General features: G+C 38.9%; 1 protein-coding gene across 1 annotated transcript; it reads right to left on the bottom strand.

Moving 5' to 3' along the window:
• Nucleotides 1-20,296: 20,296 nt before the first annotated feature.
• LOC141693482 (uncharacterized) lies at nt 20,297-20,650 on the bottom strand. Its single transcript, XM_074498631.1, has one exon. The coding sequence runs from the start codon at nt 20,648-20,650 to the stop codon at nt 20,297-20,299; it is 354 nt and encodes a 117-aa protein (XP_074354732.1).
• Nucleotides 20,651-72,089: the final 51,439 nt, after the last annotated feature.

Raw genomic sequence — 72,089 nt, 5'->3', positions numbered from 1 at the left:
GATGTTCATGCTTAAATCACCAAGGTTCAAGGAATTAAGTCTTTTTGTGATAAAGCCTGGAAAAAGAATAAGGAGAAACTAGAACCTATTTTGGTAGATGGGTTGCTGACAGATGTAGACTCGACGGATGATGAGGACTATCCGTCAGATAACAAAAAGTGTTATCCGTCGAATGATAAAAATCCTCATCCGTCGGCTGTAAGCAAACCCATTAGCAAAGCCAAATTAACCAAGCTAAATGATAAGTATGGGTCTGTTTCCAAGAACTTTGTTTCAGGAGAGTCAAGTCAAGCCAAGAAAGGGAAGAAGGCTAATGTTGGTCACATGACTGTCAAACAGTTAAGTGACAGACTTGAGAAGATAGAGGTAAAAATAGAGACTAAAAGGAAAAATAATAGGAATGGTAAAGTAGGGATTAACAAACATAATAACTACACACCTGACAAATATGCTCCTAGAAAAATTTGTGTCAAGTGTGGTAGTGTAAATCATTTGTCTGTTAATTGCAAATCTGCCATGCCTACTCCCATGTCTGTTCAGCCTCAATTCTATAACATGAATGCCATGCCTCCCATGCCTGTTAATGCTATGCCTACACAGAACATGAATGCACAGTTTGCTAATATGCCATTTGCACCTAATCCATATTATGCTGCATACAATATGCCTCAAATGCCATTTAGCATGCCTTACTGGAATAACATGTTTGCACCAAGCATGCCATTTCCTGTTAGCCATAACATGCATGATAATTCTGTTGCATCTAGTGGTTTCAAAGGCCCAACCCAAATGACTAAGGAAGAATCTGAAATTCCTAAGTCAAATGAGTTAAGACCTAAGAAACAGAAGAAGAAAGCTAACAAGGCAGGACCCAAGGAAACTTGGGTACCAAAATCAACTTGATTTGATTTTGATGTGTGCAGGGAAACAGAAGGAGTCTTTGGTATTTGGATAGTGGTTGTTCAAGACACATGACTGGTGATTCTACCCTGCTCACAGAATTTGAAGAGAGAGCTAGCCCACGTATCACTTTTGGAGATGACATCAAAGGTTATACTGTGGGATATGGTTTGATTTCAAAGGACAATGTCATCATTGAAGAGGTTGCCTTAGTGGATGGTCTCAAACACAATCTGTTGAGTATCAACCAGCTTTGTGACAAAGGCAACTCAGTAACCTTCAACAAAGAAACCTGTGTTGTGATTAATAATCAAAACAACAAAGTGGTTCTCACTGGTGTGAGAAGAGGAAATGTGTACCTAGATGACTTCAACTCAACTAAAGCAGAATATGTAACTTGTCTTCTTAGTAAAGCAAGTCAAGATGAAAGCTGGCTATGGCACAAGAAGCTATCCCATTTGAACTTCAAGACCATGAATGAGCTGGTAAAGAAAGAGCTAGTTAGAGGCATTCCTCTGGTGGAGTTTACAAAGGATGGACTGTGTGATGCCTGCCAAAAAGGGAAGCAGATTAAAGCATCATTCAGGAAGAAACTTGATTCAGCAATTGAAGAGCCTCTACAACTGCTTCACATGGATTTGTTTGGACCAGTCAATGTATTGTCAATTTCAAAGAAAATATTTTTCCTAGTAATTGTAGATGATTTCTCAAAGTTCTCTTGGACTTATTTCCTAAGGTCCAAAGATGAGGCTAGTGAAATCATCATCAATCACATAAGGAAAGTTAACAATCACCCTGATTTCAAAGTTAGAAGAATCAGGAGTGATAATGGAACTGAGTTCAAGAACTATGTCATGAGAGCATTTTGTGAGGAAAATGGGATCTTGCATGAGTTTTCAGCAGCAAGGACTCCATAACAGAATGGAGTAGTGGAAAGAAAGAATAGATCTCTTATTGAAGCTGCTAGGACAATGCTTGAAGAATCAAAATTACCAACATATTTCTGGGCGGAAGCTGTAAACACTGCATGCTACACTCAGAACATCTCTCTGATTAATCAAGCAAGATGCATGACACCTTATCAATTTTTCAAGAACAAGAAGCCAACTCTAAACTTTCTTCATGTCTTTGGCTGTAAATGCTATATTCTGAGAAATCAAACTGATCAAAATGGGAAGTTTGATGCTAAAGCAGGTAAAGGAATTTTTGTTGGATATGCTGTTGGTAAAGCATATAGAGTCTACAATCTAAGAACCATCATTGTTGTTGAATCTATACATGTTGTCTTTGATGACAAAAAGATTGAAGGACTAAAAGATGGAGATTACCATGAGAGCCTCAAATTCGATAATGTTGAGATGGTCAGTGATGAAAGTGATGATGAGAGTGATCAAGAAACAGTGTCTAAGGATAATGCAGACAAATCTACCACAAATGAAGCACAAAACTCAACATCCGTCGAGTTACATAATGCTTCATCCGTCGGAAGGCAATCTGTATTATCCATCGGAAGACAACCTGCCTCATCCGTCGGTACTCAAAATTCACCATCCGTCGGGTTATCAAAAGGAGCAGGAAGTCAAGGCAGATCACCCATAGAAAGTACCCCTATCTCAAATCAAAGATCCACAAACTCAGGGGGAGTTTCTAGCAATCAAAACCCAATCACACATCAAGACAATATTGAGGTCTCTTCATCTAGGGCTAATCTACCTCAACCAAGGAAATGGACAAAAGATCACCCCTTTGAACTGGTTATTGGTGATGTTTCTTCCAGAGTTCAAACCAGGAGAGCAACTCAAGAAGAATGTCTATACAGCAGCTTCATGTCTAAGGAAGAACCAAAGAAGGTAGAAGAAGCCTTGTCAGATCCTGATTGAATTTTAGCTATGCAGGAGGAGCTAAACCAATTTGAAAGGAATAAAGTATGGAAGCTGGTACCCAAGCCTGCAGGAAAAAATCCAATAGACACCAAATGGGTATTCAGACGCAAGATGGATGAAAATGGAATAGTAGTAAGGAACAAAGCAAGATTGGTTGCTAAAGGCTATAGTCAGCAAGAAGGGATAGATTTTGATGAAACATTTGCTCCTGTTGCAAGACTTGAAGCCATCAGAATCTTCTTAGCCTATGCAGCCCATGCCAATTTCAAGGTCTATCAAATGGATGTCAAAAGTGCCTTTCTGAATTGAGATTTGGAGGAAGAAGTGTATGTAAGTCAACCTCCTGGCTTTGAAGATCCAAATTTCCCAGAGTATGTCTATTATCTACTAAAAGCACTTTATGGACTGAAGCAAGCACCTAGAGCCTGGTATGACTTTATCAAAGTTCCTTTTGGAAAATCACTTCACAAGAGGTACTGTAGATAAAACTCTATTTTTCAGAAATGTTAATGGCTCTAGCATACTTGTTCAAATTTATGTAGATGATATTATTTTTGGCTCTACAGATGAGAAACTTTGTAAAAAGTTTGCCAAACTGATGCAAAGCAAGTATGAAATGAGTATGATGGGAGAACTAACTTACTTTCTTGGTTTACATGTTAAGCAAGTTAGTGATGGAATATTCATTAGTCAAACTAAATATATTTTTGATCTTCTAAAAAAGTTTGATCTAATGGATTGCACATCTGCAAAAACTCCCATGGCCACTGTAACTAAGCTTGAACTAAATACTACTGAAAAGTCTGTGGATATTTCAAGTTATAGAGGCATGGTTGGCTCACTTCTGTACTTAACAGCTAGTAGGCCAGATATAATGTTTGCTACATGTTTGTGTGCTAGATTTCAGGCTGATCCTAGAGAGTCTCACTTGATAGCTATTAAGAGAATTTTCAGATATCTCAAAGGAACACCAAAACTTGGCATTTGGTATCCTAGAGATTCTAGTTTTGATCTAACTGGTTATTCAGATGCAGATTATGCAGGTTGCAGAATTGATAGAAAAAGCACAACAGGAACCTGTCAATTTTTAGGAGACAAGCTTGTGTCCTGGTTCAGTAAAAAGCAAATTTCAGTTTCTACTTCTATAGCTGAAGCTGAATATATTGCTGCTGGCAGTTGCTGTGCACAGATTTTATGGATGAAAAATCAATTGCTAGACTATGGTTTGTAAGTTGAAAGGATTCCTATTTTCTGTGACAACACAAGTGCAATTGCCATCACTGAAAATCCAGTGCAACATTCAAGGACAAAGCATATAGACATCAAGTACCATTTCATAAGGGAACATGTGATGAATGGTACTTTAGAGTTACATTTTGTTCCAAGTGAGAAGCAACTTGCAGATATTTTTACCAAGCCACTGGATGAATCCACCTTTTCTAGGTTGGTAAGTGAGTTAGGTATGCTTAATTACTCTTGAATTTATCTGAATTATTTTGCAAGTTGAAAAGCAGCCAGAAATTTAACTGATTTTTAGTCATGGATGAAATTTTGGCTAAGTCAAAATTTGCATCTCGACGGATGATCATTATCCATCGAGTTGAGTCATCCGTCGATATACAAATTGTAAATAAAAATCAATTATTTTTCTGGAATTTTTTTTAAACTCGACGGATAACAGTTTATCCTCATCCGTCGAAGTGTCTAAATCTTAACCGTTAATTCACTGAACATTATCCATCGAGTATACTTACAGTTTGTAAGCATTACACGACGGATAATTAGTGGAATTTTTACAGTTTATTTCTAAAACGGCTATTTTAGGCAATTTCTATTGGGTAATTTACTTCTCTTTATTATTTTTATCCGTTGATTTTGAGTAAAGTATAAAAGCTTATTTCATTCTAATCATTTTCTTTTATCACTCTCAAATTCAACTGTGTTCTTTCATTCTCTCTCAAGCAAAAATCCTCTTTCTCTTCAAGCTTTTCTTCCCTAACAATGGCACCCGTAGTAAAGATCATGTCACAGACTGGGTTCATCTATGAGAAGAACAACTTCACTGCTTTGGTCAATAAGGGTATTCAGCAATCTGAAGACTATCATAAGATGATGGACTTCGTGAAGAACTGCAAGTTAAGTTTTGCCATGCTGGAATCACCCACAATTTATTGTGAAGTTGTTGAGGAGATGTGGACAACAGCAATCTACAACTCTACTGACAAAACCATCACTCTGACCATCAAAGGTAATGATTTATGTATCAATAGTGATGTAATAAAAGCATGTTTCAAGATTCCTGATGATAATGTAACTGCACCACACACTGACACTGATATTGTCAATATGCTCAATTCCATTCATTATACACTTCCTACTACAAAACTAAGTGAAATTAGGAGACTAGGTCTTAGGAAGGAATGGAGTTATTTGTGTGATGTTGTAACTAAAGTCTTTTCTGGAAAAATCAGTAATTTTGATTCTGTGAACTTTTCCATGCTTAACATGCTATACATGCTAGTTACAGACAAATATTACAATTTCAGTGATCTTGTTGTGTATGAGTTAGGTTTTAAACTAGGTGACTTAGCCAAAAGAGGAAAGAATGTTTAATATGCTAGATTTTTTATGCTTTTGGCTAACCTTCTTTGTCAAGAGATTGTACTTGAGAACCCAGACAACAAATTAGCTTGTTGGGTTCAAGAGAGAAGAATCATTGCAGACTTGAACAGAGCCAACCATCACAGGGATATGCCAATGTTCTATTTCCCTGCAATGCTGACACCTCAAGTAAGTGAGGTAAGTTCATTCATACCCTCAACTACTCCAATCTCCTCTATTTCTTTGACTTCAGGCATAGCTATGGCAACTGTGACAATGACCAAACAGTTGCCTACCAAAGCTGCCAAATCAACTGTAATTTCCAAATCCAAATTAAAGAAAACCCCCTCTAGTATCTCTCAAAAGTACCAGTTGAAAAATCTACCAAAGCCAAAGAGGGGAGTGTGAAGGAGAGTAAGATAGGTGAGGGAAAGGGTGAACATCAAAGAAACCCCAAGGATAAGGTTGGAAAGTTGAGTGAATCCCAGCCTAGCCACACTGCAGTTTCCCAACAAATTGCAGTGCTTAAAAAGGACAAAAGCTCACTTCTAGCTGCATCCTCCCAAAAGGATGTGGCTATTGAACAAAGCTCTCATCCAAGAGTACAGGCCAAGAGGGTTAGGGACACAAGCTCACCCCAAACTTATACTAGAAAGAAGAAATCCAAAACAACTGGGGATGCACAGGCACACACTTAGTACAAACTGGTGCAAAAGACACAGTCCCTGCACTTTCTCAAATTCAGATTGATGTGGCTCCAATAAATGTGGAGTCATAGCCAAAATCTCTCATTATAGAAGCCACTGTAACACAATACTCACCAACTAACTCACTGGAAGTGGACATGATAAACACTTCAATTCCTGATTCCTCTTCTTTAACTCTGTTGGGGAAGCCAAAATCTAGTGCAAGCGAGCATCATCTTTTAGATGATTTGTTGGCTCACTTGCCAATTCTTTCAGATTCTATTGTGACATCTGTACCTCAAATAACTTCAATCAACACAGAGTCAACAATAGTTTCTCTTCCCACCTCATTCATTTCTACTCTCTCGATGGATATTACTCATCCGTCGAGTAGTGATTGTATCCCGACGGATAAGCTTAACAGCAGTTATCCGTTGGATAGCTTTACCACTCACCCGACGGATATCACTTATCCGTCGAGTGTCTCTGCACAACTTCAAACTTCAATAATTTCAAGTGCAGAAGATTTAATGGTAATACAATCACTATTAGGACTGAGAGAGGAGAGTGCATTGAGTGAGAGGTTGGGTTGCTCCCAGGAAAAAGGAGAGGAAAAGAGTGAATCTCAGCAATCCATTCATTCAGGATTGGCAAAAGTGAGTGAGAGGAGTCCCACCTTAGTAGATGAAGGTGAGGGTGTGAGGGTGGGGAGCCAGGGTGAGACCCTGATGCAACAAAAGAGAGAATATGAGAGAAATGCAGGTACTGGAGAAATAAGGATGGAACCAGCCATTACTAGTGAGTCAATGATTGTGGATGATGCTGAAAAGGAAAGACAATTTCAGCAACATTACAAAGCTGTAATTGATAACATTTGCATGGATGCTGACACTTTTACTCACCCTGTTTCAGCCTATCAATTGTTGGCTGCTCAGGGCAATGTGGAGGCAGAGCAGACTTTGAATTTAGTGCACACCACAGAATCTCTTCAAAGAGATAAAGCTGCTGTGAACAGAATGCCTTCTCAAGCTGGAGAGCCATCTGAAGAATTTGGAGTAAATTCTGATGATGATGACTCTTGTTCTTTGGATGGAAGCATGAACTTAGAGGGAGCTGAAGGCCCAAGTTCTGATTTAAGTTTACCTGAATGGGAATTGACAAAGGAGTCTACACCAGGACAATTCAATGTAGTCGTAGTCAAACAAGTAATGGGGGTCGAGACTGGTTGGAATAGGACATTCTTGACTTCTGGCCGCTCTGGCTCACATTCACACTCATTGGCTGCTTAAACCCAGTGTTCTTTCCCGACAGGGACACTGCTCCTCGATTAAATCTAGTTGGGAAGCTCCTTCCTGCGGGACCTCCACCCATGCTCATACTTTTCCTCTTTATTCCCTTCTTCTCCCTTTCCTTCCGCATCTGTTCACTTCCGGCTTCTACAATCGTTGCCTTTTGCACCAGAGTGGCATAATCTGTAAGCTCAAGGATTGCCACCCTATTCTGAATCCACGGTTTCAGTCCCTGCTGAAACCTCCTAGCTTTCTTTTCCTCGGTGCTTACAAACTCCGGCACAAACCTTGATAACTCGATAAATTTCGCTTTGTACTCTGCTACAGACAAGTTATTCTGCTTTAGCTCCAAGAACTTGAGCTCCATCTGGTTTTCCATAAACCTCGGGAAATACTTTCCCAGAAACAACTGACTGAATCTCTCCCAGGTTATAATAGCATCTGTCTCCATGTTTTTCTTGGCCTCTTACCAGTAGTTAGCCTCTCCTTTCAGAAGGTAGGTAGCAAATACAGTCTTCTGTGCCTCATCGATACTCAGAATCTCAAAGGATTTCTCCATTTCCTTTAACCATGCCCTTGCCTCAACTGGGTCGGCTGATCCGTGGAACTCAGGGGGCTTAAGGGACTTAAAAGCCCTGAAAGAGTTTGCCACAGCATTGTTATTTCCTTGAGGGGGTGGGTTGGGTTGACGTTCCAAGTTCTGCCTTAGTAGTTGCATGAACTGGCCCATGGGATCCATGTCTAGGTTTGGTACTGGTTGCTCAACCTCAGTTTCTCCTTCTTCAGCCTCTATCTTAAATCCCTCAACATCATATGTTTCCTCTTCCTCTTCATACAGGGAGTCATCCTGTTCCACATAATCCTCGTCTTCCTCTTCACTGTGTTCCTGGTTCCTATCGTCCTGGTTATGGCTTCCCTGGTCCTCAGATCCAGGGTTTGCCCTAGTTCTAATCTTTCTTGGCGGCATGATACTGATAATAATAAAAAAAAATATTGGGAAATTCCACATTAGGTCACAATCATATACAACATTGTGCCTTGCACAGCTCTATAATGGAGAGAACGTATATCGTAATTCTATTATTTTATGACAGTTCTAATACGAAGTGCAGTAATAATAATGATAAAAACAGTGATCTCGTCACTAAGGAACTGAACCGAAAGGAAACAAATATATACATAATGCGAGAAATACATAGTTTGATCTGGTCAAAAGTACAACAGTGCTACAGCCATCTGTCCCAAAAGTGATACACAAGAGTCTACCTGTCTAGTCAGAAAAAGGGATGCTATATACAAGTTAACTATCCCGGAAAATTGGCTCTTACTAAGGCCTCGGCTAACTAGACAACTAGACTATTCCATCGTCAATCCTGAATCACACACCGGAGCGGGTCAGCTCCCATACCCTTTCCATCGCACGATGAAAGATATAGTCGGCCTGCCGCCTGGAGATCCTACCATGCCTGTCCCCCTGGAGAGATCTGAGTCTCGCTCAGGACGTGAGCTCTATCCCCGTAAGCTCCCTCCTCAAGGATTGGGGTATAGAAGCCCTAGCCTCATAAGCTCGGGTACGCCTACCCGCCCTCTCCGCATCCAACTCCCTCCTGGCCTCATCCAGTCGGGCCTCGGCAACAGCCACTCGGGTCCTCAGTATATCCTGAACATATCCATGAGCTAACGAAGACTGCCTGTGGGCAGGGTCAAGAGGTGGTGAATCTGGAGCCACTAGGGGTGCCTCCTCAGTCTGCCTAGGCTCGGAAGTATGGGTCTCTGAGCTGTCATCATAGGGGATCCAAGATAGTGGTGGAGGGGTAGGAGCTCTGACCACCGGAAGTGTGGGTAAAGGGGTACCAGCATATACTACCATAGGTCCGACACGCTCCTCAGCTACTGGGACCTTATCCGGGTCCTCCTCCTCTGGAATAGCAATGACCTCTGTCTCTGACTCCTCTGAGGGGTCCTCCTCATCTGAAATAGCAATGACCTCCGTCTCTGACTCCTCTGAGGGGTCCTCCTCATCCTCCTCCATCTCAGGCTCCTCCTGATCCTCAACATCTAGCAGTGCCTCATCATGCTCACGCTCGAACATCTCAGGGTCCTCTATCTCAGGCGCCTACATATTAAACGAGCTAAGTTACTATCATGATACTTATAAGGGTTCCCGTAAGGGTTTTAACTGTCAGCACTACTTTAAGTAGTCCGGCCATGAACTTGGCAAGAGTTCTTATTATCTTTGTGAGTTTATTATTATATCGTCGTATCATCTCTGAGGTTTATAACGCTTAGCTCTGATACCATTTCTGTAACACCCCCAGATCTGGGGTCGGGGATCCGGGTCGTCACGGTCTTTCTTTCCACAATATCACTTCACTTAATTAATAATAAATACCCTTATGTTGTGACCCCGTACTAACACACACCACAACCCGTTATAGTCTCAGAGATGAAAATGAAATAAGTACAAGTCTTTGAATCCACAATTTAAAAATTATTACAACCCAAAATGATTACTTAAGAAGTTTACATTTTATTGCCATTATCTACCACAAGTCATAATTATACATAATTGATTCTCAAAAGTAGATGGTCTGATCTACAATAGATCTACCTCTGCAGCTATAGCAGCTACAACATCATCGGGAAGACGCGGGACGCTTCCCACGCGCTTGCGCTGGGTCTGCTGGAGTCTGGCCATCTTTCCTAACTGTTGTTGTGTGATGAAGAAATAAAGCAAGAGTGAGCCTTACAGCTCGCAAGATAATATATAGTGTAAACAATAACGCAAGTATCTAAATGGATAACTTGCTGGAAACCTTATCAAGTGTAAGATAATTACTTACTGGATATAAGCAAAAATAAGGGAAGAAGTTACCAAATACTTCACTATACTTATATCATTTATAAAGCTACTTGAACTACCACTGTTCAAAGTATTATAGGTTTTAAAAACAAATCATCCCATAGATGAGACCATAAGTTAAGACTTGAATAGATTCAATCTTTGAAATATTATCGAATGAGATAAATTTACGAGATACTTTATTTAGTCCCGATATATATATATATATATCCACATATATATCTCTTAAACATTTCCTGGAACCTCTGTTATGTAAAGTATGAACAGAGTTTGAAACATCCAATAAATTTTGGAAAGGAAAAGAATTTTGGCATAAACCCGATATCTTGCTGATCAGGCAAAGATACCAATAAGTAACCTTTTCTACTAGTAGATGGATGAATCCCCCACCGGTCATCACCCTGGCCACATAAGGACCTTGTGCTGGACCGCCACCCGGCCTCTTACGCGTTGATGGACTGCCACCCAGCCACTTACACATTGATAGACCGTACCCCGGCCTGTCGCTTATGCCGACTCAATTAGATGGGCTTACTTCCCGAACATTGGGCAAGTAATCAATTCATTCATCAAAACAGCAACCTTGTTGCGAATATAAAATACACCACAGAGCCGGATCCCTTAGATTTTTGAGCGAGTATTCAAGTCCCCTTAATATGGAAGATCTTGAATTTGAAAACAAGTTTTGGGATCCGCTCTACCTTTTAAATTCATTTTGAAGACTCGAAAACATTTTTAAGAATGTTTGGAGTAATGCTGATTTATTAAAATAAATCAATCTCAATATAAAAGAAATATCTGAATATTATTATTTAAATAATATTCCCATAAAGAATAATTGAGGTAGAAGTTGGAAAACTTATACTTGAAATGAATAGCAAATAATCAAAGATATACTTATACGAAAGTAATATCTTTATTTGAATAATCAAAAAAAAAATAAGTTTGATTATCGAGACCTTATTCTTTAATAAAATAAAGAATATTATAAGTAATAAGCGGAGTCATAATACCTCGAATGAATACTATAAATAATATAAAATAAAGGAGTCATACATCCTCAAATGAATATCCAAGTAATATTCAATAATAATATAAAGGAGTCATAAGCCCTCGAATAATATTCGAAATAATATTCAATAAATAATATAAAGTTATCGAATAATCCTTATTCGATTAATAGTTTTGAAAATATAACCATATATATATATATATAAATATATATATATATACATATATATACAAAATCTACTCGGGATCCTCGACACCCGGTTTTAGAAAATGTTTTCACCTTTAGGGTCCCTATACTAAGGGTATATGCAATATTACTGCTATCCTCTAGCATAGGTATTATCAACTGAACCAACAGATATATATGGCAAGAATACGAAACAGGAATGCATATGTACCATATAACATGCTACAATATATCGCAAGAATTTGCTATAACAAATATGCATTTAACGCAAGATCATGCATATACACATATACATCACAACAACAGTTATAACGGGTAGAAAACTTGCCTGAGCGACTTGGGGTGATAAAAGGCTCGGGACGAGTCTGGTAACCTATTAACAACAAGTAAGTTGGAATTAAACCAAAGTTACTTGTAAATCGATACTTTAACTAACTTAGACTCGAACGCTTGTTTTGCGCTTACTGCTTCTCTTAAGTCACTCGAGTACCCTCGGCTCCACCATTTTTAATAATTTAAACATTACGAGTTTTAAGGCAATTCCTTCGCGAGTGTCTTACCAACTGCCTAACACTCTTACCATAATTGTTTCATACATTAATTACCCCTTTTTGGTCTTTAACCTATGTTTCAAAGTAAGGCGAGGGGAAAAGTTCCATTCGCGAAACGCCGTTACTTAAAACGGTCGTTTCTCCTAAACCGTACATCGGAATCGAACGAACTACATATCAAAACGAAGCTCGTAACATGAACTATCTAAACATGGCAATGGTAAAAATCTAGCAGGGGGTTCTCGGGTCCTAATGTTATGCACAAAAGCAGTCTAAAGAAAATCGGACATTACGACGGCTATGTTTACGCGATTTCCCAATTTTAAATCATTCAAAAACCAACACAATTCAACCTCAACCCATTCATACAACCAAAGTCCATCCTCATCACATCATAACAGCCCCAAACAATTCATTTTTAACATTTATACTTATGCCTAAGCTTGACTTTAACTATACTTAAGTTCTTTTAACCAAAACAACAAGATTTACCATTCCATTTCAATACCACTTCAACCCAAACTCTAAACCACAAATATTAAGCTACTATATCACCCTAATAATCAAAATCATCTTATTATACATAGGAATCTAGGGTTTGTTGATGATATACCTTCCTTGAAGTGGTGGGAGTAGCTAGGAAGCCTTAAGAAGCTTTGAGAAGTCTTAGGGATGCTTGGATCTTAAAGGAAAACAAGAAAAATTCAAGTTAAAAACTTGAAAACACTATTCATTGTCTTCTTCATTGATTTATTGAAGAAGATTGAGAAAGAATTGAAGGCTTAAACTCATGATATAGCCATAACTATGCATAAGGATGATTAGGGAATTAACTCACCAATTTAGGAAGCTTGGATCTTGAGTTTTTGAAATTTCTTGCCTTTAAAAATGAAAAAGCCGAGAGCAAATGAAGAATAATGCCTTGGTTTCTTTTTGTTTTGATGAAGAATGAATTATTTGGCTTGGTTGATTTGGTTTTGTTTTGTTTTTGGTTAATTACCAATTTAACCTAGATTTTATGTGGTTAATAATCCACCACACCTCCTTCCTTCCCATGTCATGCCTATGTCATATTGTGATGTCATCCTTCCCTCCTTGTCCTCTTCTCATTGGTTGGGTGACATCACTCTCTCTAATCCCTTTGATTAACTTTCTAATTGTTTGCCTAATGACCGCTGATCTGTTATATGGTTCGCTTAACTTTCGTTTTCGTTTATCATTTGAAGGATCATACCCGGGATCTTATTACTTAGGTTCCCTTAACCTTTCTCAATACATTATATTCCTTTTTATGATCCTCTATTATAATCCTTTAATTTAAATTCTTTTTATCCTGTTACCTTATACTCAATTCTCTCCGTATCTAGTGTATTTCCGGGAAAAATCAAAGTGTTCGGAATTGGATTCTGACGATCTTTACATACACTCATATACCATATAGAGTACTAATAAAATCTCAGAATATCCATAATAGAACCCCTACATAGTGTGGCATGAAAAGTTTTCTCATTCAGCAAAAATACTATTCACAAGGGTTACAAAAAGTTGAAAATTTTAGGGGTTATTACATAAGGTATATCTTTACTTTGGTGTAAAATTGTCTTTGACTTCTCTTTTTGACATGCCTCACATTTAACGTCTTCTAAATTCCATATGAGGCAGTCCTCTCACTAACAACTTTTCACAAAAGAGTTCCTTGAGTTGATGTTCAAGGGTGAGAGCTTCTAATGCCATAGCTAAACTTCTGTCGGATGAAGCTTTATAGTGGAAACCATTGACTTCACCTTTTCTGTTAGTCTAGCCACGAGCATATCCTTTCCTTACTCTAAGAAGAGCAAGCTTCTCAACCTTCCTGCTTTAGATGAGACACTAATCCTTCATTGAATTGACATTTTGTCCTTTGATGCAGAACTGTCTGATAAGAGGATTTGTGACTTGATTCTCCAGCAAGGAAGTTGCTTCAATTGTTATCAGTGACACCAATGATTAGTTGTTATCAGTGATACCAATTGTTCAATTCATGATGACATCCCTTTATCTGTATAGTTTGTCCCTTAATGAAAACCTTTGCTGTCATCTCCAAAGATTACTGACAGGATAGCTTATGTCAATCACATTTTATTGTGAGGCTCTTTCTTTGATCATATGCCTTGAGTATGAATTACCAAGAATACATATGAATCAATTAACATGTTATGTCCTGCACTCACAAATGGATTAACAGTTCTTGGTACCCAACTTATCAGTTTGGGTCCAGTTGGATTAGAGATTTTATTATAAACAGAGATATCAACAGCTGCAACCTTATCATGCTAATTCTTATCTTTGACTGGCCATTTTCTCCATTTTAATACCCTTGACAAAATTGTCTCTTGGCTAGGGGAAAAATGATTCCAACCTTACATAAGGAGGACTAGCAGTCTTTGCCCTATTATAAACCAAAACATGCTTCTTCTATAATTAATGCAAGTACTAAGAGATGCATTCATGGCATAAAGATAAGCAAGCATTGTATTTAAGAATACATGGCATTCATTCAGAAAAATTACACATAAGAATTAAGCAAGACAGGCATGATATGGAACAAACAGAATTAACAAATAAATCACTAATTATATCTAGTCCAATCCTGTTGATGTATATCATCTAGCTATCTCAATCCAATTGCAAACTAATACATCCTAACAAATAATTCAGTTCAAATGAATAAATCACAATGTAATAGGATACAGAGAGTACGCATAAACAAAGGTCTTATATGATGGAAAAACATGTACCTCACTAAAGCAATTAATCATGTTCAACAAATATTCAAACAATTATTTAAGATCATCTAATGTAACATGCATGAGTTAAACATCAATCCTATTTACCAGAAAATAATCTAGTGAACTAGTTCAGCATTATCTATGTGTGATGCTCTCATGCTTGTGCGAGTGTTAAACATTTAAACACTAAGATCTTATCATGTATTGAATATTGAAAACAAAATATTGCAGTGGTTCAAGAAATTGAAACCTGAGATATGTGAGTTGGATCATCTTCAGAGATTGCTATGAAAGCAAGATATTCATAATTCCCGTCATCTGATCCATCCCAACTCTTTCCCGTGCATTATAAGTTTTGACTGGCTGCTTCCCTAAGAAAACATTCCACCTTTTTCTCAACTCTTCAACCGAATCCCTACTCATCCTTGTTTGTCAAGTGTTATAGGGAGAATTTCGTATAACAGTATTGTGGAGGTTAATGGGTGGAACAAGGATCAAGAGCGGTGTTTGAAGGCGGAGGAAGGTTATGTATGGTGGTGGCTGAGCTTGTATGTTGACTCCTTAAGAGAGAATAGGGTTTTGTTATTCTCTACCAAGTGTCGACTCATGTCTCATACAAGTGCCTACGTACCCTATTTATAGGGATCAAGCCTCACGTAGTTCTTGGGGAACAAGTCACATAGGCTAGGGTTAGGACTCTTCAGCCCGTGCAGCCCAAGCCCATGATAAAGTCAGGCCTTCAGCCAATTAGTCACGTAAATCTCGACCAGCTCCACACGCTTCCTACAATCTCGCGGCATCTCCGCATTTCTTCCCGTAATTATAGGAATAACCCGTGTCGGCCCCGAAATCTACAAGAAAATCAATCATCTATGAGTCACTTTCCATGTTGCACACAAAGTCCTTTGATGCGAGCCGGCCTGGTCACCTCGGCCCGCACCGCCTTCCTTTTTAATTAATAAATACAATGATACCTCTGTTTTTATAAGATGTGGGCTCATGGGCCCAGCCCGCGTGTGGACACCTAAGCCCACCTCGCGTATGGACACCTAAGCCCACCTCGCGTGAAGTCACATGAGCCCACCTCGCGTATGGACACCTAAGCCCACCTCGCGTATGAGAGCCCATATGGCAAGTATGAGCCTACCTCACAGATGTGAGACCAGCTCGCATGTCATGAGCCCAGCTCGTATGTCATGAGCCCAGCTCGCATATCATGAGCTCAGCCCGCATGTGCTGGCCCAAGTCATATTAGTCCATGATTCTAGCCCACACATGAGAGTCCAGCTATTCAATGCACCCAAGGGGACCTATTTAGGGCCCATGACCGAAAGCGGGCATAACAACTACCCCCCAAAATTCCTGGTCGCATCTTGAGGCTAGGAATTTTTTCCAACATTAGCTTTTTATGACCTCACAGGTGCGAGTCCACCAGGCCGCTCCGAACCGCCTCACGTGCCTTTCATTTTGACAGTCGTTGGACAGCTGGCGTGGGGATCTGCGTCGTCATCTGAGATGGTGACACGTGTCGCTTCCCCTTTCTCTCTCCTATCCCCTATAAATATGTGAGATTTCAATTCATTTCTCACATTTCCAAGAACACTTCTCAAATTGCTGCTGATTTTGCTCAAGGATCTACCAAGGCAAAGATCATAATCTCCACAAGAACCATCTACCGGCGGTGATATTCTCCCGGAACAGATTCATCAGGATCTTCATACACCTCTCCAACAGGTATTTTTCGATTCGAGCCCATTTACATTCATGTTTGTTCATATGCACCATGCGAGCACACACCACCTATTCGATGCGAGCTCACACACAATCACAACGTTCGATGCGAGCCCGTCTACTTGCTTAGATACTTAGGTGCGATTTCGTGTGAGATGTGAGGACACTTAGGTGCGACCCCATACCTGCTTTTGTTTTCTTTTTAGGGCCACACACTAATTTTCACCATCTTTTACAGATGTCGAGTGCGTCTTCAGCCCGCTCCTATGGATCGTCTCGCTCTTCCTCGAGCCCGGCTCGCACCTCTGCTAGCCCGGTTCATTCTTCAGCTACTCCGTCTCCATTTAACCAATATCCACCTGAGCAGCGAGGCTCCATGGACTTTCAACGCGAGCTGACTTCTCTTTCTGGTCGTTTTAGCCAACCCATTTTTCCTGGCTCAGCTATCACCCCTCAAGGGGCTTTGAACATTGCCAGAGTTGAGAACTCGATGCGAGAAGCCGGGTCCGGCTCGCTTGATATTCACCTCGACCCGAACCCTGAGGATTTTACCAGGGAGAAGAATATCTATAATTGGAGAGATAGGCCTGTGGACCTCTCTCATATACCAGCCTTCCTTGGGGTAGAAGAGCTGCTAAACCGCGAGCCCGCTCCCTTGGATAAAGAGCGAGCTGAGGAGATTTTAAGAGAAATGGCTGAAGAGAGGGCAGCCCGCCTGAGGCAAGCTGCAGCTAACAACCTCGACCCCATTCATCTTGACTCAGAATCTACTGACAGCGACCTGGGGAGTGCATACTATGACACCAGGAAGAGAGGAAAAGAGCCCATAGCTGCTGAATACCCATCTTGGGACTCGAGGGTGAAGAGGACGGCTCGCACTAGTCCTATGACTCTCCTCAAAGTGAGGAGGTGGCAGATGTTACAAGTCAGTACAAGATTTGTAACTATAACTACATCCCCGCGGCCTCTCCTGAGCCTTATGTGCCTCCTGCCCAGCCCGAGCTTGAGGGTGAAATTATTTTTAAGAGGCAGATCATTCCTGATGGGGAGGAGAGCTCAACTGCAAACGAGGAGGTTAAGGTGCTCGCTTGCCGCGACCTTCCCACCTCGCTGACTCAGAAATATCTGGCCGAGCACATTGAGCAATTCCAGCTCGAGGGTCATGTTGTCCTGCCCCTGCCTCACATGAGGTGCTACAGATTTAATCATCTGGAAAATGGAGGTAGGGTGCCTCGCATGGTCCTTTCCACCTTCCTACTAAGGCTAGGAATCTCCTCACCCCTTCATCCCTTCATCAAAGATGTTTGCGAGCACTACCAGCTCGCACCCCTTTAGATCAACCCGAATGGATACCGGACCGCCCTCGCGTTGTACATCATGTACAGCAAATGTGGATTTCCTCCTTTCACAGCGAGGCAGCTCGGCTACTTTCTCAACCTGAAGCACTCCCCCAATGACTTCGGGTACTTCTATTTTTTTGTCTGGCCGTGCTTCAACAAAAAGAACCTCATCCACAATGGGCCGAGCAACTCAGGGAAATGGAAGAGCCCCTACTTCTATATCCACGAGGTGCCTCGAGTCCAGACGTATTTTTATTACAATCCATGTAAGTCTTCCCTGCCCGCTCTCTTCTTTTCTACCATAGTTCCTTTAACAAGAAACGTTTTTTCTTTATCTCCAGCCACCCCGCCTCGCACTGTCCTTGTGGGACAAGAAAAAATAAATGTGGACAGCCTTCTAGATTTTCCTAAGGCGGACAGGGATATTCGAAAACTCATAACGACCTCGAACCTGGTCGCGTGTGGGTTTTTGAAGGAAGGAGTGAGGCTGACTCCTCAAAAGAAAAAATCTAAGAAGAGAGCCAGAAAGGGTAAGAATATCGGGCTCGCATGTGCGGGCCTGTCTGCTCGCATGCGCGAGTACGTGCGCTCGCATGTTTATATGTCCTGCATTGATCTTATTTCACATTGCATTAATTTCTGCATTTTTCATCTGCTCGCATTGCTTCTTTCCCTTGACTAATCTATCACTTCATTTTTTCTTTTTCAGAAATGGCCATCTCCCCTATCCCCTTCATGGAAGAGGCTGAGCAAGCCGTAGCTTCACGCCCTGTTCAGCCCGCTGCAGCGACCATAGGGGCTCACTCTCAAGTCCCCCCTCCAGCTCGCATGAGGACCCTTACTGAGCATTTCAAAGGCTCAGGGCCTTCTCCTCGGCTAAAAAGGCATCGAGGTCACAAAGAGGGGAAAACTGGCGAGCCTGAGCCAAAGAAGGCTGCTCCATCTGATGCTCCTCTTCCCACTTCTTCTTCTGCCAACATGGTTGCGACCACATTCGGCCGGCTCGCTCAAGGTCTCATCAGCGAGCAGGATGTAAAGGATTGATCCTCCTCTGTTCTCGAGGTCAACTAGGATGCACTGTCTCGAGCTGCGGCCGAAGTATACTATCGTCATCTATCTAAGGCTCGAGAGATGCGAGCCCTCAGCCAGACCAACACAAAACTCGAGTCTAAAGTCAAATCCCTTTAGAGTAAGGTCGTTGAGCACGGGCAAGAGAAAGTTACGCAGGTGAACAACTATAATCAGAAGGAAGCTCATGACCTGAACGCTGCTCACGACAAGGCCTTAAGGGAGCAGAAGGAAGCTCATGACCTGGCCGCTGAGGCGTGGAAGAAGGAGAAAGATAGCCTCGAAGAGAGGATGCTCGAGCTAAATGGGTCAGTTTCTTCCTTGACCGAGGGCCGTGAGGCCGCCCTCGCTGATGCTAGGAACGTGGGGGCCAGGAATTTTATGAAAGTATTTATGAAGAAGGTTCCTGATTTTGATTGGGCGGCTCTGGGTGTGAGCACTGCTAGGCATGCTGAAAAGTTGAAGCTAGAGATGGAAAAGGATGCCCAAATTGCTGAGGAGGCTCGGCTCGCGGCTGAGCAGGCCCGGGTCGCCGATGATGAAAATCGTAGGGAGGCAGAGGCTGATAACCCTTAGTGCAATTTTATTTTAGAACTAGACTTTTGACTGGGTAGGCGGGCACCCTTCTTACCTCGCGTTTGTATTTAAATTATTCTGCCTTAGGGCATAACTTATTTGCCTTTTTGTTTATATAATTTCTAAGTCTTTTGTGTCCGCGTTCATCTTTATTGTGCTAGCTGGCTTTCTTTATTTTTGTGTAATCTTATCATGCCCCTACTGACCAAAAGCTATCATAGCTCTAGCCGCGTATGGCGGGTATTACACCTTCACAACGAGCCTAGTTTAATCAGCTCACACCTTTTATTTAAGCAAAATTGAACAGAAAATACTAAGTGGAACAGGCTCACGTCATTAGTAATTCACAAGTTCTTCCCGCATAATGCGACCCTGGCCATGCTTGGTGGAGGGCTGGGCCTCCTGGGTCGCATTTGGGAGTCTGCGATCTGGGGTATGGGCTCGCATCACATTCCCATCCCTCTTTTAAGCTTCATCTTTTATTTGCTTTGTGCTCATAACTTTCTAAGCGGGTCGTGGCCCAGCTTGTCTCCCATATTTGTTGTCAAGTGGGCCGGGGCCCGGCCTGATTTGTGATGTTAATATAACAACCATTCTTTCCTCGCATGGGTTCCCAAGAATGGGCTCCCCTGCTGGGTATTTAACAAAAGTTATAATATCAAGTGCACAAATAGAGATCAATCGTTTATTCATAGATAATGGGAACTAAGAGGAGTACATGCTTATGGTCTCAGGGAGGCACCTATATGGCACTACCCCCCGAGACTTAGGAGTATTGTAAGATAATACTAAGTCTGCAAAGAATAATATTACTGATAATATTTACGGAGGTGCTCCGCATTCTAGGCTCTCGGGATTAGCTTGTCCTGCATATCATTGAGGTGGTAGGTTCCCTCCCAGAGCACTGACTTTATCTTGTAAGAGCCTTCCCAATTCGCTCCAAAGACTCCGTGACTCACCACCTTGGTGTTTGGCATGACCCGGCGCAGAACCAAATCTCCCACCTTGAAAGTTCGGGCTCTAACCTTACTGTTATAGTGCCTAGCTGTCCTCTGCTGATATGCTGCTACCCTGATCTGAGCATCTTCCCGAGTTTCTTCGATCATATCCAAATAGAGCCGATGATTGACCTCATTTGCCTCCGAGTCATAGTTGTCCCTTCGAAAAGATCCTGCTCCCACTTCAACAGGCACCATAGCTTCACACCCATACACCAGAGAGAAAGGGGTCTCTCCAGTTGTAGTTCGGGGTGTAGTGTTGTAAGATCATAAGACCTGGGCGAGCTCCTCTGGCCATGCTCCTTTCTTTTCTTCAAACTTTGCCTTCAAGGTATGCTTAATGATTTTATTAACAGCCTCCGTCTGCCCGTTACTCTAGGGGTGGCAGACTGCGCTAAAGCTTTTCTGAATCCCCAGCTGCTCACAAAATTCTCGCATTTCCTTGCTATCAAATTGTTTCCCATTGTCAGATATCAACTTGTCAGGGATGCCATAGCGACACACAATAGCCCTGTGTACAAACTCCCTGAGCTTTTTTGCCGTGATGGTGGCTAGGGGCTCGGCCTCTTCCCACTTAGTGAAGTAGTCTATCGCAACCACCGCATACTTGACACCTCCCCTGGCCTTCGGGAGTTCCCCAATCAGATCAATTCCCCACATGAAGAAGGGCCAGGGGCTCATGAGGGATATGAGAGAGGCCACGGGGCTGTTATAATAATTGGCATATCGCTGACACTTATCATAAGCTCGGGAGAATTCAAAGGCGTCTTTTTTCAGCGTTGGCCAGTAGTAGCCTTGACGGAGGATTTTTTGAGCTAGAGAGCTACCCCCCGAGTGATTGCCATAAATGCCCTCGTGTACTTCCCTTAGGATATAGTTGCATTCATCCCCATCTATGCATTTGAGGAGAGGCATATTGAACCCTCTTCTGTATAGGATCTCATCGTATATCACATAGCGGGCTGTTTTGTATTTTATCTTCCTTGCCTCATTCTTCTCATCCGGAAGTGAACCTTCTTTTATGTATGCTAGAATAGGTGTCATCCACGTGGGGCTAAGCTCATTACTGAGGCTGCCCACCTCGTTTTCGGGCACACTAGGTTGCCTCTGTATATCAAGGGGCACAATCCCTAGCAAAGTGGTCTCACGGCATGAGCCGAGCTTAGCTAGCTCGTCCGTGCCTTCATTCGGTCCATGCGGGATTAGTTCCAGCCTCACCTCGTTGAACCTCACGATTATCCTCTGCGCACACTTCAGGTAAAGCTCTGTTCTCAGCCCCTTAGCTTGATACCCTCCGTTTATCTGATAGACCACAATCATGGAGTCACTAAACACGTTCAAATTCTCCACCTTCATCTCCAAGGCTAGCTTGAGACCGCTGATCAGGGCCTCATACTCAGCATCGTTGTTGGTTGCATGAAAGGCCAGATGGGTCGTACATCTGATCTTGTGCGCCTCTGGGCTGATTAGCTCAATTCCAACCCCTGCTCCATCACCATTAGAGGCTCCATCCACAAATAGGCTCCACCATGGGGCACTGTTTTGGCTTTCCAGCCCAACTTCTTCTATGCTAGGTGTGACAACAAGGGCTCCCGGCTCCACTTCTTGATGTGGAGGAAATTCTAGCACAAAATCGGCCAGGGCGTGGCCTTTGATTGCGGTCCTTGGCTTATAATCCACCTCGAATTGGCCGAGCTCAACCGTCCACTTCAGCATCCGACCAGAAGACTCTGGTTTGTGCATCACTTTTCTGAGGGGGTAGGAGGTTTGCACCTCTATCTTGTGCGCCTGAAAATAAGGCCTGAGCTTTCGGGAGGCCAGGATCAGAGCATATGCTAGCTTTTCGAGGCTTGTGTACCGAGTCTCGGCGTCGGCTAGCCTTTTACTCACATAATATACCGGGAGCTGGATACCATCCTCTTCTCGGACTAATACCGCACTTTTTGCAAAGTCGGAGACAGCCAAGTATAGGATCAGAGTTTCTCCTGCCTTTGGGTTGGACAACATTGGAGGGCTGCTGAGATGCTTCTTTATATTCTGAAAGGCCTCCTCACATTCTTCTGTCCACTCAAAATTCCTCCCTACTCCTTTAATTGCTTTGAAGAACTCCTGGCATTTATCGGAGGACTTTGAGACGAAGCGGTTTAAGGCAGCCACTCGCCCTGTTAAGCTTTGAACATCCTTCACCCGTCGAGGGGATCTCATCTCGAGTAGGGCTCGTATCTTGGTGGGGTTGGCCTCAATGCCCCTATAGTTGACAATAAACCCCAAAAACTTCCCTGATTCGACCCCGAACACACATTTCTGGGGGTTGAGCTTCATCCTGTACTCCCTTAGGATCTGGAACATTTCTGCTAGGTGGCGGACATGATCCCTTGCTTCTTTTGATTTCACGAGCATGTCATCTACATAGGCCTCCATAGTCTTCCCTAACTGGTGTTTGAACATCTTATTCACTAGCCTCTGATAGGTTGCCCCCGCATTAAGGAGCCCAAAGGGCATCCCGATGTAACAGTAGAGGCCCCGATCAATAATAAAAGAGGTGTGCTCCTGATCTGGCCTATACATGGGGATTTGGTTGTATCCTGAATAAGCATCCATAAAGCTAAGTAACACGTGCCCAGCTGTAGAGTCAACCAGCTGGTCGATCCGGGGAAGAGGAAAACTATCCTTCGGGCAAGCTTTATTCAGGTCGGTGAAGTCTATACATGTCCTCCACTTGCCATTGGGTTTCTTGACAAGCACGGGGTTGGCCAGCCACATGGGGTAGAAGGCTTCCCTCATAAGTCCTGCCTCCGTTAGTCTATCCACCTCCTCTCTGAGGGCTTCTGCTCTCTCTCCACTAATCGACCGCCTCTTCTGTCTGACCCCCTTCTTTTTTGGGTCCAAGTTGAGCCGATGGCACATGACATTCGGGTCGATCCCTGTCATATCAGAGTGTGACCATGTAAAGACATCCAAATTTTTCCTTAGAAAGCGGGCTAGATCCTTCCTCAAGTCAGGACTTAGGTTAGAGCCTATTCTAAGTACCTTGGAGGGATCATTTGGGTCTACCAAGATCGGGATTGTATCCTCTGCGGCATCAGCCCTCTCAATCATTGGGGGCATTCTTGGGTCTAAGTATGCTCGAGCCTCACTAGATTCTCCCACTTCCAGGATTGTCAGACCTTCCATATCCTCGAGCTCAGGCTGGTGAGCTTGGGCCGGATTTATCAGGCGTTCAGAGGTCGTAGTGACAGTACGAATGATAACCATTGGGAAGATCTATGGTTGTTGTCGTTTCTTCGCGTGCCCATTTCCCTTTTCTGAGCCTTGCAGCGATTTGTTCCAGGCACTCTTCTTCATCACTCGCTTCCTCCACAATCCCTTCTTGTATCAATATGATGGGCTGAGAGGCTTCCATCAGCAAGGCCCCTGGGCGTGGTTCCACCTGAATCCCCATGTGCTTGAAATAGTTCTCGTGCAACTCCTCGATTGAAATCAAGTTACAAGTCTCGTGGCTCTCGGGACGTATTCTCTTCCTGCCCTCTGCCTCTTCCATGGGGACGTCGCACTCACCCGCTTCAGCTATCTCCCTTGAAATATTCCCTGACTCGGCTGCCCTGGGTGCCTGGTTATAACAGACCCTTAATTCATATTGACAGCTCTTCAGGAAGCCGACCCCCATGGGGGTTGGGAATTTTACCGTCATGTGGTGGATTGAGGTCACCATCCTCATTTCCCTCATAAGGGGTCTTCTCACTATAACGTTGTAGGCACAAGGCTGATCTACTACTATAAACGTAGCAATCTGAGTGGCCACATAAGGCTCTTCTCCTATGGTCACCGGGAGCTGAATTGTCCCTTTCACCACGACCGAGTTTCCCGTGAACCCGTACAAGTGTCCCCCTGTTGAGGTTAGCTCTCTATCCAGCAATCCTAGCTTCTTGTATGTATCATAAGTTAGACATCAGCTGAGCTCCCGGTATCCACCATTGCCCGATGAACATTCATCGTCCCAATCTTCATCTTTATAACTAGGGCGTCTGTATGAGGGTAATGCACCCAATTGGCTCGTCTTCCCTAAACACGATGTCATCAGCCTCCCTTTCAAAGAGCTCTGGGGTCTCTGGCTCAAATGATTGACGTTGGTGAGGGGCTTGCTCTTTGCTTCTCGGGCATACCTTTCCATCGCCTTCCGGCTGTCTCCTCCAATATGAGACCCTCCTAGAATAATATAAATGCTTCCGGCCCGAGGTATCCTCTCTTTATCTTCTGGGGGTGGTGGAGGGACGGTATGATAATCAGTTCTGTGCCTTCGAACCTCCTTGACAACCCACTCTATCAGCTTCCCTTGCCTTATCAGCGTCTCAATTTCATCCTTCAACTGTCTGCAATCAGCTGTATCATGCCCCGTGGCCTCATGATATGCGCAATACTTTGAAGTATCCCTCTTGTTATAGTCTGTGAGAGGGGTCGCCTTTCTGAATACCCCCTTCCCAACATAGGTAGCATATATGTGGTCAACAGAGGCTACCAGAGGGGTGTGTGTCTGCCATTTGCTTGTATAAGGTCTCCCCGAATCTTTGCTTGTCTCTTTACCTCGGGCAGAATTTTTGGGGCTTGAGCTATGCCGATACGTCTTTCTCCTCTCGTCAGGGCTCGAAGACCGATCTCTTTTATCTCGATAATTATCGCTGATCTTCAGCTCTCTCATCGACTTCTCTACCCTCTTAAAGGGTTCAGCTTGCTCATAGAACTCGGCCAAGGATCTCGGCTCACTTGCTTGGAGGCTCTTCCAGAATTTCGACCCTTCTTTCAACCCTGCAATCAAGAAGTTCTTGATAGTCTCCTCACTGGCTCCCCTCACCTTGGGTACCTCGGCGTTGAACCGACGAAAGTATTCTGCTAGGGGCTCCCCCTCCCTTTGCTTGATGTTGGCTAACGTGGCCACAGAAGGTGAGTAGTGGAGGGTGGACTGAAATTATCTGACGAACAAGTCCTCCAATTGTCTCCATGTCCTTATGCTAGCAGGTCCCAACATGGAGAACCATTGTTGGGCACTACCTCTGAGTGATGCCGCGAAGAGTCTGCAACGGGTCATCTCCGGCACCTGATAAACTTCCATCTCTGTGTTAAATTGTATAAGGTATTCCGCCGGGTCGGCCTCGCCGTTGAATAGAAGGTCATGGTTGTGCCTAAATACCCGAGGTAGGGGGGATGATCGGATAGCAGCCGTAAACGGAGAGGGGGAAGCTGAGGCCGGTGGCCCTCTCTTCTCTCGCTCCATCTCATCCAAGATCCTCCTTAGGTCTCTTACTCTAACAACTTCTCCCTCTCTGTCACCTCCCGCGTTATTCGAATGGTGGAGCCCTGAGGTCGCTCGCGGCGTCCCCCTCCTTCGGCTCGCATTTGCGACTCCTCTTCACGATTGTCTCTGCGCCTGCGTCGCTCCTCCCTCCTGGGCGAGGTGTGTTGGCGACTTTCTGGAGGGGTCGCTGCCCGATCTCATTTCGAGCCTCTCTGATCCACGAGCTCTTTCTCTTCTCTCTCCTTCTTGCAATTCTCTAATTTGAGCCTGAGGTCATGCTCACTTAGTTTTTTACCCACTCGGTCTAGCATGCTAGTCGACCTTGCCTCAGATGAAGCTGGCTTCTGCCCCGACCTCGTAGAGATCTGGCTGCCCCGCTCATCCTGGCCTCGGGGTATATCTTCCTTTTCATGCGATGTTTCTTTCTTCTGCTTGGTCCCAGTTGCCACGTCATCAAAATCGTGGATCAGCCTCTTCTGAGGACCTTTGCCCTTCCAGCTACGCTGAGAGACCTTGAGGCGGCGCACCTTACGCTTGGCGTTCTGGACCAAGCTTCTCTCTACCCTTGACATCCGGGCGTTGATCTGATTCATCTGATCGGCCAGCCCTTCGTGATACGTCATAATAGCCTGCCCGTCCACGGTTGCAATTGGTGGAGGTGGAGCCTGATTCTTTGGGGGCGTGTGTTCGACCTCGTTATGGTCCTTCTTCTTTCCTCCGCTTCCTGGTGTCGCCGCTTGTTTGCTTTCTTTGGTCATCTTTCTCCCTAAGATGAAAAAAACCCCTCATTCTAGCGCCAATTGTTATAGGGAGAATTTCGTATAACAGTATTGTGGAGGTTAATGGGTGGAACAAGGATCAAGAGCGGTGTTTGAAGGCAGAGGAAGGTTATGTGTGGTGGTGGCTGAGCTTGTATGTTGACTCCTTAAGAGAGAATAGGGTTTTATTATTCTCTACCAAGTGTCGACTCATGTCTCATACAAGTGCCTACGTACCCTATATATAGGGATCAAGCCTCACGTAGTTCTTAGGGAATAAGTCACGTAGGCTAGGGTTAGGACTCTTCAGCCTATGCAGCCCAAGCCCATGATAAAGTCAGACCTTCAGCCAATTAGTCACGTAAATCTCAACCGGCTCCACACGCTTCCTACAATCTCGCGGCAGCTCCGCATTTTTTCCCGTAATTGTAGGAATAACCCGTGTCGGCCCCGAAATCTACGAGCAACTCAATCATCTATGAGTCATTTTCCATGTTACACACAAAGTCCTTTGATGCGAGCCGGCCTGGTCACCTCGGCCCGCACCGCCTTCCTTTTCAATTAATAAATACAATGATACCTCTGTTTTTATAAGATGTGGGCTCATGGGCCCAGCCCGCGTGTGGGCACCTAAGCCCACCTCGCGTATGGACACCTAAACCCACCTCGCGTGAAGTCACTTGAGCCCACCTCGCGTATGGACACCTAAACCCACCTCACGTATGAGAGCCCATATGGCAAGTATGAGCCTACCTCACAGATGTGAGACCAGCTCGCATGTCATGAGCCCAGCTCGTATGTCATGAGCCAAGCTCGTATGTCATGAGCCCAGCTCGCATGTCATGAGCTCAGCCCGCATGTGCTGGCCCAAGTCACATTAGTCCATGATTCTAGCCCACACATAAGAGTCCAGCTATTCAATGCACCCGAAGAGACCTGTTTAGGGCCCATGACCGAAAGCGAGCATAACATCAAGCTTCTTGTTCTGTTGTAGCAAAACCCCTGATAGTTACTTGACACATATGTCTTGTCATACCTGTAGCTATCAAATCTTATTTATGTCCCATTCTCAGTCTTGTAATCACCCCTTGAACTGAATCTGTAAGAATCTCTACTTCTGAATAGATAGGCTTGATCCTTGGATATAGCTTATGTACTCCTTGTGAATCTGATGTGACTAAACTTCCCTGACAAGTGAAACACTGTAATAACCCCAATTTTTGGAAATTTTTGAAACCCTTATGAATAGTGTTTTTGCTGAATGAGAAAACTTTTCATGCCACGCTATGTAGGGGTTCTGTTATTGATCTTATGGGATATTATTAGTACTCTATGTGGTATATAAGTGTATGTAAAGATCGTCAGAATCCAATTCCGAACACTTTGATTTTTCCCGGAAATCCACAATATACGGAGAGAATTGAGTATAAGGTAACAGGATAAAAAGGATTTAAATTAAAGGATTATAAGAGAGGATCATAAAAGGAATACAATGTATTGAGAAAGGTTAAGGGAACCTAAGTAATAAGATCCCGGGTATGATCCTTCAAACGATAAATGAAAGCGAAAGTTAAGCGAACCGTATAACAGATCAGCGGTCATTAGGCAACGATTAGGAAGTTAATCAAAGGGATTAATGGGAATGATGTCATCCAACCAATAGAAAGAAGACAAGGAAGGAAGGATGACATCATGAGGATGAGGTAAGCATGACATGGGAAGGAAGGAGGTGTGGTTGAATAAGAACCACACAAATTCAAGGGCAAGGTAGTAATTTGCTAAATCAAATACAAATCAAGTCAACCAAGCCAAGTAAAAATCATTTCCATCAAAAAAATCAAAACAACCAAGGCATGAGTTCATCTTGCTCACGGCTTTTACACATTTTCAAGGCATAGAATTTTCAAAATCAAGATCCAAGCATCCTAAATTGGTAAGAAAATTCCCTAATCATCTTTATGCTTAGTTATGGCTATATCATGAGTTTAAGCCATTAATTCTTTCTCTAACTTCTTCATTTAATCAAGGAAGAAGACAATGAATAGTGTTTTCAAGTTTTTAACTTGAACTTTTTCTTGTTTTTCTTGAAGATCCAAGCTTTCCTAAGGCTTCTCAAAGCTTCTTAAGGCTTCCTAGCTCCACCCACCACTTCAAGGAAGGTATACCATTTCCAAACCCTAGGTTCATATATATTATAAGGTGATTTTGAGTAGTGGGTTGATGTTGTAGTTGTTGTTATGATTTAGAGTTTGAGATTTGGAATGGTAGAGTAATGGAATGGTAATTTTGTGGTTTTGATTTAAAGAAACTTAAGAATGATTAAAGTTAAGTTTAAGCATAAGTATGAAAGATTAAATTGAATTGGTTGGGGTGGTTATGATGTGATAAGGATGGAGGATGGTTGTATGTTGGATTTGAGGTTGATTTGGGTTGATTGTGGATGGTTTAAAAAATTGGAAATCGCGTAAACATAGCCGTCGTAACGGCCGATTTTCTTTGGACTGTTTTTGTGCATAGCATTAGGACCCGAGAACCCCCTGCTAGATTGTGACCACTGCCATGTTTAGATATCTCATGTTACGAGCTTCGTTTTGATATGTAGTTCGTCCGATTCCGATTTACGGTTTAGGAGAAACGACCGTTTTAAGTAACGGCGTTTCGCGAACGAAACATTTCCCCTCGCCTTACTTTGAAACCTTGGTTAAAGACCTTAAAGGACTAATTGGAGTATGAAACAATTATGTAAGGTGGATTAGGTAGTTGGTAAGGTACTCGCGAAAGAATCTCCATAAAACCCTTAATGGTTAATTTATTAAAAATGGTGGAGCCGAGAGTACTCGAGCGACTTAAGTAAACCGTTAAGCGCGAAAGCGAACATTAGGACTCTAAATGGTTAAAGTCTAGTTTCTTAAGCGACCGGGGTTTAATTCCGACTTATGTTGTTGTTCATAGGTTATCGGACCCACTCTAAGCGTAAGTCTGTCCGGGAGCACTCAGGCAAGTATTCTATCCGTTATACTGTTGTTGTGATGTATACATTTGTATATGCATGATCTTGCGATAAATGCATATTGGTTATTTAGCAAATTCTTGCGATATATTGTAGCATGTGATATGGTATATATGCATGCCTGTTTCATATTCTTGAAATATATCTGTTGGTTCAATTGATAATACCTATGCTAGAGGATAGCGGTAACTTGCATATACCCTTAGTATAGGGACCCAAAGGTGAAAATATTTTCTAAAACCGGGAGTCGAGGATCCCGAGTAGATTTTATATATATATATATTATATATATGTATGGTTATAGTTTTCTAAACTATTAATCGAATAAGGTTTATTCGATAACTTTAACTTTATTTATTTATTTGAATATTATTTGAATATTCATTCGAGGGCTTATGACTCTTTTATATATTATTATTGAATATTATTTGAATATTCATTCGAGGGCTTATGACTCAGTTTATATTATTTAATGAATATTATTTGAATATTCATTTGAGGATGTATGACTCCTTTATTTTATTTAATGAATATTATTTATAATATTCATTCGAGGTATTATGACTCAGCTTATTTTATTTATTGAATATTATTTGAATATTCATTTGAGGATCTATGACTCCGATTATTTGCTGAGATATATTCTTTATTTTATTAAAGAATAAGGTGTAAATAATCAAACTTATTTTCGATTATTCAAATAAAGATAATACTTTCACATAAGTATATCTTTGGTTATTTAATACTCGTTTCAAGTATAAATTTTAATACTTCTACTTCAATTATTTTTATAAAGATTATTCTTTATGGGAATATTATTTAATTAATAATATTCAGATATTTTCTAATATTCTGGGGACTGATTTACTTCATTAAATCAGCCTTACTCCAAACACTCTTTAAAGTGATTTCGAGTCTTCAAAATGATTTTTAAAAGTCAGAGCGGATCCCAAAACTCATTTTTATATTTAAGATCTTCCTTTTTAAAGGGGATTTAAATACACGCTCAAAACCTGGGGAATCCGGCTCTGTGGTGTATTTTATATTCGCAACGAGGTTGCAGATTTGGTAAATGAATTGATTACTTGCCCAACGTTCGGGAAGTAAGCCCATCTCATTGAGTCGGCATAAGCGACAGGCCGGGGTACGGTCTATTATTGTGTAAGTGGCTGGGTGGCAGTCCATCAACGCGTGAGGGGCCGGGGTACGGTCGAGCGCGAGGTCCTAATGCGGCCAGGGTGATGACCGGTGAGGAATTCATCCATCTATAGTAGAAAAGGTTACTTATTGGTATCTTTGCCTGATCAGCGAGATATCGGGTTTATGCCAAAATTCTTTTCCTTTTCAAAATTCATTGGATGTTTCAAACTCTGTTCATACTTTACATAACAGAGGTTCCAGGAAATGTTTAAAGAGGTATATATGTGGATATACATATATCGGGATTAAATAAAGTATCTCATAACCTTTTCATTAAATAATATTTCAAAGATTGAATCTATTCAAGTCTTAACTTGTGGTCTCATCTATGGGATGTTTTCTTAAAACTGATTATAACTTGAACGGTGGTAGTTCAAGTAGTATTTGGGAAAGATATAAGTATATTGGGGTATTTGGTAACCTCATCTTTTAAACTTATATCTAATTAATAATTGTCTTATGCATGACAAAGATTCTCAGAAAAACGTTGAGACAAGGTTAGATATATGAGATCACCTTGCAACGATATTTTTTATATACAGTTATACACTGGGACTTTGTGTATATTATGCATGGAAGAGGACTTCCAATATTTTGAAAAGTATATATGTATATATATATACTGAATATTTTGCGACTTCATCGCATTAAGTTATCAACTTGGTTCATTTCTTTTGACCAAGACTTTCATGAGTATTATGAGTAGACTCATATATTGTTAATCATTATACATATTATTTTGGTGGGCTTGCTGCTCACCCTTGCTTTCTTCTTTCATCACACAACATCAGATAGATAAGATGAACAGGACCAAGCTCCCAATTCGCGAGCGGATAGGAAGCGTTCCGCAGCCTCCTATAGGCATTGAAGTCACTGTAGCTGAGGTAGGGAACTACCAATAGACTAGGCTTCAACTTTTGATGTACCAGATTTATGTATACTTATGAATTGTAATAATGGCAAAGAAATGTAAATTTATTCAGAACCCTTTTAAGGTGTATTGACTTATAATTGTGGAATAAAATGACTTGTGATTATTTGTGGATGTTCATCTCTGAGACTATAACGTGTGGTGTGTGTTTATTGTGGGGTCACAGTACAGAGTAGTTGATTGTGTATTAAGATTGGGTGTTATTAAGGGAAACGGATCTCGTGACAACCCGGATCCCCGACCCCGGATCTGGGGGTGTTACAGTAATGGTATCAGAGCTAAGCGTTATAAACCTCAGAGATGATGGGACGTTAAGATAATAAGTTAACTAAGATAATAAGAACTCTTGCCAAGTTCATAGTCGGGCTACCTAACGTAGCACTGACAGTTAAAACCCTTATGGGAACCCTTATAAATATCGTGATAGGAGCGTAGTTCGTTATCGTATATGGTAGCGGGATTCCGAACCCTGAGGTTGAGGAGCAACATCGTGATGATATTTTATTACTAATTGGAGATCGGATTGTGGATCCGATAGAGTGTCCTAATGCAGGACCAGATGATGTTGATATTGAGGATGTTGTCCTAGTAGGGATAGTTGTTGAGGAGGACCCCATGGAGGATCCTGACAGGATTGGATAAAGGACCACTGATGAATTGATGACCATGGTTTGGTCGACTACCAGAGGTAGGATTGGCCGGTCACTACCGGAGGTTCGTTCAAGTTTGTAAAGATAGTAACCCCTTTAACGCGGCTTACTCGTAAGACTGAGAAGTTCGAATGGACAGAGAAATGCGAGAACAGCTTTCAAGAACTGAAGCAGAGGTTGGTGATGGCCCCTATGCTGGCATTGCCGGATGGAAAAGGAGATTTTGTGAAGTGTAGTGACGCTTCGCACAAGGAATTAGGGTGCTTCTTAGCACAGGAAGATAATCGCGTCTGCGTCAAGACAATTAAGGTAATATGAAATTCGATATCCCCGCCCATGAGCTTAGGCTCGTGGCAATAGTTTTACCCTAAAGATTGGAGGCACTACTTGTATGGAGAGAAGTGCGAGAATTACCTAAGCCATAAGTGCTCTAGTACATTTTTCACGTAGAAAGAGCTCAACATATGCCAGAGGAGGCAGTTAGAGCTAATCAAGAATAATGATTGGGAGATTCTTTATCATTCGGGGAAAGCCAATATGGTGGCTGATGCCCTTAGTAAAAAGGAGAGACTCAAGATGATGATGTCTTTTGGAGAGTTTATAAGAGATTTTGAGAAAATGGGAATAGTAGTGAAGGTAACCGGAGCCGGTACCGAAAGGCTGTTTGAGATAGCAATACAGCCCGAATTATTGGAAAAGAACATATTGTGCCAGTAAAAGTGATGAATGAAGGCAGAGAGCCAACAAATAGATATGAGATTAATACCGAGAGAGATGATAAGGGAATAATGAGGTATTCCCATAGAATTTGGGTTCCAAATGTTTAAGAGCTTAAAGATGAAATCTTAGATGAAAGCTAGTTTGAGGAATAAGAGTTAGAGCAAACCCTGAACGTGATAGTCAGGGAGGTTGCCACCAAGACAAAAAGGAACCCATAACATGATGAAGTGGAAAATGAGGATTTTAAATTAAAAGATGACCCCAATTATGGGGAGTAGGATGAAACATTTCATACTAAGGAAACAGAAAGTCGAGTAAGGAAAGGAGACCCGAGACGGTACTCCTATACGGCAATTCATGGACCTGTCTAGACAGAACTTAGACTATTATCCCCAACCACCACCTTGAGGAAACAATGTGGTGTGAAATTCTTTCAGGACCTCTAAGTCGCTAAGCTCTCAGAGTTCCAAGGAACAAGCTGACCCAGTCGAGGCAAGAGCCTGGCTAAAGGAAATAGAGGAATCATTTGAGATTCTAAATGATTGATGAACCACAAAAGACTATTTTGTCACTTACCCTCCTAAGAGAGAGACCACCCGCTGGTGAAAGACCAAGAAAGGCACGGAGCCAGAGGTTAGAATAAACTGATTTAAGTTCAGTCAATTGTTTTAGGAAAGTACTTTCCAAGGTTATGGAGATAGTGTAAAAGCTTTAGAGACAGAACAAAGGCAGACGAGTATGATGAATTATGAATCTAAGTTGTAAAAGTTATCAAGATTCGTTCTGAGGACACGAATCCAGAATGACGGGATGTATGAAATCAATGTTTATGTTGTGTTGGTCCATGAAATAATGATAAGAGAAAGGAAAATAAAAAGAAACTGAAGTGGAAAGGAATATAAAAGGCAATAGAGTTTGAGGAATGATAAGGGAGTTGGGTATGAGGAAACCCTAAAGACTCATAGCAATAGAAATAGAAAAGTATGTAATCGTCAGGATGATGATGAACCACCATGAGTTAAAATTGATGGTTGAAGGCATAAGAGATACATATATTGTACCCTCTTTAAGTTGGGAGGATTCGAGGAAACCTTGAGATAGTTCGAAGGATAAATAATGAGACGCGGATAGACTGAGGAGACAAGAAAGTAAGAAATTAAGAAAATTGGAGGAAGGAAGTGACCTTCAAGAATGGGAAATGTAAGACTGGTGGCTTGATACCCAGAACGGGAGATGCCAGGTATGAAAGATATCCCAACATTGAGGTGACTGTTGAGATAAACAACAAAAGTAAATAAGGAATTATTAAGAAGAAGTTCACGTTGAACACGACCAATATCTTCCAGAACATCCATGTTATCATTACCAAATCAGGAAAGAAAAGCGGATGACCATTGTTATCTTTTGGAGGCCATATGGATTGACCTCAATTTGAATAAGGATGCTATTATGAAGTTGGGTATAGACTATCGAGGTGGGAATGATGAATAAGATAATCTATCAAGGAAATATGACTTGATTTATTCGTGGAAGGATGCAGGTACCTTTTAAAGGTGGAATTAAGGATAGAACATTGGTAACTTAAAATGAATCCTAGGGGACTGCATAAAGGTTGGCATGTCACCCTTAATAGGGACAGTATGAGTTTTGACAGTATGATTGGGAAAGGGTTAAGGTAACAACAACCTTTAAGAATCAGTGGAGAAATTTTGCAGAAGTATATAGACAATGGTTCTACTATTAGTAAATGGTATTGTGATATGCCCTGTATCTAGGGAATACAGGAGGAACGATTGAAGGATAACCTTAGAGGTTTTACAAGGAGAAAGGTAATATTCAAAATTCTCAAGAATAGAAATGTTGATAAAGGAAATATGACGTAATTATAATGATGCCAAGTGGGGCACGTGTTAAACCACAAGAAAGTATGGATCGAACCAGTAATGGTCGAAATTGTTCAGGGCAATTAGGACTTAAGATAAAAGATGTTCTAATTATGATTGAGAGTCAGTCATGACAGTGATTAACCTCTAAAGACTGAGGCAATAACTTATGGAAAAATGGTGATTTTTTTTTTACTCATCAGATTTTAAGGAAAGCATTTTCACATAAGCTGTGATTGAAATAAGGTAGAAAATTTATTTGGAGATGGTTAAAGTGACATTGACTGTAAGGAAATTTTACTATCAGGAAAGGCCAAAGAGGTGGCCGACACTCTAAAGGTAAGTGGATAATTATAGGCGCGTGTGCCAAAAGAAAACAGTGATGATGGTTAAAAATGTGAAGGTTGAATTATGGTTTGGAAGATTGACATTCCTTCTGATGACTGTGCAATACCCAACCGTAATAGTAGTTGGTAAAGGTTTAATTCGTGTAATCGCCATGAACGGGCTATCTATCTCAGAAGATACTATCTTGAGAATAAGCCAGGACCATATTCCAAAAAAGGACCAAACAAACCTTTGAGTTAAGTCTTCTATTGAAGGCATATGATTTAGAATGGTATTAACCTGCTATCGTTGCTTTGAGCGAAACTCTTCTGCAATTTTATCTGCTTCATGTCATGTATGTATGTCAGAATCAGGAGTGTACTCCATGAATCAAGAATGGTGATTATGTTAACTCCTTAGGAGAATTAGATACGACATATATGGACTCCGTATGGTTAGATATTAAGATTTCATGGAAAGTGAATGATGACAGTAGGTCAGTGGTGGACCATAGTAAGGCATCAATGATTCTGCGAGTAATGAGCTGATTACAACCATGAGAGTTGTATGGGAATGGGTGTTGAGATTGAGCACCACTAATCGGGTCGTGGTAGTGTATAAGTTATCATGGATAGACTAATTAAGTAGAGTATCTACCTAGTGAATTATTATTCTTTCTTATCAATAGAGAGTCGTATTATTATACGAGGAAGGTTGCGGTGCAAGCATAGAATTCAAGTAACGATGATGTCTAGAATGAGATCCCAGATTTGATTTTCGATGTCGAGGGAGTTTCAAAGGTAATTGTGTATAAGCTCGAGGAAGAGCATGGGTCCATAGAATGATGGACGGGATAGCGAAAATATTTAGGCACGTGAAATGCGATGCTATAATACTTGATGTTGATATAAATACATATATGTTTTATTCTTCTATGACAAACCTCTATAGTTCAGAGGTAGATTCCAAGCCAGATATTTTGTGGCAGTATATTTTTTTCATATATACAATTCTCTTCAGTTCGTTCTTTTCTCTTCTTTTCATTTCATGTAAGCTGAGAAGAACAACCCTTCCAAAAGGGGAGGTATTGCCGAATGACTATCTATCTGTGTGATAGAAGCCGAGTAGGATACCAGCTATTGTTTAATTGCTTGTCAAGTACTAAAGGCTGGCCACCTTCTGTACTAACTATGCGATATAACAAGTGTTCATGATCATAGTGATCTCTCAACAAATTCCTTTACTTCTATTTGATTGATCAAATTTTGGAAAATAGAAACAACTGAAAAAGGAGTAATAAAGTGGTGGTAGTATGCGGAATGGGAACACATTCGTGATACTAAGGTTGACGTGGTTATTAAAAGGTTATAGAACGCTAACGAGCAAAAGTATAACCAGTATAATATTAGGAACGGAAGGTAGTAGCGATTACGAACTGGAAAAGAATGGGTATTGAGAAGCAGAAGCTCTAATGCTAAAAGCAATAATGAGAGTCTGTGTAATAGACTTGAAAGAATTTGGAATGATCACTTAATTCGGATTGAGTTATCTTACGACAATAGATCATATGTCATTATCGAGATGTCGCCTTATGAGATCCTTGAGGGAAGACAATGTCGATCTCCCTTATGTTAGGATGAAGTTGTAGAGCGCAAGATGCTCGGACCCGCAGTAGTCCAAAGGACCAAGGATATGATAGATCTAATCAGAGGACGGCTGGTAGTAGCCCAAGATGGACATGATAAGTATGTTGATTTCACACGAAAGGATAAAGAGTATGAAATAGGGGACCTAGTAATGTTATAGGTATCCCTTAGAAAGGATTGATGAGGTTCGGAAAGAAAGGAAAGCTAAGTCTACAATTTGTTGGACCCTTGGATATATTAAGATGTTTGGGAAGTTAGCATATGAGCTAGCCCTAACCCCGAACATGTAGCAGGTCGTAACGTGTTTCACGTATCAATGTTAAAGAAGTGTAATTCAGATGCCAGATAAATAGAGGCATATGAGCGCATAGATATGCAACCCGACGTAACCTATATGGAGCAACCAGGAAGGGTTATAGAGTGAAAAAGGAACAAGTGCTTAGGAGAAGGATTATCAAACTAGGCAGAGTTTGGTGGTAGAACCACAATGTGGGAAAATTGACTCGAGAGTTAGAAAGTGTAATGCTAAGCAAGTATTCCTATTTGCTTTCTATCTGATTCCGGGACGGAATCCTTTTAAGGAGGGGAGACTGTAATAACCCCAATTTTTGGAAATTTTTGAAACCCTTATGAATAGTGTTTTTGCTGAATGAGAAAACTTTTCATGCCACGCTATGTAGGGGTTCTGTTATTGATCTTATGGGATATTATTAGTACTCTATGTGGTATATAAGTGTATGTAAAGATCGTCAGAATCCAATTCCGAACACTTTGATTTTTCCCGGAAATCCACAATATACGGAGAGAATTGAGTATAAGGTAACAGGATAAAAAGGATTTAAATTAAAGGATTATAAGAGAGGATCATAAAAGGAATACAATGTATTGAGAAAGGTTAAGGGAACCTAAGTAATAAGATCCCGGGTATGATCCTTCAAACGATAAATGAAAGCGAAAGTTAAGCGAACCGTATAACAGATCAGCGGTCATTAGGCAACGATTAGGAAGTTAATCAAAGGGATTAATGGGAATGATGTCATCCAACCAATAGAAAGAAGACAAGGAAGGAAGGATGACATCATGAGGATGAGGTAAGCATGACATGGGAAGGAAGGAGGTGTGGTTGAATAAGAACCACACAAATTCAAGGGCAAGGTAGTAATTTGCTAAATCAAATACAAATCAAGTCAACCAAGCCAAGTAAAAATCATTTCCATCAAAAAAATCAAAACAACCAAGGCATGAGTTCATCTTGCTCACGGCTTTTACACATTTTCAAGGCATAGAATTTTCAAAATCAAGATCCAAGCATCCTAAATTGGTAAGAAAATTCCCTAATCATCTTTATGCTTAGTTATGGCTATATCATGAGTTTAAGCCATTAATTATTTCTCTAACTTCTTCATTTAATCAAGGAAGAAGACAATGAATAGTGTTTTCAAGTTTTTAACTTGAACTTTTTCTTGTTTTTCTTGAAGATCCAAGCTTTCCTAAGGCTTCTCAAAGCTTCTTAAGGCTTCCTAGCTCCACCCACCACTTCAAGGAAGGTATACCATTTCCAAACCCTAGGTTCATATATATTATAAGGTGATTTTGAGTAGTGGGTTGATGTTGTAGTTGTTGTTATGATTTAGAGTTTGAGATTTGGAATGGTAGAGTAATGGAATGGTAATTTTGTGGTTTTGATTTAAAGAAACTTAAGAATGATTAAAGTTAAGTTTAAGCATAAGTATGAAAGATTAAATTGAATTGGTTGGGGTGGTTATGATGTGATAAGGATGGAGGATGGTTGTATGTTGGATTTGAGGTTGATTTGGGTTGATTGTGGATGGTTTAAAAAATTGGAAATCGCGTAAACATAGCCGTCGTAACGGCCGATTTTCTTTGGACTGTTTTTGTGCATAGCATTAGGACCCGAGAACCCCCTGCTAGATTGTGACCACTGCCATGTTTAGATAGCTCATGTTACGAGCTTCGTTTTGATATGTAGTTCGTCCGATTCCGATTTACGGTTTAGGAGAAACGACCGTTTTAAGTAACGGCGTTTCGCGAACGAAACATTTCCCCTCGCCTTACTTTGAAACCTTGGTTAAAGACCTTAAAGGACTAATTGGAGTATGAAACAATTATGTAAGGTGGATTAGGTAGTTGGTAAGGTACTCGCGAAAGAATCTCCATAAAACCCTTAATGGTTAATTTATTAAAAATGGTGGAGCCGAGAGTACTCGAGCGACTTAAGTAAACCGTTAAGCGCGAAAGCGAACATTAGGACTCTAAATGGTTAAAGTCTAGTTTCTTAAGCGACCGGGGTTTAATTCCGACTTATGTTGTTGTTCATAGGTTATCGGACCCACTCTAAGCGTAAGTCTGTCCGGGAGCACTCAGGCAAGTATTCTATCCGTTATACTGTTGTTGTGATGTATACATTTGTATATGCATGATCTTGCGATAAATGCATATTGGTTATTTAGCAAATTCTTGCGATATATTGTAGCATGTGATATGGTATATATGCATGCCTGTTTCATATTCTTGAAATATATCTGTTGGTTCAATTGATAATACCTATGCTAGAGGATAGCGGTAACTTGCATATACCCTTAGTATAGGGACCCAAAGGTGAAAATATTTTCTAAAACCGGGAGTCGAGGATCCCGAGTAGATTTTATATATATATATATTATATATATGTATGGTTATAGTTTTCTAAACTATTAATCGAATAAGGTTTATTCGATAACTTTAACTTTATTTATTTATTTGAATATTATTTGAATATTCATTCGAGGGCTTATGACTCTTTTATATATTATTATTGAATATTATTTGAATATTCATTCGAGGGCTTATGACTCAGTTTATATTATTTAATGAATATTATTTGAATATTCATTTGAGGATGTATGACTCCTTTATTTTATTTAATGAATATTATTTATAATATTCATTCGAGGTATTATGACTCAGCTTATTTTATTTATTGAATATTATTTGAATATTCATTTGAGGATCTATGACTCCGATTATTTGCTGAGATATATTCTTTATTTTATTAAAGAATAAGGTGTAAATAATCAAACTTATTTTCGATTATTCAAATAAAGATAATACTTTCACATAAGTATATCTTTGGTTATTTAATACTCGTTTCAAGTATAAATTTTAATACTTCTACTTCAATTATTTTTATAAAGATTATTCTTTATGGGAATATTATTTAATTAATAATATTCAGATATTTTCTAATATTCTGGGGACTGATTTACTTCATTAAATCAGCCTTACTCCAAACACTCTTTAAAGTGATTTCGAGTCTTCAAAATGATTTTTAAAAGTCAGAGCGGATCCCAAAACTCATTTTTATATTTAAGATCTTCCTTTTTAAAGGGGATTTAAATACTCGCTCAAAACCTGGGGAATCCGGCTCTGTGGTGTATTTTATATTCGCAACGAGGTTGCAGATTTGGTAAATGAATTGATTACTTGCCCAACGTTCGGGAAGTAAGCCCATCTCATTGAGTCGGCATAAGCGACAGGCCGGGGTACGGTCTATTATTGTGTAAGTGGCTGGGTGGCAGTCCATCAACGCGTGAGGGGCCGGGGTACGGTCGAGCGCGAGGTCCTAATGCGGCCAGGGTGATGACCGGTGAGGAATTCATCCATCTATAGTAGAAAAGGTTACTTATTGGTATCTTTGCCTGATCAGCGAGATATCGGGTTTATGCCAAAATTCTTTTCCTTTCCAAAATTCATTGGATGTTTCAAACTCTGTTCATACTTTACATAACAGAGGTTCCAGGAAATGTTTAAAGAGGTATATATGTGGATATACATATATCGGGATTAAATAAAGTATCTCATAACCTTTTCATTCAATAATATTTCAAAGATTGAATCTATTCAAGTCTTAACTTGTGGTCTCATCTATGGGATGTTTTCTTAAAACTGATTATAACTTGAACGGTGGTAGTTCAAGTAGTATTTGGGAAAGATATAAGTATATTGGGGTATTTGGTAACCTCATCTTTTAAACTTATATCTAATTAATAATTGTCTTATGCATGACAAAGATTCTCAGAAAAACGTTGAGACAAGGTTAGATATATGAGATCACCTTGCAACGATATTTTTTATATACAGTTATACACTGGGACTTTGTGTATATTATGCATGGAAGAGGACTTCCAATATTTTGAAAAGTATATATGTATATATATATATACTGAATATTTTGCGACTTCATCGCATTAAGTTATCAACTTGGTTCATTTCTTTTGACCAAGACTTTCATGAGTATTATGAGTAGACTCATATATTGTTAATCATTATACATATTATTTTGGTGGGCTTGCTGCTCACCCTTGCTTTCTTCTTTCATCACACAACATCAGATAGATAAGATGAACAGGACCAAGCTCCCAATTCGCGAGCGGATAGGAAGCGTTCCGCAGCCTCCTATAGGCATTGAAGTCACTGTAGCTGAGGTAGGGAACTACCAATAGACTAGGCTTCAACTTTTGATGTACCAGATTTATGTATACTTATGAATTGTAATAATGGCAAAGAAATGTAAATTTATTCAGAACCCTTTTAAGGTGTATTGACTTATAATTGTGGAATAAAACGACTTGTGATTATTTGTGGATGTTCATCTCTGAGACTATAACGTGTGGTGTGTGTTTATTGTGGGGTCACAGTACAGAGTAGTTGATTGTGTATTAAGATTGGGTGTTATTAAGGGAAACGGATCTCGTGACAACCCGGATCCCCGACCCCGGATCTGGGGGTGTTACAAACACTGCCCTGACGTCCAGTCCCTCAAGTACTTCTACCCGAGCTCCTTCTGATTCAGCTATCAGTAACTCTTACATTCTGTCCTGAGGTTCCAACTATAATGCATGTAACTGAGATGTTTGTTTGTCCCCACTATTCTCTCTGACCTCCACAACTCCTGTTCTCTCTGACCTCCACAACTCCTGCCTGTATGATCTCATTGACTCCCGGATAAATATAGCATTGGTACAAGGCACTGTGTGACTGTATAATCTGGAATCATAGAGTTGTCTTAAAATCTCCGAGAAAAACTATACCCATAGAAATTTCATTCATTTCCTGCGTCTGAAAACCCAGTGGTATCCTATGGAGTAAGCCTTTGAGGAAGATCCACAATTCTCGTCTGTAGGTCTTGAAATCAGTTCCATCGGAGTAAGAAAACCATTATCTATAATTTCCGCCTGAATAGCATATGGTCTTCGTTTTCTTCGTAAGATTAAAAACCACTTTAAAAAGCCCGGAGGAATCCTGAGTCTACCAATCTCTGAGTACCCTTAATTTAATATTTTAAGAGAAATTTAAATTTCCAATATATTTAATTTTCTTAGAAAATAAATTAATCAAAAGTAAATATTTACATAAAATCTAATTTTCAAGAATTTCGAATTTTCTTAAAAATTAAATAAAATGTAAATTATTATTTAAGAAAAAATTAAATTTAAGAAATTTAAATTTATTTAATTTTCTTAGAAAATAAATTATTCAAAAATAAATATTTACATAAAATCTAATTTTCAAGAATTTCGAGTTTTCTTAAAAATTAAATAAATATAAATTATTATTTAAGAAAAATTTAAATTTAAGAAATTTAAATTTTACAGAAAAATAAATAAATCAGAAATATAAAATTAATTAAGGGTTACGAAAAGTTAGTTAAGTACTCTTTGGCGACTAGGAAATGCAAAGGTCGCAACACATGTACGCCTTGATTTTCTTTGTGTGGCGACAAAACAACCTGGAGCTGAGCTGCAGTTGGTGTGAAGTACAGGTTTCTGTGGCGACAAATAATGGTCGCAACAGACGATTTGTGTTTTTGTGCGTGCAAGTGATTTTTCCAGGAGGCTGTGGCGATAACGCTCCTGCGCGTGCCCTGTTATAGGTCGTGTGGCGATAAAGTATTAACCGCAGGTCGCAACACATCCACATGCGCGCGAATTACCTTTGACATGCGGCTGTGGCGACTAGCTGCGGAATGTCGCAATACAGCTGTAAACGGCTGTTCGCGCGTGCGCCGCACAGTCCCGCATGCATGCGTCCTTTTCTTCCGGTGCGTGAACTCCAGGTAGTACAATTTCAGGAAATGAATTGTGGGGCCATTTGATTAATTAACAAAGCAATTTATCCACTTCTGTTAAGCAAGTGAATTGCCGAGGAAAACAAATCGAATCTGACAGCTAAAACACTAAAAAATAACTTAAATTAAAAATTCTTATTTACAATAATTTATATGATAAATTAGTTTAATTCAAATTTATAAAATAAATTTATTTAAATTAAATTTTAAAAATAAACTCATTCAAGTTTAAATAATAAACTCATTTAAATTAAATTTATAAAATGGCAGCTAATCTTTTGTTTTTTAGCGCGTACAAGCAATACAAAGACGTGTCATTCTAAACAAGCAAACAAACATAACAACCAAATTGGCAGCCAATATTAATCAACGGGCAGCCTCCCGAAAAACAATTAAATTAAAAAAAAATATTTATTAAAATTTAAGTAGTAAATAAATTTAGTTAGATTTATAGAATAAATTTATTTAAATTAAGTTCATACAATAAACTTATTAAAATTAAATTTATAAAATAAATTTTTTTAAATTAGATTTACAAAATAAATTTATGTAAATGAAAAATTAATAAAATAAATTATTTTAAGGATCCTGATTTGTGTATCAATCAGTCAGCTCTGATACCAATTGTTAGTTCCCGAATTATCGTAGAGAGGGGTGAATACGATAATCACTAAATTAAAAATTTTTTCGAATCTTTATCTGATAAAATATTTAGTGCTCGGTTACTGTTTCGTGTTCTTGAGAGAAATATTGTTTGGAACGATAAAAACTAGGAATACAAAATATTCGGGGAAATATATATTCGTATATAAATCCATCCTCGAGGGTGTTGCTACACTCCGGTAAATAAATTAACCGCCTACAATATAAGAACAATAAAGTTCCTAACTACTATAAAGATTTACAAATTAAATCATATACAATAATCTAGCTTTTATTTATACTAGTATTTAATTACTGGGTAACGATTATAATGCCCCTAAGAATATACAAGAATTAAATCGGTCATTATAACGTTACTCCGATGAACGGATATTCAAATAACTTGAACTCCTCTGTAAATCTCCGCTGCCATTTTCATTACTCTCTTGAGAGAGAAGATGAACAGAAAATAAAATGAATGGTTCAATCTCTTTTGCTGCAAAGTATAGTCTTTTATCCAATAATATGTGGCTGAGGATTATGTGGCGGCAAGAAGCTCTGTGGCGACAGGGAGTGCAGGAGGTGATTTGTTTTGCTCTATGGCGACAGCTTAGTGTGTAATGACAAAAGGGGGGAGGGGTTCCCTGTGTCGACACCTACTACTACATGTACCAAGTACATGAATATGTACTTAACAAAAAAACGTTTGTTTTCTTTTGATTGTTTTTCTTTTGTTTTTTTTTTGTTTTTCTTTTCTTTCTTTCTTTTTGTATTTTATTTTCCTTTTTTTGTTTTCTTTTTCTTTTTGTTTTCTTTTCTTTTTCTTTTCTTTTTGTTTCTTTTTCTTCTTTTTTTTTGTTTCTTTTCTTATTTTCTTTTTCTCTTTTTCTTTTTAAGTTTAAATTGTAATTAAATTAATTTATAAAATAAACTTAAATATAACTTATATAAATAAACTAATTTAGATTTATAAAATAAACTTATTTAAAGTTTATAAGATAAATCATTTTAAGTTTATTAAATAAATAATATTAAAATCCATTAAATAATTTATTTAATTTAACAATTAAACTTTGAGCTTCGCCAGTCCCCTGAGCTGTTGAGCTGATTATCCCGCGCACCTCTTCTCGTACTTTAACAGATAGACGTTCAATCCAAGTATGTTCCTCAACTTAACAATCCTTCTATAAATAATACCCAGATTCCTTTCACGAGCTGTTGACGCCTAGTACAACTGGTCTGGTTCACAGACGACTAACCCCGATTCAGGTCTTCGTATTATAGCCTTGATTACATTGTTAAGCTTGCCTCAACTTTATTGCTTCGAACACTGACTGTTAATAAACAATTGTACTTTCACTTGAATCATTTCTAATACTCTAGACAACGTCTTCATTAACCTATGTCTATATCCTGCCTTCAATTCTTCAGATTCTTATGCTTCAAACACTGTCTATCAACAATCAATGCCAATACACTGAAATATTCCGGTAGCACTTGTATACTGAATCTTCAACCTTTCTGAAACCCTGAAAGTCTTTAACCTTTGTTCTTCACTGAGGCATGATCATATTAATGAACTTCTTTCATTGACATGTAGACAGACTTCAGGACTTCTTCTAATCTTCTGATTCTTTGTATTTGCCTTGTCTTCATTCTTCCTGATTTCTTGTGTAGACGTAATATTATTAACCTGTCATGTTCTAGTTATTGTTATCGTGTTGAGTTATCACGTAACTGTTCATACAGCTACGTAGTCTCACCAACAATTATCCATCCGAGGATGATCCCATCTCTTCATTTTCACAATTCCATGTTTCAACTACTGTCTCCCTCAATCATCATTTTAAAGACATTTACTAACTTGACTTTCGTAAGTATATTTGTCATTCAGGTGTTTTACCTCGAAGACCTTACTCAGAAATATTCCAAAAGCATATGTTAAACCAATAAGGGCCTGCTACACGCATCCGTTACTAACTACAAGTAGCCAGTTCCCCTTGGGAACAGATCAAAGAGAACTCTCAGGGATCTCAATGCAGTCCATAAGTTCGGTGGCATGTGTGTGTAACTGAACTTACGTTACCGAATATATTAGAGGTCTACGAGTATATACACGTACTCTCTGACATCATTTCTACCGAAGAATTTCGCTCTAGACTCACTTGTCTATCCTTTTAGAAGGTTCTAAGATCAAACTATCGCTCGTTGTAATCCTACGCCATCCAATTATAGACATGCCATCAATTCTCGATGTTCTCGATCTCTGAGCTAAACCATCATAACTTTATATGTTAAGCGTACTAATAATATCATGTAGTGTACTTATTTTATAACGACATTCGTATATTATATTCAAATCTTCCTCAATGGAAATAAAAATCCTCAAGGGTATATCGGACACTATCTCTGCTGAATTCGTTATTAATACGATGTTCAAATCCTCATTGGTAAAATGACACCTTCAACTAGTTTGGGTCAATATCCTCAATTGTATACTAATAATTAGACTTCATGGTTTTCACCTATGATGCCCCCTCATGGGCAACCTATAAGAACTACGAGTAACAAGGCTCGTGTTATCAAAGATTAACATATGGTGTTGATAATACCTATAACGACTCGTGCATTTTTATTTTATTTCTAATATTTGGAAGTGTAATAAAAGTTTAAGTAAATAAATAAAAGGTGTGTATTGATTTTGACAGCGGTTACTGATTGTTATTTAATTATTTGTGATTTGTTGAAATGTGGGATTGGAATTATGTGATTTATTGGTGAGTTATATGATTTTATTTCGCTTGTAAAAGTGATTTTATTGTAATTTTAATTCCATAAATATTTGGGTTGTCTTTAAAATTGGTTTTCTAATTTTCTAATTTCAATAATTATTTTTAGGACTTTATAAAATTGAGAAATCAATATTTCGTTAATTATTCATTTTTTAAATGATTTTCTGAGTGTGTTAGATGCTAAAATCCATATTTAATTATGGGAATCTTTAAAATTTGTGAAACTTATATTTTATTAAGCTCATATTATTCTGACAATTTTAAAATTACTTTGGGAATTTTCGGGAATCGTTTCAACCGCGCGTCGTCTCGTTATTTGTTAAAAACGGGTACAAGCTGTAGTTCAGAAATTGTTTTAAAATTACGAAAGTTACGTTTTTACGTACTCCGGGATATTTCTGACATTTTAAGATTAACATGGATTTATTTTGATGTTTTTTTACCGCACCTTGTTTTGTTCGATCGCTAAGTCCGGGTATTTATTACATTTCAAAAATTCGTTTTAAAATTTTGAAATTTATATTTTACTAAACTTGGGATGTTTACAATATTTTATGATTATTTTGACAACGTTTCGATTAAAATTTATTCTCGAGTTATATCATTAGCTATAGATTAAAGCTGTGGGAAAGGCTTACAGTCGGTCGGAATAAAAATAAAATCACACGTATCCAATAAGTTGGACACGTGCCGTGTGGTTGAGTTGGGTGCTGCCTTTCTCTTTTACTCCTGATAAACATCAAATCTTTGGTCTCTCATCTCTCGGCCTCTCTCGAATTCTCTCTGTTTTTCCCTCATAAAAATCTTTTCCTGTCCTCTCTCCTCTACTCTCCTATTCGTGTCTCTTTCCCTCTTCCTCTCGGTGCTTTCGGTCTCCGCCGTTCTTGTTTCTCCGGCTTGTTTCCTCCGGTGAGCCGCCGCTTATTTGGCTTGGCTGGTTCAATTTATATATGTATATGCATGTAAATATATATATGATTATGTGTTGTGTGTGCGCGTTTGTGTTGTGTGTGTGTGTCTGTGTTGTGTGTGTGTTGGCCGTGATGGTGGTGCTGTGCTTCTCTGTTCCGTTTGGTCTGTGCTGTTGGGCTCTTTGTGGTTTGGGCTTGCAGTTTGGGCCGGATTATTCGGGCCTTTACTGTTGGGCCTGTTTACGCAGTTGGGCTTGGTTATTATAAATTGATTTTTATTTAATTTTCTGCAGGGAAATAAATGAGTGATATTCGTGAAATAAAATTTTTCATTGCGGGGAAATAATATTAATCGGTATAATTTATTGGGGAACACGTATTATATCGGGCGCCAATAAATTGTGCCGCCGTTGACGATGAACTTCGGTGAGTCGACGGTGAACGGTGATGACGATGTTCTGAGTCCTAAATATTTTAATAAATAAAATGTGTATAAATTATTTTCAGGACTAAAATTTAGTTATGTTACGATTCAAATTGATTTTGTTGGGATTTGACGTCGATTGATGTTTCGACGGGTAGACCTATAAACAGAGGAGTCGCTGTCCAATTTTTCTAAAAAAATTACCCTAAATTATAAATCGAGTACATATATCTCGTTTAATACAAATTAAACTCTGATTATTATGTGCACCATTATTAAGTATATGTTATTCATATTAATATACTTGCGAGTCGAAAAATTATAGCGTTGGGTAATTAGTTAGTGAGGAAAAGTCAAACATAATCGGTTGTCTAACCTAGGATGTTTCGATTTCGTAGGTTCGAGTCAAAGGACCCGGTAGTTCAAGTCAATTAGAGTTAAGCCAAAGTTAGTGCAAAGCTTCGCAAGGCAAGTACCCCTGAACTAATCTTTTACAGTTCAGTATATATGAATAGTTGTTTATTTAAAATATGTACTGGAATAGAACGTTTGAAGTTACGTATTCCCCGTATTTAAATATGTTTTGTTAACTGAGGTTTTGGGGAAAAAGTAACTTCTGAAAATGCCTATCTCTAGATTATGATTAAAATTAAAAAGGGATTTTAGAATGTGTGCTGTAATGGTTTAAAAAGAGATAGGTGTAAATGGTTTTGGAAACTGGATAAAAATAAATCAGATATTGGATGGTCAGTTGGCATAAGAGGTCCGTTATTAGGTAACGGCCCAGCATGGTTGCGTAAGAGGCTAAGTCGGATGCGCGCACTGGTAGTCCGCTTAGTCCAGCATGACAGAGACCTAGCTAGTCTCTGAGTTCCGGAACGAAATTTGTGGTGGGATAGACTGATCAGCTGTCCCTAGAATTCATCCTCTTTTATATATATGATAAAGGTTGAATAGTTTATAGTCCCCGTAACGGGACCGGTGATTTATTAGTCCAGCAATGGACAGTGGTTTTAGAACGGAAATAGCATGCTAAAATTGAACTCTGGTATTTTTACACAGCACACTACAGATGATGATATTTTGCAAAGCATGCTAGTTTTGATATTCATTTTATACCTATTTTACGGATTTCTCGTATATCAGTTTAATATATGTTCCTATATTGTTTTATACAACCTGTTGCTGGTTATTCATATAGAGGTACTGTTGAGCAATGGATTGCTCACCCTTACAGTTTGTTTTGTATTTATTTATTGCAGATGTCTAGAAGACCAGGTCAGCATAGAGTGTCAGCCTCCGGTCTCGGCTCCTCTGAGGTAGTTTGTATCAGGCCCTGAGGTCTGATGAGTTGTTGTAATAAGTGAGAGTGTCTGGTTTTGAATAAGTTAGTGTGTGTGTTGTAACCTAAATAATACTTGAACCTGTTTCGGCTCCTGGTTGGGGTCGTGTATTATAATAAAGTTTATTTAGCAGTTTTGTTATAATTTTGTATATTTTTTGTGACGTCAGCCCCTGACCCCGGGGTTGAGGCCGTCACAGTTGGTATCAGAGCTACAGGTTCAAGTCCCTAATTTAGGTTAAGAGATGAGTTAGTAAGGTGTAGGAAGTATGTCCTATAGTGTGAGTCAGCAACTCATGTCGAGGAGCAACCTTAAGTGTAAGTCGAGGGTTCCGACGGCGTTACCCTGGCATCTATTAATATTTTAATAGATTTGCCCTAACCTTGTTCTGTCTTTCCTGTATATCGTTATGATTGACAGTGGCCTATAGTGATCTCCAGTTCTCCTTCTCGGGGAAACCCGTCAGACTCAAATGATTCAGATTCTGAGCGGACCTTGGATGTTGTAGCCGAGGAGACTCCCATGCCTCCTCCACCTGTTCCTCCAGTTGTATCAGGAGGTGTGTCAGGACCTAGTATCCGTCCTTGCTGGATACGAAGGTCAGTGTCGGCTGTTAGGGATTTCCCTCCAGGATGTGGTCCTAGTTCTTCCACCTCGAGACCACCTGTTCCTCCCTCTGTTCCTTCAGGTGCATCATCCCCGATCCCTTACCATATTCACCGAGCGGTGAACCAGTCTTTAATCAGAGAGCAGAGCCCAGGGTTAGCAGCTCAGCTTGACCAGATTCCGGTCAGGCCTTTCCAGAGTATTCCTGCCCCTTCCCCAGATGTGCAGGAGAGAGTTCGATCCTTGACTCAGGCTACAGTAGAGAGAGCTCGGACCATTGACCGTTTCATTAGCTCCGAGTTTAGAGTTGTTCAGTACCAGGATCTTGTGAACTGGTTGGTATTTGAGTTAGGATCCATTGGTGGCAGTGGCAGTGGCTAGATTAGACTTGCTGCAGTGAGATACAGAGCCCGGAGTTAGTTGCAGGAGTTCTGTAGATGCTTTTCTTATGTATGTTTTCTTTGTATTGTAGTTTGTATTAGGTGGGGCTGCTATGACAGCCAATTTTGTTGTGTACTTAGTATGCTATGAGTGTTGTACTGTAGTTGTTGGATGGATTTGTACTGTTGTTGTATTATTATTTTCTGATGTTACGGTTGTCGGTTTTATTTTATTGCACTTTTGTTATTGTTGTTATTGTTATTGTTGTAATTGTTGCTGGATTGTTAAATTTGGTTATGCATCATGGGTGGACCTCAAATAAATAGGGAAGGGAATATTTAATTGTGACCGTATTCTCCTGATGCATAAAACTGTTGCTACCCGGGGGCACAATTTTCATATAAAACCTTTTTGTTGTGTTTCAGGAGAATGCCTCCCAAGAAAAATTTCCCGTCCAATTCCTCCAGTAGGAACTCTGAAGGGGGCCCAGTCATGGATGGATTACTAGATTTGCTGCGCCAACAGTCTAATCAGATGGCTCAGCAGCAAGAACAATTCCAGCAGCAACAACAGCAATTCCTACAACAGCAGCAACAACAGCAGCAATTTATACAACAACAACATCAACAAATCCAACAACAGTTACAGCTTCAACATCAACCCCAGCCAAGAGAACCGAACCAGACTGTTAGTTTCAAGTTTTTTCATTCAGTTAAACCCCCAGAGTTTAAGGGCGAGGTAGACCCGATTGCTGCTAGAATTTGGCTTAAAGAAATGGAGAAAGCCTTCACCCTTACTCAGGTGAGTGATGATTCTAAATCAGATTATGCTAGTTATTTTCTGAAAGGTGAAGCAAGTTTTTGGTGGGAATCTGCATGTGCCTTAGAAGGAGAAGGCCCTGTTTCTTGGGCTAGATTCACGGAGCTGTTCCTAGAAAAGTATTTTCCGGATTGTCTGCAGAGTCAGTTGGAAGTAGAGTTTTTGGAATTGAAGCAGGGAGAAAGGAGCGTGGCTGAGTATGAGGCCAAGTTTACGGAGTTGGCTCGACTAGCCCCTGGATATGTAAACACCGAGATTCAGAAAGCTAGGAGATTTTAGCAAGGACTAAAGCCGGAAATTCGTAGCGGAGTGGTAGCCCTACAACTTAAGACGTATACCTCTGTAGTTCAAGCCGCCCTAGTGATAGAGAGTGATCAGAAGTTGGCCTCCAATGAAAGGGGTGATCGGAAAAGAAAGTTTGAAAGTGGTACAGCTAATGCAGACCAGGAGGAGTCTAGTCAGAAGTTCCCAAGGAAGTTTGGCCGGAATAAGAATCGGAGATTTAGAAGGCAAGGCATAGCTCAGACAAATTCCGGTGTCACTTCAGTTGCCTCCGCCCCAGTCCAGTCAACCAGACCAGTTGTGGATTGTAAGTTATGTGGTAAAAAGCATAGTGATCTGTGTCGGAAGGATGTCCAGTGTTTTAAATGCGATAAAAAGGGTCATTATGCGTCAGAATGTAACCCAGGAAATGTCGGAGTCACTTGCTTCAAGTGTGGTAAGGTTGGGCACATCTCCAGAAACTACAAGACGGCTAGTCAGGGTAATGTAGGAGGTAATGAATCTCAAGGACCAGAAACTAGTACAGCGAGAGCCGGAACCTTTAAAATGACCAGGAAATCTAATGCTCAAGATTCAGATGTGGTTGCAGGTACGCTTTCTCTAAATTCAGTGCCTGTTAAGGTTTTATTTGATTCGGGAGCATCTAAGTCCTTTATATCTAAAGAATGTGTAAGTAAAATGAATTTGATATTGGAAAATTTAGATGAGCCTTTATCGATAGAGGTAGCTAATCAGGATAAAGTCTCAGTAAACCAGTTTTGCCCTAGATGTCGAATAGAAATTTGCGGGCATCTCTTTTTGGTGGATCTAATACCTTTTCAGTTAAGAGAGTTTGATATAATTTTAGGAATGGATTGGTTGTCTCGGCATAAGGCAAATATTGATTGTAAGAAAAAGAAAGTTTTGTTATACTCAGAAGACAATAAAAGGATGGTTTATCAAGGACAAAAACAGGAAAATCAATTTCTTTCTATCTTGAAAGCGAAGAAGTTATTTAGACAAGGTTGTGAAGCATACTTAGCCCATGTTGTGGACATTGAGAAGAGAATACCCGAATTGGAGAAGATTTTGGTAGTTAATGAATTTCCAGATGTGTTTCCAGACGAGTTACCAGGATTACCACCAGATCGGGAGATTGAGTTTTCTATTGATTTGATTTCGGGAGCAGAACCAGTTTCAAAGGCACCTTACCGTATGGCCCCAGTAGAAATGAAAGAACTAGCTAAACAACTTCAGGAACTTTTGGATAAAGGGGTAATCAGACCAAGTGTATCCCCATGGGGTGCGCCAATGTTGTTTGTGAAAAAGAAATATGGAAGCATGAGATTGTGTATTGACTACCGAGAATTGAATAAGTTAACCATCAAGAATAAGTACCCCTTACCCAGGATTGATGATTTATTTGATCAACTGAAGGGAGCATGTTGTTTTTCCAAGATCGACTTAAGATCGGGCTACCATCAGTTGAAGATCAAGCCTGAAGATATACCAAAGACTGCTTTTCGAACCAGATATGGCCATTACGAGTTTCTAGTGATGTCATTCGGGTTGACCAATGCGCCAGCAGCTTTTATGGATTTAATGAACCGGGTGTATAAAGAGTACTTGGATAAGTTTGTTATTGTATTTATTGATGACATCCTCATCTATTCAAAGACCAAAGACGACCATGCCGGACATCTAAGGATTACATTACAAAGGTTGAGAAAAAAATGATTATATGCTAAGTTCTCAAAGTGTGAATTTTGGTTGGAGGAAGTTCAGTTTTTAGGTCATATAGTTGGTAAGGATGGAATTAAGGTAGACCCTGCAAAGATTGAAGTGGTATCCAGATGGGAACAACCAAAGACCCCAACGGAAATTAGAAGTTTTCTTGGATTAGCAGGCTACTACCGAAGATTTGTGAAGGACTTTGCCAAGATCGCAACCCCATTAACCAAGCTGACCCGGAAGAATGAGAGATTTGTTTGGACGGAGAAATGTGAAGAAAGTTTCCAAGAGTTAAAGAAGAGACTAGTGACCGCACCAGTGTTAGCATTACCCGATGAAACCGGGAATTTCGTAATTTACAGTGATGCTTCTCTTAAAGGATTAGGCTGTGTGCTCATGCAACATGATAAGGTTATTGCGTATGCGTCTAGGCAGTTAAAGCCCCACGAGCAGAAATATCCAGTTCATGATCTTGAGTTGGCCGCTATAGTGTTTGCTTTGAAGTTATGGCGTCATTACTTGTACGGAGAGAAATGTGATATCTACACGGATCATAAAAGCTTAAAGTATATATTCACCCAAAAGGACTTAAACATGAGACAAAGGAGATGGTTGGAGTTGATTAAGGACTATGACTGTTCAATTAACTATCACCCAGGTAAGGCTAATGTGGTAGCTGATGCCCTTAGTAGAAAAGAAATATTAAACATGGCCCGTATCGCGAATGAATTAGCACAGGACTTGGGAAAGATGGAAATCGAAATTCGAGTATCAGGTGAAAACCGGGAATCGTTATACTAGATTACTTTCCAGCCAGCGTTAATGGAAAAGATTAAAATATGTCAAGAAGGAGTTATGGAACGAGAATTGGAAGATCTGACAGGAGAAGAATTATGTACTCAAAAGGATAACCGCGGTCTATACAAGTTTTCCTCTCGCATCTGGATTCCTAACGTAGCAGAACTGAAGAATGAAATATTACATGAAGTGCACAATTCTAGGTTTTCTATTTACCCTGGTAGCACGAAGATGTACCAAGATTTAAAGAAACAATTCTGGTGGCCAGGAATGAAGATAGAGATTGCGGAGTAGGTTAGCAAGTGTCACGTGTGTCCGAGAGTAAAAGCAGAGCACCAAAGGCCCAGTGGATTGTTGCAGCCTCAAGAAATTCCACAGTAGAAGTGGGAAGAAATTGCAATGGATTTTGTGGTAGGCTTGCCGAGGACAAGATCGAATCACGATGCCATTTGGGTGATCATTGATAGATTGACCAAGTCAGCGCATTTCCTCCCAATCAATGAAAAGTATTCTCTGGAAAAGCTAGTTAAAATATATTTAGATGAGATAGTTTCCAAGCATGGGGTACCTGTGTCTATAGTATCAGATCGAGATCCAAGATTTAAATCAAGGTTTTGGACAAAGTTTCAAGAGTGTTTAGGAACTAAATTAAATATGAGCACCGCTTATCATCCTCAAACTGATGGCCAAAGCGAGAGAATGATTCAGACGATTGAAGATATGTTAAGGGTATGTGCTTTGGATTTCAAGGGAAGTTGGGACGATCATTTACCATTAATAGAATTTTCCTATAATAACAGTTACCATGCCAGCATTGGAATGCCACCCTACGAAGCTTAATATGGACGAAAGTGTAGGTCACCTCTATATTGGGATGAGGTAGGAGAAAAGAAAGTGTTAGGACCTGAATTAGTGCAGCAGACAAAAGAAGCAGTGGTGTTAATTCGGAAAAGATTGGAAGCCGCGCAGAATAGACAGAAAAAGAATGCAGATTTGCATCAAAAAGACATAAGTTTTGAAACAGGATCATTGGTGTTACTAAAAGTTTCGCCATGGAAGAGATTAGTTCGATTCGGTCAGAAGGGTAAATTGAGTCCGAGATATATAGGACCATTTGAAGTTTTGAAGCAAATAGGGAAAGTGGCATACGAGATAGCTTTACCTCCGCAGTGGCAGCATATCCATAATGTATTTCATGTGTCTATGTTGAAGCCGTACATTCCTGCCTCGAATCAAGTAATTGAATATGAACCGATCGAGCTTCAATCGGATTTATCCTATATGGAGCAGCCAATCCAGATATTAGATCGTAAGGAGCGTGTACTTAGAAATAAATCTATTCCTATAGTTAAAGTACTTTGGAGAAACCCTAGGGTAGAAGAGTCTACCTGGGAACTAGAATCAGATATGCTTGACAAATATCCTCACTTATTTAATTAGTAAAGATTCCGAGGGCAAAATCTTTTTAAGGGGGGAAGGATATAACGACTCGTGTATTTTTATTTTATTTCTAATATTTGGAAGTGTAATAAAAGTTTAAGTAAATAAATAAAAGGTGTGTATTGATTTTGGCAGCGGTTACTGATTGTTATTTAATTATTTGTGATTTGTTGATATGTGGGATTGGAATTATATGATTTATTGGTGAGTTATATGATTTTATTTCGCTTATAAAAGTGATTTTATTGTAATTTTAATTCCATAAATATTTGGGTTGTCTTTAAAATTGGGTTTCTAATATTATAATTTCAATAATTATTTTTAGGACTTTATAAAATTGAGAAATCAATATTTCGTTAATTATTCATTTTTTAAATGATTTCCTGAGTGTGTTAAATGCTAAAATCCATATTTAATTATGAGAATCTTTAAAAATTGTGAAACTTATATTTTATTAAGCTCATATTATTCTGAGAATTTTAAAATTACTTTGGGAATTTTCGGGAATCGTTTCAACCGTGCGTCGTCTCGTTATTTGTTAAAAAACGGGTACAAGCTGTAGTTCAGAAATTGTTTTAAAATTACGAAAGTTACGTTTTTACGTACTCCGGGATATTTCTGATATTTTAAGATTAACATGGATTTATTTTGATGTTTTTTTACCGCACCTTGTTTCGTTCGATCGCTAAGTCCGGGTATTTATTACATTTCAAAAATTCATTTTAAAATTTTGAAATTTATATTTTACTAAACATGGGATGTTTACAATATGTTATGATTATTTTGACAACGTTTTGATTAAAATTTATTCTCGAGTTATATCATTAGCGATAGATTAAAGCGGTGGGAAGGGCTTATAGTCGGTCGGAATAAAAATAAAATGACACGTATCCAATAAGTTGGACACGTGTCGTGTGGTTAAGTTGGGTGCTGCCTTTCTCTTTTACTCCTGATAAACATCAAATCTTTGGTCTCTCATCTCTCGGCCTCTCTCGAATTCTCTCTGTTTTTCCCTCATAAAAATCTTTTCTTGTCCTCTCTCCTCTACTCTCCTGTTCGTGTCTCTTTCCCTCTTCCTCTCGGTGCTTTCGGTCTCCGCCGTTCTTGTTTCTCCGGCTTGTTTCCTCCGGTGAGCCGCCGCTTATTTGGCTTGGCTGGTTCAATTTATATATGTATATGCATGTAAATATGTATATGATTATGTGTTGTGTGTGTGCGTTTGTGTTGTGTGTGTGTGTCTGTGTTGTGTGTGTGTTGGCCGTGATGGTGGCGCTGTGCTTCTCTGTTCCGTTTGGTCTGTGTTGTTGGGCTCTTTGTGGTTTGGGCTTGCAGTTTGGGCCGAATTATTCGGGCCTTTACTGTTGGGCCTGTTTACGCAGTTGGGCTTGGTTATTATAAATTGATTTTTATTTAATTTTCTGCAAGGAAATAAATGAGTGATATTCGTGAAATAAAATTTTTCATTGCGGGGAAATAATATTAATAGGTATAATTTATTCGGGAATCCGTATTATATCGGGCGCCAATAAATTATGTCGCCGTTGACGATGAACTTCGGTGAGTCGACGGTGGATGGTGATGACGATGTTCTGAGTCCTAAATATTTTAATAAATAAAATTTGTATAAATTATGTTCAAGACTAAAATTTAGTTATGTTACGATTCTAAATTGATTTTGTTGGGATTTGACGTCGATTGATGTTTCGACGTGTAGACCTATAAACAGAGGAGTCGCTGTCCAATTTTTCTAAAAAAATTACCCTAAATTATAAATCGAGTACATATATCTCGTTTAATACAAATTAAACTCTGATTGTTATGTGCACCATTATTAAGTATACGTTATTGATATTAATATACTTGCGAGTCGAAAAATTATAGCGTTGGGTAATTAGTTAGTGAGGAAAAGTCAAACTTAATCGGTTGTTTAACCTAGGATGTTTCGATTTCGTAGGTTCAAGTCAAAGGACCCGGTAGTTCAAGTCAATTAGAGTTAAGCCAAAGTTAGTGCAAAGCTTCACAAGGCAAGTACCCCTGAACTAATCTTTTACAGTTCAGTATATATGAATAGTTGTTTATTTAAAATATGTACTGGAACAGAACGTTTTAAGTTACGTATTCCCCGTATTTAAATATGTTTTGTTAACTGAGGTTTTGGGGAAAAAGTAACTTCTAAAAATGCCTATCTCTAGATTATGATTAAAATTAAAAAGGGATTTTAGAATGTGTGTTGTAATGGTTTAAAAAGAGATAGGTGTAAATGGTTTTGGAAACTGGATAAAAAAAAATCAGATATTGGATGGTCAGTTGGTGTAAGAGGTCCGTTATTAGGTAACGGCCCAGCATGGTTGCGTAAGAGGCTAAGTCGGATGCGCGCACTGGTAGTCTGCTTAGTCCAGCATGACAGAGACCTAGCTAGTCTCTGAGTTCCGGAACAAAATTTATGGTGGGATAGACTGATCAGCTGTCCCTAGAATTCATCCTCTTTTATATATCTGATAAAGGTTGAATAGTTTATAGTCCCCGTAACGGGACCGGTGATTTATTGGTCCAGCAATGGACAGTGGTTTTGGAACGGAAATAGCATGCTAAAATTGAACTCTGGTATTTTTACACAGCACACTACAGATGATGATATTTTGCAAAGCATGCTAGTTTTGATATCCAGTTTATACCTATTTTACGGATTTCTCGTATATCAGTTTAATATATGTTCCTATATTGTTTTATACAACATGTTGCTGGTTATTCATATAGAGGTACTGTTGAGCAATGGATTGCTCACCCTTGCAGTTTGTTTTGTATTTATTTATTGCAGATGTCTAGAAGACCAGGTCAGCGTAGAGTGTCAGCCTCCGGTCCCGGCTCCTCTGAGGTAGTTTGTATCAGGCCCTGAGGTCTGATCCGTTGCTGTAATAAGTGAGAGTGTCTGGTTTTGAATAAGTTAGTGTGTGTGTTGTAACCTAAATAATACTTGAACCTGTTTCAGCTCCTGGTTGGGGTCGTGTATTATAATAAAGTTTATTTAGCAGTTTTGTTAGAATTTAGCATATTTTTGGTGACATCAGCCCCTGACCCCGGGGTTGAGGCCGTCACAATACCGCTTTTACCCCAAATGCCCTGGAGACTCAGCTCCGAGTTCTACATCCATATCATTGCCAAATCACATATGATTCTAATTTTTCTTCTCATCATTCTGATAATCTCCAATGGTTCTATTAGTCATACTTTAATACCTCAAATATACACATATCCTAACCTACACATTGGGGCTACATCCGATAGTCCAATGATGAACTCTATATGAGCTCTTACGCAATCTCGCATCTAGACAGATTCCTAACACTCTCGTCTCTAAGTACTATAACTTATTGCTCTGATATCATTACTGTAACGCCCCCAAATCCGGGGTCAGGAATCTAGGTCGTCACGCAATCCTTCAATCATGTGTAACATGCATTAACTCAATAATCCAATAATTTCATATCACAAACCCCCAATCTCACACACTCACAAGTTATAGCCTTAGAAATGACGTACAACAAGTATCATCTGTTATTAAAACTCAAATGTACTTTACAGGATCTTAAACAATTATTGGTAACATCTACATGAAGTTACAATAATTACTACTAACATCTTGTACCTATATGGATACTCTGGTCCACCTGAGACAAAGCTGTAAGGGATTCTCCCCACGATTTCAAGTGACTAAGTCCCATATCGGCATACTGGTAATCTGTGGTGTTGTGACATTTAAAAGAAAACAAGAATGAGCAATAATGATCAGCAATAATAATCAACAGTATGACAAGACTTTTAAAGGAAATTATATTACTCCGTACAAGGATACGTATTTATTCAAAGTAGTTTTCTTGGTGATACACACCTCTTTTCAAAACAATTATTTGATTAACTTATTAGTCTGCAAATACCTTAATGGTAAACCCAGCACCTAGGCTTGGGTTACGGTATTGCATCTCAATTCCAATTGGAAGAATATAGGACATTCGTTGGAGCCATCGCATATGATGATCAGTCGTACTACGATAATAGTAACCTTTTCTACATGTAGATGGACGATTCCATTTTATTATCGGTTATCACCCTGGCCGCATTCGGGCCTTTTCCGTGTTCGTCCCTCTCAAATACACACTTCGCGTCTATCCCTCTCAAGACACGATTTTTGCGTCCATCCCTCTCAGGTACGCATACTCCACATGTTCATCAGTATATAAGATACCTTCTCATGTGGTAGTAAATTGGTAGTCTCCCCAGTCCACGAAGTACTGGAGTCTACCCTCCTTGTTCTAGTAAGAATCCCATCATATATATGGAACTTATATTGTTCCCCAAGCATATTGCTTGTTGATAGGTACACTTGGATATGTACGTATATATATGCACTTCCGAGAATTTTCGGAGGAAGTACTAAGGATGTGAGTTGACCGTTGCCAACATATTTGTTATATAAGGGGGAGTTTCTTTTAAAACTATAATCAAAATAATTAAAACAAGTCGAGATAATATTCTCCGACGTTCTGAAAATATTCGATTGATTTTCCGAAAATCAGAAAGTAGTTTAAATCAGGTTTTATGATTTTTAAATCATAAATAAATCATTTAATAAATAATTAATAATTAAATATTGATTGTTAAATAAATTAACCTCGAATAATTATACTTTAAAAGAATATTTGAAATAATATTCCTCAACTAATTTATGTTTAAGTAATTTAATAATCTTTAATATTTAATCGAGTCTGAAGTAAATATTCACGGGAGAATACTTCTACCATAATAAATGAATAGTTAATAAATATTTATTATTCGAACAATAAAATATAGTTGAGGGAATACGATCTTTGGAAATCGTTTTAATAAAAGTTCGAGGTGTTTAATATTTCGTAAGTGGACGTTGAGTCCCTTAAATAAAATAAGTACGGACTTTTAATGGTCCAAAACATTTCCGGGATGATTCTCGAGTTTATACTTTATAAAAACTGACCGACTCTCGGTCTTATAACTTATATATCACGCTCTACTATAGCGTTTGTATTCTTAAATAAAACTCCTCCGGAATACTTCTGAGTTTTCATAAAATTATACTGACCAATCCTCGGTCTAAAATATACTCCTTATATATACAACGCTACTCTCTAGCGTTATCGATTGAAATTCGGTAATATTCATATACCCAAATCATTATCATATCGTATGATATTATATAATATAATTCGTAAAACATCGTAAATATAGCATCATGTATATATCGACATTATTTGAAAACAAACACAACACAACAGTTTCAAAAAGGTAGGGTTTGAAAACTTACCTGGAGTCCAAGATACGTTTCCTGACTTCCTCTCGTTCCGGGTTTTCTAATCAACAAACATCATAATCTTAATCAGTATTCCTACTCTCATCACCAACTTATATTCCTAATAAGTTCAATACTTCATAATTTTCATTATTCGACCGACTCGAAATAAGTGTCGATCCTTGGTCGAAACGGACGGACAAAGTGATCTTCAAGAGTTGACTTTACTGAATATTACTATTACGTGATTCACACTCTAACATTTTTAATAAATCATAAAATTAATATTTAAATACGAAACCACCTTGAGGAGCTTCTTTAGTGCTTGTAATATTTATCATAAAAGTTTCATTTTAATAAAATGAATTTAATTAGGTGAAAAGTATTTCAAAAGTTTGGTCAACTACAGAGTTTTACTATTCAAATCGCTTTAACTAAAACGTCGATATCTCTCAAACCGTTAACTCAATACGCCATTTTCGCGTGTGCGATCTAGACAAAATTTACAACACATCATTTGAAAATAGTTTTCTGGTAACAGGGGTGAAAATCCCGAAGTGGCAGTTTCCTAACAGGGGTTGTTTTTGACGTTCGTACTACGCGCGACCTGGGCTCCGACATTTTTATAAAATTGAAAAATCAATATTTTTACTTGAAATTGTTATGACAGCTAATAAACTATATTTTTTACTCTCTGTAAAAATTTCATGATTTATAAATATTTTTAAGTTGATCATTTATATTTTAAAAGTTCGTAATTTGTAGCAGTTTTGTCGCGTTAATCACTTTTACTAAAACGGTCATAACTTTTGATCCGTAAATTGAAATCAAGTGATTCAAGCGCCTAAACGATCCTTATAACATTGAATATCATAATAAAGTCTAAAGTTTGAAGAAACTACAGTTTATATTTTCGGGAACTTCTGCAGAATCTTAAGTTGAGTTTTTTTTGTTTTAACGAGATTACGATTACGATCCGAGTTTCGTTTATGTCTTAAATCATTATACCACCATCAACAATCATCAAATCATCATCTCAACCCTAAATCCTCTCAATAACTTCATGTTCTTGAGGCAACAATCATCAACCTTAAAACTAATTAATTAAACATCAAGATAATATCAAGTCAATCATCAAAACCATACTTATATCCAAAATCCTTACTTTCTTGAAACTTAAAACTTAAAAAAAGTTTGGATGAAGGTTTATACATTTCTTGGTAGCTTTGGAGGTTCTCTTATTTATGGTTGAACCTTGGGAGGGATTGGTTATGCTTAAGGATCCTAAATCATGCCATGAAAATCAAGAAAACAAAAAGAGATTTTCGGAGTTACTATTCACCACCAATTTTGAGCAAGGATTTGACTATGCTATACTAATTCAATGGACATGAAATTTTGAAGTCCCTTGTACATCGTATGAGGAATCTCTGGTTAAAATTTGGTGATTTTGGAATGAGTAGATCATGAGATATGAATTTTTATTTTCATGGTGTTCTTGAAATCAGCATTGTGTTTTGAAGAGAGAGAGAGAGAGAGAGAGAGAGTTTGGCTTGTCTTGGAAGAGTTGGCTACTTTATGATATTTATTTTGTATAAGTAATGTTTATTCCTCAAGAAGCTTCAATTTTCAAAGCCTAGTTCATAGCTTACACACCAAGTTTGTCTAGCTCTTTAATCATTAAAAACATGAATCCTTATTTTAAGGAATGTTGTCTTTTACTAGCTAGGTCATCATGTTCTCTAGGTAGGCTACTATTTGGTTAATAACCATGGTTACTTTCTTACCTTAGTTAGCTTGTATGGTTAGCTTGGCTTGATATGTTTATTTATTCTCTTACGCGTTCGCTCGGTCGCTTATTCATTCTCGTAATAAATCTTCGTAAACGGTTCACGAGGTAAATACTTTCTTGTATGTCCTTTAAATTTAGAAGTCTCGTACTTGAGTTTAAATTTGTAGGATTTCAGGTTTGTAATTATATTATGATTCTCGTAATCCTTGAAGGTTCGTAGATACGGTCATTTTTCAAAGTTCATGTTCTTCGAAAACTAATAGTGTTCACATACACTCATTTGGTACGTATAATCACAATATCAACTCGGAATCTTAAATTAAAAACTTGTATATGGTGTGGTCGCAAAAGTTTTTATTAAGCCGCACATTACAATATATAAAGGTCTTTTACCGATGTCAAAAATTTGGGTTCTTACAAATATGGTGTGTACTTGATGATTAGATTAATAAAACACCTTAGTAGATTTGACTTAGTGTATTTGTAGGTTTCAACGGATGCTTTATTACTATCCCGACTGATGATCATTATAGTCCCGACAGATGGTAACTGAACATCCATCGAAAGTGTAGCTTATGTAACAATAAGAATCTAGCACATTTCTTCAAGCAACAATGTATAGATCCTATAGGAGTATACAAGTCATGTTGACTACCAGTTGATATACAGAATAAGGTGACTAATTGTAAATATAAAGTGTCTTGTAATTATGTATAAATGAAATGGAGTCAAGTGACATAAAGGCTCCCGACGGATGATTCACAAAGGCTCCCGACGGATGGTCAATAACAACACCCAGCGGATGATCATCAATATCCCGACGGATGTTCTAATTCAAATATATGTTGACAGTGACAACACAGTCACATGCATTGGGTATTTGTAAATGGAATGTGGAAGCCTAATTGCAGGTGTTAGAGAACAAAGAAGCATTACCATTTCCATGCTATTTTGAAGACAGTCAAAGATACTGGAAAGAGTAATGAAGCAGCATAATTTTAGACTAGATAAATTTTGTTTTATTATCTTATCTTATTAGTCATGTAACTTGGTGATATATAAACCAAGTGTAGCAAGTAGAACAATTAACTAAGCAAGCTTATTTTCAGATAAACATATCAAGTTGTATTCTGTTAGAATTTCTCTGTAGTTTTATTTGTTCAAACTTGTAAAGCAGCTTGAGCTATTCAAGCTTCACAGAGTTCTCATTTGATATTTATATATATCTCTAGTGGATATTGTCAAATACACCAGAAAGTTTTAAAAGCCTTTATTTTTATTAATGCCATATTTTATCAAGTTAGAACTTATTTAAATTTGTAAAAGTAGCTAGAATTACATTCAACCCCCCTTCTGTAATTCTTGTTGTATTAGTAGGGAATAACAGAATCTATACATGTTGTGTTTGATGACAAAAAGATTGAAGGAGTACAAGATGGAGATTTCCATGAAAGCCTCAAATTTGATAGTGTTGAGATGATTAATGTAATAACCCCAATTTTTGGGAAATTTTGAAACCCTTATGAATAGTGTTTTTGCTGAATGAGAAAACTTTTCATGCCACACTATGTAGGGGTTCTGATATGGATATTCTGGGATATTATTAGTACTCTATGTAGTATATAAGTGTATGTAAAGATCGTCAGAATCCAATTCCGAACACTTTGGTTTTTCCCGGAAATACCCTAGATGCGGAAAGAATTGAGTATAAGGTAACAGGATAAAAAGGATTTAAATTAAAGGATTATAATAGAGGATCATAAAAAGGAATATAATGTACTGAGAAAGGTTAAGGGAACCTAAGTAATAAGATCCCGGGTATGATCCTTCAAACGATAAACGAGAACGAAAGTTAAGCGAACCGTATAACAGATCAGCGGTCATTAGGCAAACGATTAGGAAGTTAAGCAAAGGGATTAGAGGGAGTGATGTCACCCAACCAATGAGAGGAGGACAAGGAGGTAAAGATGACATCACAACATGACATAGGCATGACATGGGAAGGAAGGAGGTGTGGTTGAATGAGAACCACACAAAATCAAGGGCAACAAGGTAATTAACTAAAAACAACACAAAAATCAACCAACCAAGCCAAAACATTTCATTTCACCAAACAAAACACAAAAATCTCTCTTCTTCTTCTTCATGCTCTCGGGTGCTTTTCTTAAAAAATGAAAGTCCAAGCTCCTCCACTTACTATTTAGCAAGGTAATTATCTAAGCTTCCCCATGGATAGTTACATACTTCCTATAAGTTTAAGCTTCTAATTCCAAGCCAATCTTTTTCTATAAATCATGAAAGAAGATGGTGAATAGTGTTTTCAAGAACTAAAATTTGTGTTCTTGAAGTTTTGTTTAGATTAAGCTTGGATAAGGACTTTAAGGGTGATTCCAAGCCATTCTCTTGATTCTCCACTCTTCAAGGAAGGTATACCATCTCCAAACCCTAGATTCCTATGTATTATAAGATGATTTTGATTAGTAGGGTGATATTTTAGCTTGTTGTTGTGATTAGAGTTTGGGATTTGAAATGGTATTGAATCGGATTGGTAAATCTTGTTGTTTTGGTTAAAAGAATGTAGTATAGTTAAATTCAAGCTTAGGCATAAGTATAAATGTTAAAATTGAATTGGTTGGGGTTGTTATGATGTGATAAGGATGGATGTTGGTTGTATGTTGGATTTGATGTTGAATTGGGTTGGTTTTGAATGGTTTTAAATTGGGAAATCGCGTAAACATAGCCGTCGTAACGTCCGATTTTCTTTAGACTGTTTTTGTGCATAACATTAGGACCTGAGAACCCCCTGCTAGATTATGACTATTGCCATGTCTAGATAGCTCGTGTTACGAGCTTCATTTTGATATGTAGTTCATTTGATTCCGATGCACGGTTTAGGAGAAACGACCGTTTCAAGTAACGGCGTTTCGCGAACGAAACTTTTCCCCTCGCCTTACTTTGAAACATAGGATTAAAGACCAAAAAGGGTTAATTAATGTATGAAGCAATTATGGTAAGAGTGTTAGGCAGTTGGTAAGACACTCGCGAAGGAATCGCCTTAAAACTCATAATGGTTAAATTATTAAAAATGGTGGAGCCGAGGGTACTCGAGTGACTTAAGAGAATCAGTAAGCGCAAAGCGAGCGTTAGAGTCTAAGTTGGTTAATGTATAGATTTACAAGTGACTTTGGCTTAATTCCAACTTACTTGTTGTTTATAGGTTACCAGACTCGTCCCGAGCCATTCGTAACCCCCAGTCGCTCAGGCAAGTTTTCTACCCGTTATACTGTTGTTGTAATGTAAATATATGTATATGCATTATCTTGTGATAAGTGCATGATTGTTATTAGCAAATTTTGCGATATATTGGAGCATGCTGATATGGTATATATGCATGTCTGTTTCGTAATCTTGATATATATCTGTTGATTCAATTGATTCAGTTGATAATACCTATGCTAGAGGATAGCGGTAATTTGCATATACCCTTAGTATAGGGACCCAAAGGTGAAAATATTTTCTAAAACCGGGAGTCGAGGATCCCGAGTAGGTTTTGTATATATGGATATAAATATATATATATATATATACTTATATATATATATGGTCATAGTTTTCAAAACTATTAATCGAATAAGGTTTATTCGATAACTTTAGCTTTATTTTATTATTGAATATTATTTCGAATATTATTCGAAGGCGTATGACTCCTTTATATTAAATGAATATTATTTTGAATATTCATTCGAGGACTTATGACTCCTTTTATTTTATTATCTGAATATTATTTGAATATTCATTCGAGGGCTTATGACTCAGTTTATATTATTTAATGAATATTATTTGAATATTCATTTGAGGATCTATGACTCCGATTATTTGCTGAGATATATTCTTTATTTTATTAAAGAATAAGGTGTCAATAATCAAACTTATTTTCGATTATTCAAATAAAGATAGTACTTTCATATAAGTATATCTTTGGTTATTTGATATTCATTTCAAGTATAAGTTTCAAAACTTCTACTTCAATTATTTTTATAAAGATTATTCTTTATGGAAATATTATTTAAATAATAATATTCAGATATTTTCTAATATATTGGGACTAATTTATTTTGTTAAATCAGCATCACTCCAAACATTCTTAAAAATGTTTTGCGAGTCTTCAAAATGATTTTTAAAAGTTAGAGCGGATCCCAAAACTCATTTTTATATTTAAGATCCTCCTTTCGAAGGGGATTTAAATACTCGCTCAAAACCTGAGGGATCCGGCTCTGTGGTGTGTTTTATATTCGCAACAAGGTTGCTGTTTTGTTAAATGAATCGATTACTTACCCAACACTCGGGAAGTAAAATTCTTGGAACAAGTTAATCCATTAACAGGCATCGCCTGGGAAATATCGGTGAGTTCTCCTTTCCAACTAGATACGACTTCTTGGTGGAGCCGTATCAACAAGTTTCTACTTGGGGAAAGGGGGAACGAGCTTTACGTTTCAGAGTCATGGATTTTATCTGAACTAGGAGTGGCGTAAGTGGTCGAGTGGCGCCGGCCCAGCCTTATTATATTGGCCCAAATGGCCTGGAAGTTCCGCTAAGGCGGTCCATTCCTTAGGAGTTCAGTGTTCGGTTGACAAGTAAATCCGACAGGTTCTCCTCTACATGTAGAAAATGGTGGGGTTGCACTACTACGACTGATCATCGTAAGTGGTCTTCCTGGCGCGGCAAACTCCCGTAATGAGTTCATCATCCAATTGGATATTTCTGCAACACTACCCAGAGCACTTCGATAGAAAGGCTACGGTTGGGCGATTGTTGAGTGTTGGCAAGGTCAAGTTTTCAAAATGATGTTTGCATCAAATGAAGTATCTCGTAACTTCATTTTATTTTGATGATATTTTAAAGATTTAATCTATTCAAATCTGGTCTTGTAGTCTCATCTATGTGATGAACTTTGGAAACTAATTATAACTTGAATGGTGGTAGTTCAAGTAGTATTTGGAAAAGATATAAGTATATTGGAGTATCTTGTAACTTCATCTTTTAAACTTATATCTAGTAAATGATTATCTTATGCATGACAAAGATTTTCAGAAAAACGTTGAGACAAGGTTAGATATATGAGATCACCTTGCAACGATATTTTTATACAGTTATACACTGGGACTTTGTGTATATTATGCATGGAAGAGGACTTCCAATATTTTGAAAAGTATATATGTATATATATATATATATACTGAATATTTTGCAACTTCATCGCATTAAGATATCAACTTGGTTCATTTCTTTTGACCAAGACTTTCATGAGTATTATGAGTAGGCTCATATATTGTTAATCATTATACATATTATTTTGGTGGGCTTGCTGCTCACCCTTGCTTTCTTCTTTCATCATACAACATCAGATAGATAAGATGAACAGGACCAAGCTCCCAATTCGCGAGCGGATAGGAAGCATTCTGCAGTTTCCTATAGGTGTTGAAGTCACTGTAGCTGAGGTAGGGAAATACCAATAGACTAGGCTTCAACTTTTGATGTACCAGATTATGTATATTTACGAATTGTAATAATGGCAAAGAAAATGTAAATTTATTCAGAAAACCTTCTAAGGTGTATTGGCAGATAATTGTGGAATAAAATGACTTGTGATTATTTTTTGGATGTTCATCTCTGAGACTATAACGTGTGGTGTGTATGTTTATTGTGGGGTCACAGTACAGAGTAGTTGAGTAATTATTAAGATTGGGTGTTATTAAGGGAAATGGAACTCGTGACAACCCGGATCCCCGACCCCGGATTTGGAGGTGTTACAGAAGTGGTATCAGAGCTAAGCGTTATAAACCTCAGAGATGATGTGACGTTAAGATAATAAGTTCACTAAGATAATAAGAACTCTTGCCAAGTTCATAGTCGGACTACCTAACGTAGTACTGACAGTTAAAACCCTTATGGGAACCCTTATAAATATCGTGATAGTAGCGCAGTTCATTATCGTACATGGTAGCGGGACTCCGAACCCTGAGGTTGAGGAGCAACAGCGCGATGATGTTTTATTACTAATTGGAGATCGGATTGTGGATCCGATAGAGTGTCCTAATGCAGGACCGGATGATGTTGATATTGAGGATGTAGTGGTTGAGGATGTTGTCCTAGAAGGGATAGTTGTTGAGGAGGATCCCGTGGAGGATCCTGACAAGAATGAATAAAGGACCACTCAGGAATTGATGACCATGGTTAGGGAAACTACCAGAGGTAGGATTGGTCGGTCACTACCGGAGGTTCGTTCAAGTTTGTAAAGATAGTAGCCCCCTTTAACGCGGCTTACTCGTAAGACTGAGAAGTTCGAATGGACAGAGAAATGCGAGAACAACTTTCAAGAACTGAAGCAAAGGTTGGTGACGACCCCTATGCTGGCGTTGCCGGATGGAAAAGGAGATTCTGTGAAGTGTAGTGACGCTTCGCACAAGGGCTTAGGGTGCGTGCTTATGCAGCACGGTAAGGTAATCGCGTACATGTCAAGACAATTAAGGGAATATAAAATTCGATATCCCCATCCATGAGCTTAGGCTCGTGGAAATAGTTTTGCCCTAAAGATTGGAAGCACTACTTGTATTGAGAGAAGTGCGAGATTTACACAAGCCATAAGTGCTCTAGTGCATTTTCGCGTAGAAAGAGCTCAACATGCGCCAGAGAAGGTGGTTAGAGCTAATCAAGGATTACGATTATGAGATTCTTTATCATTCGGGGGAAAGCCAATATGGTGGCTGATGCCCTTAGTAAAAAAGGAGAGACTCAAGATGATAATGTCTTTGAGAGAGTTTATAAGAGATTTTGAGAAAATGGAAATAGAAGTGAAGGTAACCGGAGCCGGTACCGAAAAGCTGTTTGAGATTGCAATACAGACCGAATTATCGGAAAAGAACATATTATGCCAGAAAAAGTGATGAATGAAGGCAGAGAGCCAACAAATAGATATGAGATTAATACCGAGAAAGATGATAAGGGAATAATGAGGTATCCCTATAGAATTTGGGTTCCAAATGTTCAAGAGCTTAAAGATGAGATCTTAGATGAAAGTCATAGTTCAAGGAATAAGATTAAGGGCAAACCCTGAATGTGATAGTCAGGGAGGACGCCATCAAGATAGAAGGAACCCATAACATAATGAAGTGGAAAATGAGGATTTTAACGTATAAGATAACCCCGAATATGGGAGAAGGATGAAACATTTCATACCAAGGAAACAGAAAGTCGAGTAAGGAAAGGAGACCGAGACGGTACTCCTATACGGCAATTCATGGACCTGTCTAAAAAGAACTTAGACTATTATCCCCAACCACCACCTTGAGGAAACAATGCGGTAGGAAATTCTTTCATGACCTTTAAGTCGCTAAGCTCTCAGAGTTCCAAGGAACAAGCTGACCCAGTCGAGGCAAGAGCCTGGCTAAAGGAAATATAGGAATCATTTGAGATTCTAAATGATTGACGAATCACAAAAGACTGTTTTTATCACTTACCCTCCTAAGAGAGAGACCATCCGCTGGTGAAAGGCCAAGGAAGGCACGAAGCAAGAGATTATAATAAACTGATTAAAGTTCAATCAATTGTTTCGAGAAAGTAATTCCCAAGGTTATGGAGATAGCGTAAAAGCTTTAGAGCCAGAACAAAGGCAGACGAGTATGATGAATTAGGAATCTAAGTTGTAAAAGTTATCAAGATTCGTTTTGAGGACACGAATCCGGAATGACGGGATGTTTGAAATCAATGCTTATGTTGTGATTGGTTCGTGAAATAATGATAAGAGAAAGGAAAATAAAAAGAAACTGAAGTGGAAAGGAATATAAAGGCAATAGAGTTTGAGAAATGATAAGGGAGTTGGGTATGAGGAAACCCTAAAGACTCGTAGCAATAGAAATAGGAAAGTATGTAATCATTGGTATGAGGGTGATTCACCATGAGTTAAAGTTGATGGTTGAAGGCATACGAGTTATGTACATTTTATCCCCTGTAAGTTGGGAGGATTCGAGGAAACCTTGAGATAATTCGAAGGATAAATAATGAGACGCGGATAGACTGAGGAGACAAGAAAGTAAGAAATTAAGAAAATTGGATGAAGGAAGTGACCTTCAAGAAGGTGAAGTGTAAGACCGGTGGCATGATACCCAGAAAGGGAGACGCCAGATATGAAAGATATCCCAACATTGAGGTGACTGTTGAGATAAACAACAAAAGTAAATAAGGAATTATTAAGAAGAGGTTCACGTTGAACACGACCAATATCTTCCAGAACATCCTTGTTATCATTACCAAATTAGGCAAGAAAAGCGGATAACCATTGTTATCTTATGGAGGCCATATTGATTGACCCCATTTTGAATACAGATGTTATTGTGAAATTAGACATATACTATCGAGGTGGGAATGATTGAATAAGACACCCTTATCAGGGATATATGACTTGATTTATCCATGGAAGGATGCAGGTACCTTTTAAAGGTGGAATTAAGGATAGAACATTGGTAACTTAAAATGAATCCTAGGGGACTGCATAAAGGTTGGCATGTCACCCCTAATAGGGACAGTATGAGTTTTGACAGTATGATTGGGAAAGGGTTAAGGTAACAACAACCTTTAAGGATCAATGGAGAATTTTTTTCCAGAAGTATATAGACTATGATCCTGGTATTAATAAATGGTATCTTGATATGCCCTGTGCCTAGGGTGTACCTGATGAAGGATTTAAGGATAACCTTAGAGGTTTTACAAGGAAAAAGGTAATATTCAAAATTCTCAAGAATAGAAATGTGGATAAAGGAAATATGACGTAATTATAATGATGCCAAGTGGGGCACGTGTTAAACCACGAGAAGGTATGGATCGAACCAGTAATGGTCGAAATTGTTCAGGGCAATTAGGACTTAAGATAAAAAGATGTTCTAATTATGATTGAGGGTCAGTCGTGACAGTGATTAACCTCTAAAGACTGAGGCAATAACTTATGGAAAAATGGTGATATTTTTTTTTACCCATCTGATTTTAAGGAAAACATCTTCACTCAAGCAGTGATCGGAAATAGGGTAGAAAATTAGTGAAAGTGGTTAAGACGACATTGATTGTAAGGAAATATTACTATCAGGAAAGGCCAAAGAGGTGGCCGACACTTTAAATGTAAGAGGATAATTATAGGCGCTCGTGCGAGAGGGATACAGTGATGATGGTTAAAGCTGTGATGGTTGTATTTTGGGTTGGAAGATTGTTATTCCTTCTGATGACTGTGCAATACCCAACCGTAATAGTAGTTGGTAAAGGTTTAATTCGTGTAATCGCCATGAGCGGGCTATCTATCTCAGAAGATACTATATTGAGATAAGCCAGGACCATATTTCAAAAAGGACTAAACAAACCTTTGAGTTAAGTCTTCTATTGAAGGCATATGATTAAGAATAGTATTAACCTGCTATCGTTGCATTGATGGAAACTCTTCTGCAATTTTATCTGCTTCATGTCATGTATGTATGTCAGGATCAGGAGTGTTCTTCATGAATCAGGAAGGGTGATTATGTTACCTCCTTAGAAGGATTTGATACGACGTGTATGGACTCCGTATGGTTAGATATTAAGATTTCATGGAACGTGAATGACGACAGTAGGTCAGTAGTGGACCATAGTAAGGCAGCAATGATTCTGCGAGTATTGAGCTGAATACAACCGTGAGAGTTGTATTGGAATGGGTGTTGAGATTGAGTACCACTAATCGAGTCGTGGTAGTGTATAAGTTATCATTGATAGACTAATTAAGTAGAGTATCTACCTAGTGAATAGTTATTCTTTCTTA

This window comes from Apium graveolens, chromosome 1, assembly GCF_009905375.1.
Source record: "Apium graveolens cultivar Ventura chromosome 1, ASM990537v1, whole genome shotgun sequence".
In the NCBI taxonomy this organism is placed as follows: domain Eukaryota; kingdom Viridiplantae; phylum Streptophyta; class Magnoliopsida; order Apiales; family Apiaceae; genus Apium; species Apium graveolens.
Note: the sequence above shows the minus strand (reverse complement) of the source record. Positions and strands in the feature narration are given on the sequence as shown.

Bases quoted from the DNA above. Each gene is read 5' to 3' on its own strand.
- LOC141693482 (XM_074498631.1), bottom strand. From the start codon at position 20,650: ATGGTGCCTGTTGAAGTGGGAGCAGGATCTTTTCGAAGGGACAACTAT.